The 72089-nt window shown below is 38.1% G+C and overlaps 1 protein-coding gene across 1 annotated transcript; it reads right to left on the bottom strand.

The window, feature by feature from the left end:
- Positions 1-24131: 24131 nt before the first annotated feature.
- On the bottom strand, positions 24132-64197 carry LOC115433397 (protein sprouty homolog 3). The gene is made up of 2 exons (XM_030154779.1): positions 63448-64197; positions 24132-25775 (listed from the first exon to the last, which is right to left on the bottom strand). Exon 2 carries the CDS (start codon positions 25687-25689, stop codon positions 24769-24771), a length of 921 nt encoding a protein of 306 aa, XP_030010639.1. The 5' UTR covers positions 25690-25775; positions 63448-64197; the 3' UTR covers positions 24132-24768.
- Positions 64198-72089: the final 7892 nt, after the last annotated feature.

Genomic DNA, 72089 nt, shown 5'->3' with positions numbered 1-72089 from the left:
AGTCTTGTGTCTCTGGTTCTAACAGTCCGTAGGTGTGATGGAATTCACCTTTAACCTCCTAGGACCCACTGTCCACATCTGTGGACTAGAGTTACACAACTTTATATGTATATAAAAAAAAAGAATAGAAAACTGTCCACCACAAAGGACATTCCATAAAAATTTTAAAAACTGCATCTGAAAAAGCTGTTTCATCATGATGTTACCAATATCAGTACTTATTTAATAAAAAACAAAAAAGCTGGTACTTTGCTGACATGTCCTGGGTCTGAGGAGGCTAATGTTTAAAGTGTCTGTACATGTTCAGACTTTGATACCAGTTCTAGAACATACTATCAATTTTATTCAACCGATAATTCTTTTCTTCTGCTGCTTTTGTTAAAATCTTACTCATGTTGGGGTTTGGCCACAGTATCATATCTGAAGGCATAGGATACACAACATGTAAGTAGGCAGTCGTTTAGACAAAGCCATGGTTACAGCTTTGCACTGGAAAAAGGGTCAGTGTTTCTAAGGTTCTGTTCTTTAATAACACCATCTGTCCCATGTCATCAATTTCCATCATCCAAGGCCTTAGACTGACTTCTTCCAGGTAGTCTGTGCTTTGACAGTTGATGCTTCATGGGGCATTAAAACCAGCTGCCAAAGGTTCCTCACAAAGTAGGAGGAGTATGAACAGACTCTGAAATCCTATGTTTACATGGACCTTTAAAGGTGCAGTCTGTGTGAATGCTGTTCTCAGTCATTCTAAAATGGCCTTGACTGTCACCACTAAGGAATCCTGTTCATTTCAAATGCTGATCTCAGTGACTGTAGGAGTCCAGACAGAATATTCACATTTAAAGCTCAGTGTCAGCCCCCAAACGATGTTTATGATGTCATTGTGTGTTTTGGTCTGAGGCTCCGCCCATCACCTGTCTGCCAATCACAGAGTCAGTACCTTGTTCATCCAGGTTGGCAGTTCCACTGAGCTGCAGCTGAACATTTATGAGCACAAATGTCTGACCTGAAGAAACCTCAAAGGACTAAAGGGATTATTCCACATACGACAAAGTCACAAAGTGAGAAACAAAACAAGGATCTGGAGGAGATGATTTAGAAACATGGAGACGAATGAAAGAGGAGAAGAATTTAAAGACCGACGCCAGCTCTGCCTTAGTGTGACCACCGGTAAGAGCCACTGAGAGCCGGGGCTGCAGCCTCTTCACCCGGTCCCTTCTCCCGGGGCCAGGCTGCAGTCTGCCAGTCCGGGACTGGTGAACAGACCGGGTACCGGCGTAGGACTGGTGAACAGACCGGGTACCGGTGTAGGACTGGTGAACAGACCGGGTACCGGCGTAGGACTGATGAACAGACCGGGTACCGGTGTAGGACTGGTGAACAGACCAGGTACCGGCGTAGGACTGGTGAACAGACCGGGTACCGGTGTAGGACTGGTGAACAGACCGGGTACCGGCGTAGGACTGGTGAACAGACCAGGTACTGCTGTAGGACTTGTCTCTGTCCATGGTAGCTCCTTGTAATACAGTGTTTTCTGTGGAAGTGACCTCTTCATGTAGCGGTGTGTAATCCAAAAGGGGGGGGGGTTCGGTAGTCCACCGTCCGTGGTTCGGTTGGGGGGGTGGGGGGTATGGTAGCGATCTGTGATTTGAAAGGGGAGGGGTTTTGGTTGCGATCCGTGCCACTTGTACTTCATGGAAGTAAAAGTGAAACTTTCATTTGGGTGTGCAGGACATTTGTCCTGTTCTATTACACTGGGTTACAAAAAAATGTTTTTTGTAAGTTGTGCAGGTTTTTTCAAGTGAATTGGGACCATTTTGCACCGCTAAATCCAAAAATGACATCTGTTTTTCTCAATCAGGTCAGGTTGTTTTGCTAATTTGATTTGGAAAAATTTGATCTTCTCACAAAATTGATTACATTTTTGTGACTTTATCAGTTGATTTTTTATATAGTTCTCATCCAAAATAGGTTTTAAGAGAAAAAAAATCATTTCACTATTGTACCTGTTAGGTACAGTGATGTATTCACTGCACATGTAGCAGAATACGTCAGGCTTATTTTTGCAAGATCTTCTAGTCGAAGCCATTTCATTCACCTGTAATATTAAAAAAAACATTAATCATAAATTGGCAAAAGTAGAATCTTCACAACTTGTTTATTGCAAGAAATATGAAAGAATTTTGTATCATATGATGTGAAAATGCCCATAAATGTAAGCAAAAATGTTAAAAAGCCAATATGTAGCACAGTTCAGAAAGTTGACCTGACTGAGCAAAATTAATGTGATTTTTGGATTCAGCACCAAAATTATCCTAAATCAGCTCAAAAAACTGAAACAATAAATTTGTTGTTGACCAGTGTTATATATTATACTTATGTAGAATCAGTCTGGTGAGGATTTTTTTTGTATGAAATGTATGGTCTGGTTTCAAGGATTAGTGGAAACACTAGTCGTAGACGCTCATGCTGGATCTGGCGAACCCTAGTCTGTGGGGAGGAGGAGAAGATACCATCCTGTACAGTATTTGAATGGGATTGCACAATCAGTTTTGGCCACAATCCTGCATCCCACAATCCTCCTAACCCTTTATCAGGCAAGTGACTATTTATGGTCATTTCCACAAACCTTAAATATGGGGCCAATCCCGTGTCCATGAGGTCCAGAAGTATGCTGGTTTTTATAAAACTATACCAGACTATATTCAGACAGATTTTATAGACATTTTGAAGCTGTAAATAGTAAATATGAGTGATTTTTGTCAGTTTATGACCTTGTAATGGTTGTTTTATTGCATGTGTTTACTTTTTAGGAAGTGCTGCTCAGATGTTTTATGGCAAGAGGAGGGAGACTGTTGTCAAGGCAACCAACAAGGAAGTAGATGACGATGTCCAATAACACACTAAGGGCTCATTTATGCTCTACGTTAAAGACGCAGATGGATACGGACGCAGCCTTCTGTCCGTCCTCTGCGAACAGTCCACGCATAATTCCGGAAGCTTGTGGATGCAAACCCAGACAGAGAATACGGAACAGTACCACTGGGAACCACAGGGGGCAGTGTTGAGATTTGAAGAGAATAATTTCCATAAATGGTGAAACTTTTCAATAATAATAATAATAATGATAATAATAATAATAATGGATTGGATTTCTCTAGTGCTTTTTTGGACACTCAAAGCGCTTTACATTACTGACCCATTATTCATTCACTCTCACATTCCCCAACTCTTTTCAAAAAGCGACTGTGTGACTTAATGAAAAACTACCAACATATTTACAACTACCTTTCTGAATATTAACATTAGTGTCACATTAGTAAAACCTCCTCTTTCATCACCATGTTTGTTATTACTGACTTTCTTCTTGTCCAAAAACTTTACTCTTCTTCATGGTATTTAGCCAGTATATTAATGTAGAACAGCGCCCTCTGGTGGATTAATTGAGAAGCTCTCATTCCCATGCATTGGATGTATGGAAGTATGAAAGCAGTGATGCTTGACCACGTTAGAAATGGACGTACCTATTAACATACGTAAAGCAAACATAAATGAACCTTCAGGTTGAAATTTTGAATTTCAGAGTATTTCAATGAGTGACCTATAAAGGGTTAAAGTGAAAAGAACCCACATGGTTATTAATGCTTTTAAACTATTCTTCATGGTCAGACATAAGAAGTGAAACATGCAGCTGACTATATAAGCAAAATCTTGACGCCCAGTCCAATCTCAGGTCAGCAGTGGAAAAGCATGGAACATTTGTAGGCTTGGAACATCATTTCTACTCAATATCCTGACATTCTTTCGTCAATGTTCTTGACAAGGTAACAACAACAAGGAAGAACGGTCCGTAGGAGCAGTGGCCAAAGAAGATGAAAATAAATCCAGAAGTTGGAATAAATACAAGAGGAATACTACTGTTTCACAAAAGCAAAATCAACCCTAAAGACAAAAGATATCGGGATCAGAATATTGACGATGATGATTATCAGTATTCTTCTAACACACTAAGGTTGAAGTTTCAATGAGAGCCCGACAAAGGATTAAGGGTTTCTGGATTTCTTCTTTACTGTATACACTGTAAAAAAAAAAAAACAACTTTATTATTCCAGCAGCAGGGGTGCCAAAAAAATACTGTTAAATAATGGAACATAACCATCTCATAAAAATACCGTAATTTTCCATAATTAAAATACAGTTTTTTGCCCAAACTTTACATGAGATTTTGCATATTTTTTGACTTTTTAATGTTTAATAAAGAATATTTTCATGTATTAAAACAATCAAATTACCTATAAATAAATATATAAATAACTTTCAATGAGACTCAGTTGTCCAATCCACTGATAAAAACTGTATTTGGACAGTTTATCAGTGCTTATACATGTTATACATTCACAAAAATACATTTATTTGACATTTTTGTTGTGAAACCTCCTGTAATTACACAAGATATTTGTCAATTAACAAACAAGTCTGGTTAAACTGACAGAACAGATACTTCTGTTATGGTTAATTGTCAGTAATTTTATCTCATTTTATTATTATTTTTTTTACAGTATTCAACTTTAACAGTTTAATCTCATAAATATAAAATAAATATTTGTGAAATTACAATACATTTGCAAATGTATTTAAACTGTATTTGCCTGCGAAAAACAAAAAAAATTATTTTAAAAAATGTAAATTTTGTGATTATTCACAGTTACAGTTTTTTGTGTTATTTTACATTTGACATGTAAAATCATAGTCTGTTTTTGTCATTTCATTGATAATTTCCTGTATCTTAAAAATACAGGAAAAATCTGTAAAATAAACAGTGAAAATTCGGTTAAATTACAGATTTTTTTTACTGTGTAGTTTTCATCGACTTTGAGTGACATTTACATCTCTTTGGAATACTCTGGATCATTGTAAGCATGTATGTAGGGTTAGAAAGTGTCGCCAAACTTTCACCTTTGTGTCCTGAAGGGCTTCAGGGCTGCTGTTCTGTAGCCAGCCTTAACCTTTGACCTCTCTTTTCTCCACTTCACTCTGTTTTGCAGGGCTCAGTGATGGCTACAAACCACAGGGGGGGGTGTCTGTGTGAGGACCAGCTCACTGGAAACTGTCGGCAGCGGGGGCTGAGCGCTGGGATCGTCTGGGTAAACACTGAAGAATAGTCCCGGGGTTGATTGACAGCTGTATGAGCGCTTGATGGGCAGGAGGCTTTGTTCCTGAGAGGCTGTGGAACCGACTCCCAGGGTGCACCAGGACAGCCCAACAAGGGCCGCACTGAAGATGCACGAGCTGGCAGGGCTAGGAGGTGGTCCAGGGCTCCTCACCTCTGGACACCCACTGCTTCAACAGTGGGGTCAAAGGTCAGGACTACAAGTGGCATCACTCATCGGCCTGTCTCATCACCAGAGAGAAAAAGACAGCACGTTCTGAGCAAATGAAAATATACACGGAAGTCAGGATTTCATCCAAGTGAAGCCAGAAAAAAAACTGCACATTGACGCACAGTTACATCCACTGCTGACAGTCCAGTTCATGCACTGGCCCAGACGTGCAACAGCCCAAGAAATGATCCACTAGAAGAAAAAAAAGAGAACAGCCCAAGAAATGATCCACTAGAAGAAAAAAAAGAGAACAGCCCAAGAAATGATCCACTAGAAGAAAAAAAAGAGAACAGCCCAAGAAATGATCCACTAGAAGAAAAAAAGAGAACAGCCCAAGAAATGATCCACTAGAAGAAAAAAAAGAGAACAGCCCAAGAAATGATCCACTAGAAGAAAAAAAAGAGAACAGCCCAAGAAATGATCCACTAGAAGAAAAAAAGAGAACAGCCCAAGAAATGATCCACTAGAAGAAAAAAAAGAGAACAGCCCAAGAAATGATCCACTAGAAGAAAAAAAAGAGAACAGCCCAAGAAATGATCCACTAGAAGAAAAAAAGAGAACAGCCCAAGAAATGATCCACTAGAAGAAAAAAAAGAGAACAGCCCAAAAAATGATCCACTAGAAGAAAAAAAAAAAGAGAACAGCCAAAAAAATTATCCACTATAAGAAAAAAAAAAGAGAACAGCCCAAGAAATGATCCACTAGAAGAAAAAAAAGAGAACAGCCCAAAAAAAATGATCCACTAGAAGAAAAAAAAGAGAACAGCCCAAAAAATGATCCACTAGAAGAAAAAAAAGAGAACAGCCCAAGAAATGATCCACTAGAAGAAAAAAAGAGAACAGCCCAAGAAATGATCCACTAGAAGAAAAAAAAGAGAACAGCCCAAGAAATGATCCACTAGAAGAAAAAAAAGAGAACAGCCCAAGAAATGATCCACTAGAAGAAAAAAAGAGAACAGCCCAAGAAATGATCCACTAGAAGAAAAAAAAAAAGAGAACAGCCAAAAAAATTATCCACTATAAGAAAAAAAAAAGAGAACAGCCAAAAAAATTACCCACTATAAAAAAAGACAACAGCCCAAAGAATTATCCACTATAAGAAAAAAAAAGAGAAAAGGCCAAAAAATTATCCACTATAAGAAAAAAAAGAGAACAGCCCAAAAAATTATCCACTATAAGAAAAAAAAAGAGAACAGCCCAAAAAATGATCCACTATAAGAAAAAAAAAGAGAACAGCCAAAAAAATTATCCACTATATATTTTTAAAATAACTTTATTTTTAGCGCACCAACCTCCACTTCCGGTGGGTTACTTCCTTAGCATTAGCCACATTAGCTGAAGGCCTTACAAATTTTCAGCCTATGCTTTTATTTTTTGTGGAGGCCTTAATTTTAAAGCAAGAGACCTTTTGGGTAAACAGAACCCCCTAATTGAAAAGGTGGATGATGTTTTTTTTTTTTTCTTATAGTGGATAATTTATGGGCTGTTCTCTTTTTTTTTTTTCTTATAGTGGATCATTTTTTAGGCTGTTCTCTTTTTTTCTTATAGTGGATAATTTTTGGGGCTGTTCTCTTTTTTTTTTCTTATAGTGGATCATTTTTTTGGGCTGTTCTCTTTTTTTCTTATAGTGGATAATTTTTGGGGCTGTTCTCTTGTTTTTTTCTTATAGTGGATAATTTTTTGGGGCTGTTCTCTTTTTTTTCTTATAGTGGATAATTTTTGGGCTGTTCTCTTTTTTTTCTTATAGTGGATAATTTTTTGGGGCTGTTCTCTTTTTTTTCTTATAGTGGATAATTTTTGGGCTGTTCTCTTTTTTTCTTATAGTGGATAATTTTTGGGGCTGTTCTCTTGTTTTTTTCTTATAGTGGATAATTTTTTGGGGCTCTTCTCTTTTTTTTCTTATAGTGGATAATTTTTTTTGGGCTGTTCTCTTGTTTTTTTCTTATAGTGGATAATTTTTGGGCTGTTCTCTTTTTTTTTCTTATAGTGCATCATTTTTTGGCCTGTTGCACCTCTGGGCCACCGTGAGTTCACTTCAGTTCAAGCTTTGTTGAGGTCAAAGAGAATCCAAATAAACGGTGTGCACCACAGTCCAGTTCGCACCAGGTAAACTGTTTGACACATGTGGGATATTTCTGGAGCTTTTTCTCAAACACGGACTGCAGTGGTATGACGGGAAATAAGAGGAAACCTGAGCTGAAGTCACATGCCCAGTCCAAACTCAGGTTAGCAGTGGAAAAGCATGATGGGAAGTCCAGCTTTTACTGATGAAACTCCCGGGTTTGGAACATCATTTCTACTGTACTCAATATCCTGACATTCTTTCATCAATGTTTTTGACAAGGCAACAACAACAAGGAAGAATGGTCCGTAGGACAAGGTGGAAACTTTGAGTATCATTATTGTGACAATATTGTGGAGAAAAAAAAAGTGGAAGACCTTTTATGGAGTGTCTTGTGTTGAATTTATTGGAAAAATCCTGTAGTTTCAGAATAGAACATCCAAAAATGTGTATGACTTGTCCTTGTGTGACTTGTTGCATGATGTTTGCTGAAAAGTTGGGCAAAAATGAGCCTTTTTCAGTGACAGATAATGTGAAAACCCATATGAATCCTGTTGCTGTTTGTAAATGTTCATTGAACTGTCTTCCTTTGAACCTTCGAAGCAGAGCTTCTGGTCTGGCCTTTGAATGAGGATCAGTTTCAGTGATTTCAGTTCAAAGTCAGTGACGTCAGATCAGACAGTTCCTCAGAAGACGTCCTGGGACAGTTTGGTTTGGATTTTTGGGCTTCTAGGTAGGAACTGGACTTATAATTCTGTATGTAGAGTTGATATTCTCATAAATCTGTATGTAGTATACACCATTGTCTTTTTCTGTTGTGAATAAAGCATTACCCAACAATTAAGTCTATTCTAATATTAGATCAGTCATATCATTACTTTTACTAACCCTACCCCCATCAGTTTTTAGTTTGTGAAAAAAATACAGACCATTGTAAATAAAAAAAAACAAACTGGCATTCACTTCAATTCAATTTTCAATATCTAGCCTCCAAAATGTAATTAATTCTGCCCACCTACATGGGCTACAGTTAGTTTATATTATTTAGACCCATTTACTTTCCTAAAGGGAGATCAAGTTTTTTTTTTTAAACCAAATGTTCATATTGGTTTTTGAAACTGCCACCAGTTTGTTCGATTTGGACTGTTCTGTCAATGATGAAGCCAATTTAAGCAGAACTTTTGCATAAATGATTTCAGATTCAAATTCCTGAGAAAATTTGACCCTAAACTGATAGATTTTCAGTCCAGAACCAAGAACTGGAATTTTTGCCCTTAACGTCACTAAAATGACACTCAAACCTTGAACCTTGTCATAGGCACAATGGCCAAAGAAGACGAAAACAAATCCAGAAGTTGGAAGAGAAACTAAAACAAGTCACAAAACAATGTAACAAATACAAGAGGAGATACTTTACAGCGTTAACAGATTAATCGATTATAAAAAATAATCGATAGCTGCAGCTCTAGTCACCACAAACCGAACACCCACTGAACATTTATGATATTTTATTTAATTCCTTCAAGGGGGTTGTTTTTACACATGGACGTGAACTGCAGCCTGATAGGTCTGTGAACACAACTACATATTTATGTTTATTTCTGTGTTTTTTTGTTGGTTTGTTTTTTAAAGTCTGCACCTCATGGCCATCAGTGGAACTGTACTTGAAGAAGTCACTTCTGTGGAACTACCAGGTCAGTGCTCACAAGTCAGATGTGAATCTGGTGAATGGGGTTATTGGTAAAAGGCCTGTGGAGGGAAACAGTGCATGCCTTATTCATTTTCTCTGTCACACTTTCAACAGAGTTCAGAGGGTTTGTGTGTCAAGTACGACAGAGAAAGTGGACATATATGTGCATTTGTTCATGTGTGTCTATAGGAGGCCATACTGTACACCCATGTACGTGTGTGTGTGTGTGTGTGTGTGTGTGTGTGTGTGTGTGTGTGTGTGTGTGCATGCGACCAGTGAGGTAAGTGTGTGTATGTGTGGCTCCAGAGGGAAGTGTGTATGAGTGGAAGATGCTAAGAGCTCTGCTTTAATGCACTTTGATTTGAGATGATGAACAGAAAGACTGTGCACTTTGTTCCTCCAAGGCTACACACACACACACACACACACACAGATGTAGAGAGACTTGGGTCATGTGTTTTTTCCTCTAATAATTCCTCCTCCTCTGCCTGCGTGTCTTCATGTGTGTCTTGTATGCATACACAAACAGACACACACATCTGTATTCACTGCTCTGGGAAGCCATTAGTGTGACCCAGCCTTGATTATTTATTTATAGGCACAACAAAGTAAAGTGAGGGGAGTGGAGTACCAGGGGGCCTCATTTATAAAACTGTTGTTTGACTTCACCCACATTTCCTCTGAGTTTAGGTTATGGTTTCGAACAGTATCAGGAAAAAGTATAGAAATCCAAGCCTGTTTGGAGAGGAGGTTTCCCTCTCATTAGTTGTATTATGTCCGAAGAATTCATGTTTAACTGTCACATAGAAGAACCAGCACACTTTAAACGCCACCACATGGGAAAACGACAGGAAACTCATTACAACCTGTCACACTTCTTTTATGTTACATACAAGTGCCTTAAGCTACAGCAGAGGTCTCAGACTCCTGTTCTTTCAGGGGTCAAATTCAGCCCCATTTGATCTGCAGTGGGCCGGACCAGTAAAATAAGAACAGAATAACCTGTAAATAATGACAACTGCACATTTTTGTCTTTGTTTTAGTGCAAAAAACCCCCCATTAAATTATGAAAATACTTACTTTTATAAACTATTGCTGTGTTTCCACTACATGGAACCAGCTCGACTCGGCTCGGCTCGGCTCGGTATTCCTGCAGACCGTTTCCATTACAGGATACTACTGACTTTACAGCACCTGGTCGTCATAGTGATGCAGCACATTATTTCTGTGTCGTCTGTTCAGAGAGTCATTGATAAACTCGCTCATTGCGTGTTGTCTCATCTGAATTTTTACCTCGACCGACCATGGTGTAGTTTTGGGCCGTTATCATGTGGATTAAACTACCACTATATTTACTGTCCACTTCCGCATCTGTTTTGTGTAAAACAGCGGGTCACAGAGAAAACTGTCTGACCAATCAGTGGTCTGCAGTGTTATACATCACGGTTTAGTATCGCTTGGAACCTCAAAAGAGGTGATACCAAAAAACTAGTACCAGGTACCAGATTCCAGGTCCTTTTTCATAATGGAAACACAAAAAGGCCGAGCCGAGTTGAGTCGAGCCGGTACCACACAGTGGAAACGCAGCATATCCAAACAAAAACGATGTGAATAACCTGAAAAAAATGAAATTTCTTCAGAAAAATCAGTGCAATTTTCTCAGTCTTCTGCCTCCACTTCTCATTAGTCCATGTGCATTCTGGATCAGATCTGCAAAGACACTAAACACTGAGGAACAGAAGAAAAGAGTTCAAACTGGACTGAATTTTCTTTAGATATTTCAGGTTGTTCATATTTGTTCAGGTTATTCACATTATATTGTTTCAGTGTAGTTTGTAAATGTAAATAATTTCAAAATTTAATGTTATTTTTTGCACTAAAACAAAGAAAAAAATTTTTGAAGTTGATAATTCAAGATTTTTTTCGTAATTTGAGATTTTTTTGCTAAATTTAAGATTTTCTTTGGTTTAATTGAAGATTTTTTTTTTTTTACTTCATTGAAGATTTTTTTAATTTATTTATTTATTCAAGATTTTTTTCCCTTAATTCAAGCTAATTTTTTTTTTTTTTTTGCTTAATTCAATTCAAGACTGTGGAATTTTTGCACTTGGCACAAACATCCCAGGGGCCAGATTGGAACCTTTGGTGGGACGCATTTGGCCCCTGGGACACATGTTTGACACCCCTGAGCTACAAGGTCACATGGCTGCGTTCAGACTGAAGGTAAATGTGGCCCAAACCCGATTTTTTCACCCATATGTGACCTGTATCTGATCTGTTGAAGACAGTTTGAGCACTAATCTGACCCAGGACTCTTTCATATGTGGTCCTAAATCCCATATGTATCTGATATTTTCCAATGTGACTTCAGTCTGAACGGCCAGGTCGCGTTTAACCAAACTGTACGTCATTGAAATGTGACAAATGTCACAATTCTGCATCCCAGGAGGAAGGGGCGGAGCACTGTAAGACCAGATAAGTTGAGTTTACTTAAAAAACTTGAGTAAACCGGTTGCCTTAAAAAATTTGAGTGATGAGTAATGAAAACTTGAGCGTATTAAACTTAAATGCTTGATTTGAATGGAACTGTTATTTTAAGTACAACACACTAAATGTCAAGTTAATTGAACTTAAAATTTGTTGCAATGTCAATTTTTTTGTCTAATCATTAGACTATATCATCAGTTCATTGGACTCAATTCCAAGTTGATTTAAATTAAAATCTTTTGCAATATAAATGGTTTTATAGAATTATTCAACTGTATATACTGTAGCATGGATGGAAGTTGGGCAGGAAGTTAGCTCAATGCAATTTGCCAGTACAGGAAGTGCTTTTAATTTGGCAAAGCATAAAGATTTTTATCAAATGAGAACAATCCTATCTGAACAGTAAATCCATAGTTCTTCCTCTGGCTCTGACTCATGGTGCAGCTGTACAAAACTACAAACACAAAAAGGCCAATAAACACTGGCTACGGTTACATGATGTTTTTTTAAATCGGATTTATTTTTCCAGAAGAAGTTAATCCGGAACTAAAGTACTTTCTCTTCTGTTTCCATGGAAATGTTAAACCTGAATAAAGGTTTACATTAGAAACGTTTATTCGGTTCTGGCAGCCCTTCTGTTAGCTTAGCTTAGCCCTTCTGTTAGCTTAGCTTAGCCCTTCTGTTAGCTTAGCTTAGCCCTTCTGTTAGCTTAGCTTAGCATAGTCACTGCATTTCCATGGTCACACGTAGCCAGTTTTTTAAAGGTGATTTGTCGTCTTTTGTCAGTGATTTAGTGAAATCCGATTCTCTCTAATTATTTCTTTAGATCTGCGACTTACTGCACTCATACAATCTGTGGACTGTTGTGTTGACAGGGGTTGGAACATTTTTTTGTTTGAAGGGATGCATGCGCTAAATTAGCGTTGCTTTGTTAGTTTGTTAGTTTTTATTTGCCCAGATTTTCTTCCTGCAGTAAGTCACATGACCATGATCTGAGCCTCAGTTTGTGATCATATTGACCCCAGCGGACTAAAGGAATGATTAGGGAGAACTGAATTGACCAAAATCACTCCTAAAATACTACAAATCACCTCTAAAAGCCTGGCTACGTCTGAGCAGAGGAATGAAGCCATTCTGCTAAGCTAGGCTAAGCTAAGCTAACGTTAGGGCTGCAGTTCAAACTGTTTGTCCCACTTGTGGAACTCATTAGTTCAGGACAAATGAATGAATCCAAAGCCAGTGTTGAACTGTTCCTTCAGGGTTTTCCAGGCTGGTAGATCCCATCAGAATATTCCACTGGAACGCTTTGGGAAGACTAGACTGCAGTGCAGATTCTTCCACCAGCGCAGAATGTGTGCGTCATCGCCACAGGACAAGACACTGAGCATGTGCAGAATGGAAGGAATAAAGTCCAAACGGAATAAAGGCTTTACATGTCCAGGAAGAATTTAGAGCGCAGTTAAAAGAGGATTAAACCACTGACTTTAATCAGGTTTAAATTTAATCTGAACTTTTCTTTTTCAACTGGAATAAGGTGTTTACATGGACATCTGAAATAGGATCCAACCTTTAATCAGATTAAACCAGGAAGAAAAGTTGTCATGGAAACACACAGACTTAAGTCCAAACTAACAGTATCAGCCCAACCCCACTGAACCCCTGCACAGAAAAAGAACACATTTAGTTGGGTTCATAATAACAGATGGAATATTGTAGAAATTGGTCAAATTTTAGTTCCAAACTCCCAAATTTCAACAATATTCGGCCTGTTACCAAATGTTTATGTAAAACTATGTGTAAATGTTCATGTATAAATAACAAGTCCAGGCAGAATATTGTTAAAATTGTACCAATTTTTCGATTGAAATTTCTATTTTTTCAGGTTATTCACATCTTTTTTGTAAAACGTAAATATTTTCATAATTTAATTGGGGTTTTTTTGTACTAAAACAAAATGAAAAACTTTGATTTGTCATTATATATAGGTTATTCTGTCATTATTTTACTGGTCTGGTCTGCAGCAGATCAAATTGGGCTGAATATGGAACTGAACCTAAATGAGTCAGCCCTGGTCTGACGGGACATTTTAGAGACAATTTGACCCACATTTTTACTTTAAATTCATCTGTGCTTTAGTTGGACCATAAGGGATTATCCAACACAAGGAGCTACTTTATACTGAAAAAAATGTTGGAATGGCAATCAATTAAAGTTCGCTCTCTGACTGGACATCACTGTGTTTTGACCCATTAAGGTTCTCATAATTCATGCATGAAAGGGTTAATCAATCAATCAGTCGGCACAATGGGATCCGTTTGGAAACTCCTTTTATTGGTTCATCTTTAGCCAGGAGGGTAGCAGCAGCCACACCACACCGAGAGGAACAAATCAACAAAACCAAAAAGACAAGCAACAACAACAACAACACAACGGTGCTCTTCATCATCTCAACCACTGGAAAATAAATATTCATCAACACCATCCTGGTGATTTCTGTCGACCACTATCATTGCAACCATTTAAATAAATATCCATGACACAGAGTCAGCGATGAAAACAGAAAGTGAAATGCATATTGTTCCATATATAATATATTCATTTTAGATAGATTTCTCTATATATTTGTTCCATATACTCTCCTTATATTCTTTTAACAACATACAAGATGCCAATTTGTACCAAAAGCGATGCTTTGCTAAGACACGACAGGAGAAGTTTGGTGGTTATAGCGGCAGCCTGCGTACGTACAGCATCAGACAGGTTCCTGACATCCACTCTGGTCCTGAGGGAGGAATGGTGGAAACTAGGGAAATCTGTATGTTCAAAGACCCTTTTATTTATTATGGCGCTAAAGGATTGTGTAGATGTGGCCTAATGTAGATTTGTATGTACACAGTATGCACAGATGCACACATACGGTCAGCACAAGTCAACAATGGAACCATTTAAAAAGCAGTTACATTTATGGCATTAAATTAGGTTACCAAACGAATCTTTGAAATCTTAAAGTGTTTGTCTCTAAAGGTTCAATATATAACATTTTCATGAGCTCATATGTGGTTTGTTTTGGAGTCAGTATTTTACGGGCAGGCAGTCATTTGCTAATGCTAGCTAACTCCATTGTGAAGCTAACAGTAGCTAGTGCTGCAATGGAGCAGCCGAAAAAAAGGGGCTGAATCAGAAGTGAGGATGAGAATTTACATCGAAAACATGACCCTGCGATCATGGATGTAGGCAACGTAGACAGGTATTAGCTTGGAAAATGGAATGATAAAGTGTTTAAGAAAACTGTATGAGGAGTGGACGGAGTTACTCTGATGTTACAAATTGCTAACTTACTAACATGATAAATGGTTCAATAAAAAAAAAAAAATTAAAAAAAAAAGGAAAACTGACTCCAGCCAAACTTTGTTATAAAATGTTAAATATGTAAGATTTAAATGTGATTATGTGAAGAGCATTTTGAAGTTCTGCATTTCTAAGCTAACATTAGCTAGTGGTACCAGCTCGATTCGACTCGGCTCGGCTCCACTCTGGTACCAGGTCCTGTTCCAGACTGTTTCCATTACAGGATACTACAGACTTTAGAGTACCTGGTCGTCACAGTGATGCAGTGCGTTACTTTTGTGACATCTGCTCAGACAGTCGCTGATAAAGTCGCTCATTGCGTGTTGTCTCGTCAAACTCATACTGAATTTTTCATGTGGATTAACGTACCGCTATATTTACTGTAAACTTCTGCATCTGTTTTTTGTAAAAGGGCGGGTCACAGAGACAACTGTCTGACCAATCAGTGGTCTGCAGTGTTTATATGTCACCTTTTAGTATCTGGTCCCCAGTCCTGGAACCTCAGTGGAGGGGATACCAAAAAAGTAGTACCTGGTACCAGATTCCAGGTCCTTTTTTGTATTGGAAATGCAAAAAGGGCGAGTCCAGTTGAGTCAAGTCGAGTCGAGCCGGTACCACATAGTGGAAACACAGTATTATACACTCAAATCAGAATGGCTACAGGATGTTATCACCTAGGTGACAGAGGCTGTTACCATAGAAACGCAGTAAGCTAATGATTGTCTCCCAGAACAAAACAGAGTCCATAAAGAACATCACATATGCAAACAAATAGGCATGAATTGTATATATTGCACCTTTAATTTCTTTTGGTAATTTGTTCATTTGTTTATAAAATGCATTTTACTGTTTCCAGGGCTGATGCATGAGATTCCACTGGTTTTGTTTTTTGTTTTTTTACAGCAACAAAAATTTAAACAAATGTTGCATTTTCTGAATAATATTCGGTTCAAGAGACCAAAAGATATTTTGTTAAAAAAAAAATAGTAGTGCCTGCATCAGTTTGTGTGCATCTGTGTTCCACCACTGGACACACAGCTGTGAAGAAACTGAACAGGAGAACATCAGTGAAAGTACGTTCAAGCGTTTCTGAGCACTGGACTGTGTTAAAAATATGGAGCACTTCTGTCTAAAACAAGCCAGTTACTAATGACGTTCCTCAGGTCATCTGCACAAGGACTGAATTGTGACTGAGGTCATCGAGCCAACGCTGAGGAGACAGTGTGTGTGTGTGTGTGTGTGTGTGTGTGTGTGTGTTTATGTGTCAAGGTTCTAATAGTTTTGGATTTTTCATTCTAGTTTAGTTTTATTTAGTTTTGACTTTTTTTTTCTCTAATTCAGTTCGTTTTAATTCATTTTTAGAGCAGGTTTACTAGTTTTTATTAGTTTCATTATTTTCTAAATGCTTAGTTTTAATTTAATTTTAGTATTAATTTTAGTTTGTTTTTTTTTTATCTCTTTTCCCTTCTTCTCTGTCATCGTATTCAAATAAATCCCAGACAGGACTCTGCTGCTTTCTTCCAACTTTAGTCTCCATGTTTCCAGGTAGAGTGGGGACTAGAAGATGACTGGAAACCACAAGTGAACACAAGTGACAGACCCTTAAATATCAGATGGTGACAGCAGAGAAAACTGATAGAGCCAAATAAATCAATTTCATATCAATCCGACATTGACAAAGATGAAAACGAAGGGAATTTTATCCATAATTTTTATCTGTTTTAGTTAGTTTTATAAACACACAGTTTCAGTTAGTTATGTTTTTTTTTCTTATTTATTTCAGTTAACGAAAATGTTTTTTCAATTCTAGCTTTTGTCATTTTGTTAGTTTTAATAATAACCTTGGTGTGTGTGTGTGTGTGTGTGTGTGTGTGCGTGTGTGTGTGTTGAACCCATCTGAGGCCACGCCAACACTAACACAGGTCCATGTGAAAACAAACCTCCCATTTTGACACATTTGTGGGTGAGGCTTCTGCAGACGCTGCAGCTTGGTTTGTCATTCTCAGAGCATGCACGCAGGATAGAACACGCAGGCAAATCAGTTCCAATAATGACAGAACAGGTTTATCATCAGCACTTCTAGTTGGTCATTTTATCCATATTACGACTGACACCATTCTGTTTTCAGCCAAAATGGGAGAAAATATTTTCAGATGCATCTGCTTCGACAGTATGTCAACAAATGTGTTTTGCATAAAAGTGTCAATGACATGGAATATGTTTTATGGTTGCCAATATTTGTAATAATAGCAATAATAATATAAAATAAAAACAGAGGTCATAGGTAGCGTTAAAGCAGAAGCTGGAAGTTGCAACACCTAAAGAAACAAAACAGCTGTATCTAAGCTGAATGTGTCTCTTGTTGCCGACCCGTCTATCAGAGTGAAACCAGTGATGAGCAAAGAAACTTTTAGGGCAACTTAGACAAAGCAGCAACAGGAATAAAACTGTCAACTTTTTAGAAAGGCCTGCTTAACCCTATAACACTGAACGTATCATATTTGATCGATGAGTTTGGAAGCCCTCTACATGAGCTCTGTAATATTTTTTTAATTGAAAAACCTGATGTATACAATTAGATACATACAATACACAGATAATCCACCAGGGGGAGGAGTTCATTCACCAGAGGCCTTTCCAGTGACACGACAAGACTGACATTAATGAGGAAGGAGGAAGAACTGGGACCATTCAGAAAAAGAATTAACAATGTGTTAGGCATGTTTGTGTTCTATTATGTTTTTGTTTGTTCTAAAATAATATTTGAGCATTGAGACCCGATGGATCAAATATGATACAAAATTGAAACTCATACAAGGAAAGTGATATTTTAAAAACTTTTTTTTTTTGGTTGTTCAGAAGGACCAATAAAGGCTCCAGGTTCAAAGAACTAGAATTTTCTGTCAGTGATTTAATGGTTCAGGCTTTACAGGGTTAAAACAGTGTAGGACTTTGGTCCCAGATGTTTGTCCACATGTGTCCGACCCCAGTCCTATCCTAATTATCTCTAATCCATTAGTCTTTCCGTGTTTTCGCACCTGAATCACTTCCCTCACGGTGAACACCTTCGTAGATGACTCCATCATAAACACAGTCTGTTTGTTTACAGAGCAAACTCAAACCTCACTCGGGCCTTTTTGGAAATTTTGTTGCAAAGTGCATTGTGGGAATTGTAATTCCACACGGCATCAGTTTGTCTGTTGGTGAGTGTTGAACTCAAATGTGTCCTTTACCTCCATCCACTGACTAGACTCATTCTGGAAAACGCCCCAGTGGACTGGAGGAGTTTACGTTGGAGGGATCTGGATCATTTTCTTGCTGAATCTGAACCACAATGCACTTTGCAACAAAATTTCTGAAAAGGCCTGAGTGATGTTTCAACTAATTTATTAGTGATAATTAGGCTATCACTCACTTTGGTTTTTACAAATTTGGAAAAAAAAAAAAAAATTGTGATGAAAGTCATGTGCTGCTTTAATTTTCTGTATGAGCTCATGTAAATAGTTTTCTTACTACTTTGTGCTTCTGATTGACAACAGATTCCAATTCACAACCTGTGCATCAGTGTTTTTCAACCTTGGGGTCGGGACCCCACATGGGGTCACCTGGAATTCAAATGGGGTCACCTGAGATTTCTAGTAATTGATTAAAAAAACACAAAAAAAACTTGCTAATAAAAAAATATATGGTGAGTTGACAGAGACAATCAGAATCCATAACAGACATGACAAACTGTGGTTGTGCAACTGCAGCCCTGTTGTTCTGTTTATCTGTCAACTGTTCACTGTGGTCAGTTTCAGATGCTGCAGCTCTTTCATAATTCATAGTTTCAGTTCTTGTTTGTTCAGTATTAATTGTCCTCCTTGTAAATCACAGCTGGACTGACTGGACAGATCCTGACCCTTTGTGCAGTAATCTACACCTGGATTTACTGCCTCTGTCCACAATAATAGACATTATATAGACTAAATATGTCTAAAATTAATGTTCATTTGCAACATAGTATAGCAAACTATTACATGATCAAAAATAAAGTAATTTTAGCAAAAAAAAAAAAAAAAAAAAATCTCTCTGTTTTGAATGCCTGGGGTCACCAGAAATTTGTGATGTTAAAATGAGGTCACGAGCCATAAAAGGTTGGAACCACTGTTCTACATGTTCTATTCTTATTTGATATATTTGTAACACCACTTACAGTGTCACTGTCTGCTCTTTCATTCACTAAAACCAAGTTGATACATTGGAATTTTCAGATAAACATGATTGTCTATTTCTCAAAATTCACCATCACATAAACAAAAGTATAATGTGACTGTTTTTAGACGACCAAATATCCACTGTGTTTGAAGTTTTCACATTGTTCCATGTAGATTCTTGTACTTTTGTTCAAAAATAAAGAGGTGTCTTTTTATTTGACACAGTCTAATGTGGTTGTCGAGCATAAAACAGGTACGCCAAAGGACACTGGCACCAGTTTATGCAAAAGAGCTGTCTGTCTGAGTTGCCCCCGAAAACTCCTTTAACTGATCACAATAGACAGCAGTGAGTAAAAGCCCAGCACAGTGAATGGAAAACAGCCAGAAGACCACTCTCATAGAAACCAAATCAAACACAATAAAAAATAGTTAATAAAGTTAATAGCCCATATTTACATATAAAAATATAGCAAAGGAACATTTAATAAATCAGGTCAGTGTGTGTGTCTGTGCTTATATGATGCAGCCTTGCACGCACACACACCTACACACACACACACACACACACACACACACACACACACCTACACACACACACACACACCTTATACATGTTGTTTCTCAGCTCAGAACCCTTCCTACTTCACAAAGACATGCATTTATATTTGTGTTGATGATTATTCTGAAATAAATGTGAACCTGAAGTACTGAATCAGAAAAACAGAAAATCATTTAACCCATAAAGACCCAGTGCTACTTCTGTGGCAGTTCCCAAATTAATTTTTCTCTATATTTAATATTTCTTAAGTGATTAATTGTCATTTACTATAATATTATCCTCTGTATTTTGTGTTTTTAGGTGATAATCGGGTATTTTCCTATATTTATTTCACTGATCGTGTAGATGTTCATAAAAGCTCAGAGTAAATTCCAAGGTTATTTTATCAAAACAGAGAAAACTACAGAAAAAGTGTCTTTTTCAGTCCAGTCTGTCATTAACTGAACATAAACCCAGTGTGTCCATCCACTGTTATTGATCCAACTCCATGGGTTTGACTGGTGAATTAAGGTTGTAGAAGATGACGGTGTTTCCACGGTAACTACGGAGCCTCTGAACGTCCAAATATGGTCATATCTGATGACCATGAAAATATGAAGAACTGTATTTTACACCAATTATTTAAATGTATTGATAGGATTAGTGGATCAACAGGTATTCAACAGTTTAGATCAGTACATGAGTTTAGTTGCCAGTGGTTGTTTGGGTCTTTATGGGTTAACACGGTACTTGAAAAAAGTTTGATGGGTGTTTCAGTGCATTCAGTCTTTGGGTTTTGCTTCATAGTGATGTCAACATCCTGTCTTTCCCTTCCCTTCCCACTCCCAGTATCACTATCCCCATCAGCTGTCCATCTGCCAAACACCACAGCTCCACTCATCCTGTCCCCTCACCTCCCTCCCTCCCACTCCTCATTCTTCTCCGGCCCATTAAGAGCTATCAAGAAGCTAATTGCCTGTTTGATCAACTCTCCATGGACCAGGAACTCAAGGCTTTTAGCCCTCTGAGCGTAAGAGGAGAGTCGGACAGGGTGGGAGGGATGTATGTGGGAATAATGTGCGTAGTGTCGGTCAGCCTCGCACTCCTTCTGGTTTTTGTTTTTTTTTTTAATCCCCATTTGTTTTTGTAGCTGTGGTAAACGGAATGTGACAATGAATGGAGAAAGAGATAAAGACGTAAATTAAGAGAAAACTCTGATGGGAGTGGCCACTGTGTTGGCTGATCAGACACATCTTAGCATAGGGATGGGAATCGATAAGAATTTATGATTCCGATTCCATTATCGATTTTGCTTATCGTTTTGATTCCTTATCAATTCTCTTATGGATTCTCATTGGGTGAGGGAATAAAAGAGTACAAACAGGTGTGTTTGCATTAACTGTCTTTTATATTTCCATCTGCACAGAAAATAGAACATATACAGTATGTACAAATAATAAGAACTGATGATGCCAGGCCCGGTTTGGGGGGGGGGGCGGCGTACAGTGAAAGTGAAACTCCAGACTCTTTACTAATTCCTCTATCGCCGCATTTCCACTACGTGGAACTGGTTCGACTCTGCTCATCTCCTGTTGTTGTGCACCTCATTTCCTTTCCCCTACCTTCAGAAACTTGTGGTTGAGGGGGTACGACGTTTGTTGCTCACACCAGAACCGGAAATGGGCCCAGGTGAGGGCCTGGGGTTCACTCTGCTGCTAAATTCACAAGTGTCGCTAAGTAGTGGATCAAATGAATCACATATGGACAAATGTTTGAACAGACTGGAGGGATTCCACCCTTTAGAAGAAATGGAAGCTTTGACAGTGTTCAGTGGACCTGGTGTGGTCTGTTTGGACCTGGTGTGGTCTGTTTGGACCTGGTGTCGTCTTTTTAGACCTGATGTGGTCTGTTTGGACCTGGTGTGGTCTGTTTGGACCGTTTCTGCCTCAACACTATTTTGCCTACGTTCTGACCAAAACAATGCAGTGTACATGTGACGTCATCGCACATGCGCAACGAAGGTGGACTCGATAAGCAGAATCATTAAGCAGGCAGGCAAACGATTCCAAAGACTCAAGCTCGAGCAAAAAGAACTGGTTTTCGATTCCCATCCCTATCTCAGCACAAATGAGCACCTGTGGAAGATTTTGGACCAACAGCACTCTGTACCTCTGTCAGAACCAGCTGTTGGAAAACAGACCAAGCACAAGACCATTATGTTTGATGTAGCTGTGCTGACACTTGTATAAAGATGTGAAAAAATGACGTTGCTTACAACTTTTGCTGGTTTGACATGTTATGCCATCCATTTGGGAGCTGGCTTTAGTGCTAATGTGCATTTGAAAGTATTGTTGGATGAAAAGCCAATGATTCTCTAGTCTAGTGGGAGGAGGGTGTAGGGTGGAGTAGCCAGGATTTTTAGTTATGGAAGTCTTGTCCCAGCAGCTGAAAGTTTCCTTCACACCACTGCTGTCTGCCTCACCATCAGTGGTGTAGTCCAGGGTATACGGTGGTATATGGAATATATCTACTCATTTTTTTGTCGTACATTCACTTCTAAATCCCCCTGATGTGCTCCATTCAGTCGTATATCTGACCCAAATTGCCTATTTTTTCCCCTCAGATGTTGAAGCCATGACCCGCCATACTCTGCTTCTAATTGGCTAGTACTCACTGCCTTCACTGATTAGATTGGTTAACTTTAGCCATTAGGACTGATGAGCCAATCAGACGCAGAGTAGGGCGGGTCACACCAAGGAAAATATTGCTAACTAGTGCTGTCCACCTCTGGAACCTGATTGGACAACTCCTCAGGTGCCGGTGCCACCCCAATTGATTGATAGGTCGCTGCACGTCTCATTGCAAGATGCGCAATTATTGGAAATGCAAACGAGAAAGGCAGAATAAACGTCTTTCAAGTGACTGACACATATCGAGAAATGAGTCACTGTTTTAAACTACTGGACATATGACTGCACTTTGAGAGGAAAAGAAATGTCGCCAATAGTTAAACTGTGTGAGTAGGCTAACATTATGAAAGGCTAACATTATGAAAGGCTAACAGAATGAAAGGCTAACGTTATGAAAGGCTAACAGAACGAAAGGCTAACGTTATGAAAGGCTAACAGAATGAAAGGCTAATGTTACGAAAGGCTAACAGAACGAAAGGCTAATGTTATGAAAGGCTAATGTTATGAAAGGCTAATGTTATGAAAGGCTAACGTTCTCCTATGTTTGCCTCATGTTGAATCCATTTCCATTCCTGCAGCTGCTTGTGCGTCCAGTAAAACCTACAAACTGCTCCTGATCAATTCATGATAATTTTATAATAGTGAGCAAATACTACTGATGGATTTTGGGGTAAACTAAACAGAGTAGTCCGACATGTCACTGTTTCTAAAATGGCATTTTCCTGGACTACTTCAAAAAAAAAAAAGGGGGCAAAAATTGAGAGTATACCCACTTCTCCGGGGACCACTACACCACTGCTCACCATTAGAGTCTAAGCACCTGCAAATATTATCCAAATGAGCCAGCTGGCATTGTTCTTTCATCACTTGCTTTCTGCTGTAACTTTATTGCAATTTGTCAAAAATATAATGAAAAAGTACAAATACGTCAATAGCATAAAATGCAGCAAGAATTATTATAATAGAAGTAATAGAAGTAGCCAAAAGTGTACAATACTGTGAAGCCCAGCCCCAAACTTCCTGAATTGTGAGACAGTACTACACCCCCCCCCCCCCCCCCCCCCCCCCTTTTTACTGGACCTGCATGAGGATAGCACATATGGTCCTGCAAAGGTCTGATTAATGTAGATGTTGTTGGTCAAGGAACTAAAGCTATTGTTTTTCACTCTTTCATGGAGATGGCACAGCATTGGAGGATTAATGGAAGAGAAAAGAGCAATAAGGGAGGGATGGGGGGGTAGGGGTGGGGGTGAGGGGCGGTAGTGAAGTAGGTTGGCGACAGACTGACTTTGGGAGGAAACCCGACCAGACCCTCAGAGCTCCACTGAAGCAGCACTGCTAAAAATAAGATGGAGGCTTCTTCTGCTGACAAAACAACCTGCACACAGGCTCGACATACAACGGTTGTTGTACAGTAGGAGGACACACACACACACACACACACACACACACACACACACACACACACACACACGCTGCCTAGTCACAATGGGTGCACCCTCCCTCCGGTTAAATAATCCCCCATTCACCTCTTGGTTGCTTGGGGAAAACATCGTCTCTCTCCCTCACAGTGCTTTTCCTTTACAAATGAGCTTAGTAGCATTGAAATTCACTCAGTTCATACAGTGCATGGTCCCTTTTTGGTTGTTACAGATGTGTTACAGCTGTCTTTATTTGACTTAATGCATGGATGCCGGTCAAATATCCACTGTGGCACCACATCAGTTTCTTTCTTCATTATTTTTTGTGGAGCTCTCTGATTGTTGTCATCTCAGTCCTGTCTTTGAAGCATCATCTGATTCTTTCTCTCTCTCTCTCTCTCTCTCTCTCTCTCTCTCTCTCTCTCTCTCTCTCTCTCTTTCTCTCTAGAGGACTGTCGGCCTATGAATTGCCAGAGGCATCTTTCCTTCCTGATTTTGGTCCGTTGCTCTTCCATTTGCTCTGTGCACATTCATTGCTAAGGACGGGGAAGTTAGGGTAATTAAAGAATAAATAAATAGATTTGAACATCCAGATTACACAACAGAAGGCGGACAGAGGTGGTATCTGTTTGGAAGGCTTAGTTAAAGTTGAATGGCAGTCTAGCAAAGGATAAGAGCTTCTTCTTCAGAAATTCTTCAGGCTTTTGTTTTAGGCATTGAGTCTCCAACGTGAACAGGCACAGTAAAGCTTTGGTCCCTCCTGAGCTGGAGAAGTAAATACAAGGTACGTTAGGTGACTAGGTTAACGACACGGTTGGTTGGCTTGTTGTATGTAGGTAGGTGGGTCACAATGGCATTGTTGTCACAATGTCAGCTGTGGCACTGTTGATTGGTGACAGCATTGCTTTGGCGACAGCTTAAGGGAAAAGAATCTTGCTGGCCCCCGTCCAGGTCTGTCATAACGGCTTTTCCAGGGCCTTGCTGCGAAGCGAGGGATGACCGGGGTTAGGGTTGGAGGCAGAAATCTTGCGGCACACAGTGTTGGTGTTACTGCACCTGCAGCCGGGGCGCGTGGCGCGGTCGTGGGCACACTGGCACAGGGCAAGGCACAGCCTGGCAGGTGGGTAGCAGCAGAGGCAGGGCAGACAAAGCGCTAGCAGCCCCATGGTGCCCCAACGGGCACAAGCGTGCGCTGTAGAGCAGGAGCACGGCCGATCAGCACAGTTATCTTCATCGTCCTGGGCGGAGCAGTGGTAGAACAGGCCTTTAACGCAACACAAGCAGGTGCCGTACTCCACCGCGCTTTCGGCGGAGCACAGGCATCGCTGTCCGCACGCCCAGCAGGAAGGCAAACGGCGAGGGGCGCAGCACTCGTGGCACTTACAACGACCACATCGCTCGCAGATGAACAAATGACGACCTAGCTCAGCTTCATCCTCTGCTAGGCCTTTACTCAGGGAAACGTCAGGCTTCAGATCTCCTTTAGGCTGGGAGCGAACCACTGAACCTAGACCAGAGTGAGATGGTGTCAAGCCTGCGAGCAGCCGCTGGTCTGAGGTGGTACTGGTCCGAGACATGGAGGAGCTTATAGTGCTGGAACGGCTCAGGTGGGACAGGTGAGCGTGCTGCTGCTGACTTTGGCTGCGGGGCAGAGCAGAGTGGGAGGAAAGCTGGGTGTGGTGAGGGTACACTCCATGAGAGTAACGGTCTTCGTGGACATAGAAAAATCCAGTCTGAGAACCTGGTTCCGGTACCATGGGCCGCTCCACATAGTCATTGTTGGCCCTGATGGCACGTATCTGATCGAGTGACAACACTTGGACCTGCTGGAGGTCCAACCCGTCCAGCTCCATCCTGAAGGAATGAGCGGGGTCCATCCTGGTGGGCCAGGCCGTGGGGCACCTGGACCGCAGGCCAGAGCTGGGGCGAGGAGCTCCCAACACTCACGGCACATCAGATAAACCTGGAACCACACAGAGACAACAAGGGAGGGGGTTAGTGGCGATGACTGAAACTTTTACGCGACAAGATTTACGTTTATCTAGAACACAGGACTTGTCGAAAGTGATTCCAATAATTTTGGTATTAGTGTGGGATCATGGGAGTTTCCATTTATTTCTATTTCTAGATTTAGTGACAGCGAATTTTCACATGTTATTTGTTTCAAATGAAATATTCATAAATGATGCTAAGTAACAAAAACATCAATATACTAGAAGCACTTGGAGAGCACAGACCTCCGCCAAGGCAGATCAGCGGTCCCCAGTGGCACCCCCACCCCCAATCACCACCAACATTTAATCATTTGTTCCTTGTGCCAGTCTCAACATTTCCTGAAATTTTCATCCAAATCCATCCATAACTTTTTGAGTTATCTTGCTCACAGACAGACAGACAGACAAACAAACAGACAAACCAACACCGGCAAAAACAGAACCTCCTTGGTGGAGGTAAATATTAGATTAGTAAGTTGACTACAATTATATATGTTGTTTTTCTACCTGCCATATGCCACATATTGTAGAAATACTGAAAAATTATGCCAACACATTAGCTTTCCACGGGTTTATTTTATCACAAATGATATGTAAATAATAAAAACATGCAGTGTTTCTGAATTAGTGCTATATTGATGTTACAATGTATAATTACAAGTCATTGAATCATTTAGAACTATTTTTGTTGGAGTTTATCCAGTGTGTGCTACGATACCACTGACTGGTGTCCAAATGAAAGTAAATCATCCCTTCTTCAACTAAAGTTTTGGACTTTTCTGATTTTGACCATTGTTGAAAATATTTGGTAGACAGAGTAAACCAAATATTTTAAAATTATTCTAAAACAGGCCAAGTCATTTTTAGACATGAAATTACTGTGAAAATGGTACATATTATGACTTTACACATAAAAAAGACCCAAAAGTTAATGTCAAATCTCCAATCTAGCAAAATATTGATCAAAGTCAGCCTTCCTGATCAAGAACAGCTACAATACTTTGAAATCAGATAAATCAAAGAGATCAGCATTAATATTAGAATAGGCCATAACCATACAGCCACTACACAGGTACAGACTACCTCCAAATATTTAGGAATTACTTGATCACAGATGGATTTAGGCAGCAAAGCTTCCACACAGCCATCAGCCGTGTCACCATGACCGCTGAGGTTCTCCACTGCTTAGACTATTATTAGCCAGCGAGATGCAACCATGTGGTCCACACTGTAATTTAGCATCTGCTGAACACAGCTGCTGCTGCCAAAGAGAAACCCACCTGCACAGCCAGAGCCCAGCACAGGCCCCAACCATAAAGACCAAGTGTTTTTACATCAACACTGAGTTTTCAGCATTTAGCTTCCCTCCAAGACTTCTTAAAAAATGCATTTATCTAAGATGTCTTAATTTAGAAAACCAGCTGATGAATATAAAGTAGTGCAGTTTGGTCTGTGGTCAGCAACAACCACGGCTATAAACAAACACCCGTATGAGACGCTTTTACTTAATGGCCACCTGTTGCTTTCACCGAGAAAACCCACAAATAAAAAATGACAACCAACTGCATGGACTAGGACTCCCTCCTGGGTAGAAAGCAGACAAAAAATCTTTACTTGGAAGCACAAAGTTCCAAGTAAAATTATAACATTTAAATGCTGCTGGATGGGTTTCAGAATGCTTACTGCTGTAGTTCCTAACTGTTTGTGGCTTGTGGCCCCATTTTAACATCACAAATTTCTGGTGACCCAGATATTTAAAATGGAGACTTTCTTTTTTTTTTTTTTTGTTTTTTTTTTTTGTTTTGTTTTTTTGTTTGCTAAATTAATTTGATTTTGATCATGTAATAGTTGGCTGTACTATGTTGCAAATAAATGTTCATTTTAGAGGACATTTAGTCTATATAATGTATATTATTATGGACAGAGGGAGAAAAGCTAGGTTGAGGTATTTACAAGGCCGCAAATTAAAACTGAACAAACAATTACTCAAACTCTGAATTATGAAAGAGCTGCAGCATCTGAAACCGACCACAATGAACATTTGACAGATAAACAGAACCACAGTGCTGCAGTTTCACACTCAGTTTGTCATGTCTTTTATGTTTTGTGATTGTCTCTTTCAACTCACCATATATTTTTTATTAGTATGTTGTTGGTTTTTTTTTTGGTTTTTTTTGTTTGTTTGTTTGTTTTTATCAATTACTACAAATTTCAGGTGACCCCATTTGAATTCCAGGCGACCCACATGGGGTCCCAACCCCAAGGTTGAAAAACACTGGCTTACTGCCTGTTTAACCTATTAAAATCCACTGAAACCACCGCTTTGTACTAACATTTTTTTATATTCCAAACTAGAACCCAATTGTACGGAAGTGTATTGCATTCACATGGAAAAATAAAAATCAGCTCTGTTTGTCTGAATTAACAACACAGTTATCTCATAAAAACAGAGCTGATTTTTAATTTTTTTTATAAAACCGTTTCCCGTAATTATGAGATAATTATCTTGTTAATTCAGCAGCAAAATAATCCATGGCTTCTTCCAAATATGAGCACTATGTTTACAGTAAATGTAGGAAATTCAGTTTTAATATTAAAAAGTGTTACACCTCACAGAACAAACATACTATGATCATACAGACTATGAAAATATAAAAATAGACTCTGTTTTTCTGAATTAACGAGATAACTATCTTGTAATTACGAGAAACGGTTTCATGAAAAAAATAAAAAAATTGGCTCTGTTTTTTCGAGATAATGATCATGTTAATTCAGGAAAAATAGAACCGATTTGTATTTTTCCACGTGAATGCAATACGCTTCCATACAATTAACATATCAGCATATCACATATAAATCACGATCAGCTCGTATGAAAATGTCCATATATGGTGCAGAAAAAAATAGTTATTTCATTAGGTTGTTCTTTGGTTGTTTGTGATGGAATGCAGTAAATAACTAAATAAATAAATAAATAAATAAACTTTATTTCATTTGTCATTTGTGCATCCACCTGTCTATCTGTCTGCAAGATCATCTAAAAACCTTCATGGTATTTGGTGGAAGGGTAGGGCATAGATGACATAGATGACATAGAACTCTTTACATTTTGGAGCTGACCGATCAAAATGGGGCTGGAAAACCTTCCACTTCCTTTAGCACTGGTGATCAAAAAGTCTATCAAAAAATAGTCGCATCAACTGAAAAACTGAACCAAGACATTTGTTACAGTAATAGAGGGTCTGCCCGTGACGTCACTGCTAGTGGAGTCACTGCAGTTCCACCCACTGAGTGTCAGAAAGAGGGAGATGAGTGACAGCGTTGGCTTCAATCTTGTCTAAACTGAAGAACAATATTGAATAAAAAATGGGGCAGAGCTGTTGTGAGATTGGTTGTATTTTCAGGTTCTTAAAGCAGTGGGAGCTATCGTTTTACAGACACTGAAAGATAAAGAAAAGAGAAGCAGATGGATCCACAAATCCAGGAAACCAAACCTAGATCTGTGGATCTTGTTTGGTGTCAGCTAACATTAAGTTATGCTGTATTTTTGGGTCCAATCAGACCTGAAATGACCTATTGTTTTGGCTAACGGTCCTTCTTAGTGCAGCTCTTGGTTTGTTTCATGATCAGATCTTTCCTGGTTTTTGTCTCATTTTGTGATTGTGAACCTTGTGCTCCTACATGATTAGTAAACTAACTGAAACTGAGGCCAACCTAGTTTTACAAATACGGAGGAACTGGAGAATAAAGCTACGACGGAGTATTAGGACCACAGAAGAAAAGAAAAACACTGGGCACTACCAGAAGAAAGTCAGAAAATATGGAGATAAAACCTGTGATTTAATGAGAATAAAGTCGAACACAAAAAGAATCACAATGTTCTGAGAATAAAGTTGTCATATTCCGACAATAAAGCCATAATATTATCAGAACAATCTGTTAATTTAAAAACAGGTGGTCTAAATCTGCTAATTTCCCAGAATGCAGTGGTGCCCTGCTGGTCCACAGCAGTAGTATCTGTGTTGGATAAAGGACTGGATCTGAACTAGACTCAGTAAATCTGCTCAGTCCCAGTAGATCATGCATATATTCACTGGGGTCAGTCCATGGTCTACTGGAAATGACCTTTGGATCAGCTGGTTCTGGACCCTAGTTTTGGAGCCTTTGGATCAGCTGGTTCTGGGCCCTAGTTTTGGAGCCTTTGGATCAGCTGGTTCTGGTCCTAGTTTTGGAGCCTTTGGATCAGCTGGTTCTGGGCCCTAGTTTTAGAGCCTTTGGATCAGCTGGTTCTGGTCCTAGTTTTGGAGCCTTTGGATCAGCTGGTTCTGGACCCTAGTTTTGGAGCCTTTGGATCAGCTGGTTCTGGGCCCTAGTTTTGGAGCCTTTGGATCAGCTGGTTCTGGTCCTAGTTTTGGAGCCTTTGGATCAGCTGGTTCTGGGCCCTAGTTTTAGAGCCTTTGGATCAGCTGGTTCTGGGCCCTAGTTTTGGAGCCTTTGGATCAGCTGGTTCTGGTCCTAGTTTTGGACCCTGGTTGTCAGTCCTGATGAAACCATGTATATTAGTTTCAGGTCCAAATAGCGCTGACCCCCCCCACCCTGGATCAGGTCTGGATCCTCCGTTTGTGTCCACATGTCAGTGTTCATGGACCACTTGTTCTTTGGTAGCTCGTACAGATCCATGTCCAGTCCAACTGTCCTTCATTTAATTTCAGATTTCCCATGGTCCTTTGCTCTGGCTGTGTTTACTGCTATACTCCGTCATGTTGAACAGGTTGATTTAAGACACTCAGTCTGACTGAGAGGGGCGTGGCCTGGGGGGGCAGTGACGTATGTGCAGACCCTCTATAACAGCTGTTTACTAAGGGAATCAGACTTTGTCACTGTTTAACAGAGAAGATAGTACTTCTATGGAAACACATCATGTTTATCATGTTCTTGTCAAACCAAACACAAAAAAGTTGTATATGAATATGTGAGGACTAAATATGAGTAAAACAGGCTGAGTTAAACAGGAGACCAGGGGCGTGATGTTCACATGAATCTTGAATGAATAAACTGTGGTGGGAAAATGTGCATTTCTTTGTACGAGTTTCACTTGCAGAGTAAAAACTCCTTCAACCTACATGTACAAATGCAGAACACATGCATATACATGCACGTCTTCAGTAACGCACACACACACACACACGCACGCATGCACACACACACACACACACACACACACACACACTGTAGTCCTGCCAAGTGGCCATGGGGGAGACATATCTGGCTGGCTCTTCACATGGGGGCTGGCCCTCTGTGAGAGTAATGAGGCCAAATGGAAATGCGTTTAAACCGGCTCAGATCAGGAGATTAGATGGAGGAGGGAGGTAAAGGCAGCACCAACAAATAACCATTCTCATCCACATGATAATAAGTACTGTACATTTATAAAACGCTGAGTTTATCAGACAGGTCTGACAGAAGTAGTTTGTTGCCCTTCACATTCATGCGTCTCATATGTATGTGGTATGTTCCGCTGTCTTTTTCCACTTGTTCTCAGCCCAGTCATTCATGCTCTCTACTGTCTTTTTATATCTTTGACATCTGCTACTGCTTTGGCTGGAATTATAAGTAGAAAAATAAACATTTCTGCAGATCTGTGCAGAAAAGGAGTTAGCACTTGTACACATCCCAGATTAAATGTAGAACATGACAAACATGACGTGTCGAACTTCCAATGAGGGTTAAGATCCAAGTCTCTTCTTGTCAGTTTATCAGCCATTGACCTCCTGACCTCTGCCAGGTCACCAGTCATCTGTTTAAGGGTTAGGGGTGCATTTGAGTCATGTTTGAATTGAGGTAGTTTAGCTTATGTTTTACATTCATGCAGAACCAAAAACTACAGACGGTAATACTTGCATTCTGTCACTAATGCCGTGTTTCCACTACGTGGTATCGGCTCGACTCGGCCTTTTTGCATTTCCATTACGAACAAGAAAAGCACTCTGAAAGCGCAGACCTTCGCCAAGACAGACCTGCCCCCCCGATCACCACCAAAATTTAATCATTTCTTCCTTGTGCCAGTATCAACATTTCCTGAAAATTTCATGAAAATCCATCCATAACTTTTTGAGTTATCTTGCTAACAAACAAACAAACAAACAAACAAACAAACACGTACGCACACACACACACACACACAAAGCAAAGCGATCACAATACCTCCTGACAGAGATTAAAAGGACCTGGAATCTGGTACCCGGTACTAGTTTTTTTGGTATCACCTTCGCTGAGGTTCCAGAACTGGGGACCAGATACTAAAAGGGGTCGTATAAACACTGCAGACCACTGAGTCATCTCTGTGACCCGACGTTTTACAAAACACAGATGCAGAAGTTGACAGTAAATCTGTCAGTAGGTGAATCCACATGAGGACAGCCCAAAAAACTACACCATGGTTTGTCGAAGAGATTCAGACGTAAACATTCAGCATGAGTTTGACGAGACAACACGCAACGAGTGAGTTTATCAGCGACTCTGAGCAGACGACACTGAAGTAACGCACCGCATCGCTATGACAACCAGGTACTGTAAAGTGGGTGGTATCCTGGAATGGAAACGGTCTCCAGGAATAGGACCTGGTACCAGAGTCGAGCTGAGCCGAGTCGAGCCGGTTCCACATAGTGGAAACACGGCATAACAGCAGGTGGGTTTCCATAACAGTTTTCAAAATAAAAGCTATATTTCTGCAATTTTGCCAAAGTACTTGTAGGTGCTTCCAGTGAACAGTGTACAATCCCATCTGTCCACATGTGTTCATTGTGGTCCAGTCCTGTCTAGTTGTGTTCTGGTTCTGGTTGAAGGCAGATGTTTGCCTCAGTTGGATCAGAACCTCCTGGGTTGCACTGACTGTCTTCAACTACAGAAGAAGGGAACGCAGACCCGAACCAAGGAAAAGTCCACATTTATGGACACCATGGCACCATGGACTTATGGGACACAACTGGACAGCAGGAATTCAACAACCAGTTGTGGATCCAGAATTTCCCAGTGACCCGGGTACCATCTACTGAACTGTGTGATGTTCTGGACCCTCTGGTGTCCCCAGACTGGTCCGGCCCTGGGGGGGGGGGCGGCAGTTCCTCCCCTAAAGCCAGTGTCTATTGGACAGAACCAACTAGAACCACCTGTTCTGAGGATGGGGTCATAGGGGAGACCACTGGACTGAGCAGAACCACCAGGACCACATGAACAGGACAGAACCTGTTCTGAGGACAGGGTCAGAGGGGAGACCACTGGACTGAGCAGAACCACCGGGACCACATGGGGCAAAATCAACTACATGGGTTTACTTTACACTATACTTCTATATCGAAACGTCTCAAAAACCACCTCATGAGAGTGTAAAAACTTTTTTGCGATCTTGGACAGTTTTGGCGACATTTCGGTGTTTCCATTCCTAGTTTTCTATTGCACAATTTACATTTTGCACATTTCTGAGAGTAATGGAAACCCAGCTAGTGACACTAACTCTAGATCCTGCAAACCCAACCTTAAAAGAACTTTCACTTTGGGTCAGGGTCCCATAAACATGTAGATGTTTGTTTAAGCTTTATTGAATTTCAAAATATATGTTAAATGGGACAAAGTACAATTATGGTATTTTAAATACCACCATTTATTTTTCAGACAAGATGGAGGTGGGGGACAGCAGGGGGGAGGTTTAACGCTGGTGTTAACCTCTTGAAATCAATTATACTGAATAACACTACTGTGTTAAACATCACCAGCTGAGTTCAACTGTGCAATAACAGTAAACACATACCGTCAAGCCCGGATTAACCATATGGGCAACTGGGCAATTGCCCAGGGACCCGCGGCCTCTGAAGGGCCCTGGGTAGCTCGGGCATAACGAAAATATCTGGTTATCTTTTGCTTATAAATGAAACTGTCCGCTGCCCGGAGCCATTGCACTGCACAGAAACCCTGCTCCTGCTGTCTGTGACCGTGAGCTGAGACCCTCTCCTCATTGGTCAGTCCAAAAAGTGAATCAGTGAATCAACATGCGTGCACTGAGCGGGATGTGAGACGTCAAGAACTACGCGAATCAAAACATTGCAAACATGGAGAAGCAGCTAAGTGGGAGCACCAAACGAAAATTAAAAAAGGAGAGGGACATTAAAAACAGTTTTAAAGACGGTTTTCCAGATGTTTACAGTATTTAGTATATGTAGTATTTAGTATTCAAATGTTTAACCCTTGCCTTGACATGCCTTGAATTGTGATGTGTTTTCTGTTTAGAAGTTAAACTGGGACCTAAATGTTTATTTTAGCAGATTATACTGCATTATATTTTTTCCTTGTGGTGGCTCCATGAAAATGTTGAGATATGTTTATTGTTGACAGAAAGCAGATTTCAAGATGTTTACATTGCACTTTAACTCTCTTGTTGAATTCTGAGGTGACAAGTGGATTTCTGTTTAAAATTCATATCTGATTCTATCAGATTATGTTTGTGTTTTGTCTGTGGGCTTTTTCTGATGATTCAATACATTTGTGTTGGCAAAAAGTGTTCTTAAATAAATACTGGATACTTTGGAAATGGTTTCTTATTTATTTTTTGTGAAAATGGAGGACACTTCCCTCTCTTTCTAATGTAGTGGATCAATTTTAGATTATACTGATGCTAATGTGTTTTGTTTTCATATCATCATATGCAAGTGAGTGGCCTTGACAAGAGGCTATAGTGGTGCACTTGTAGTTCTACGAGCATTTACACATTTGTACATCAAAATGCATTTGATGATAGTTAGATGTTGAAGTATGGGGTATATTTACATATATTCCTGGAACTTATTCTGTATTTTGCCAGATTATAGGGATCCTGGGGTTGTGATGATGGGGCCCTTCAATATTGTTGCCCAGGATACAATGAAGTGTTAATCTGGCCCTGCATACCGTGGTGTAATGTTGACTTTATTTAATATATAAATGCACTATTTAGTGCTCACTTGTCTAATTAGTAGGCTAACTGACAGAGCAAATAATGACGTGCCAAATTCATAAGAACATTAGCTAAAGTAGCAAAGCTAGGCTAACAGTCGTACACTCAAATAATTGTATTCAAGAAATATTTGTGACCGAATCTTGTGACAGAGTTTAAATTTTTAAGTATAATTACAACAGAGCCATCTATTTGGGCAAAATCTGTTTTAGCTGAGGAACTGCAGGTTTTGGCACTTGTGCATCGGTTACTTTTTTCAACTCCAAAAGTTGCCACTTTATCCAAACAGGTTAGATATGTCTTAGAGTTTACATATTTCTGTGTAAAAAAAAAAAAAAAAAAAAAAATAGACCAAAGGTGAAAGCTCAAAAAAGTAGCTCAAAACATTAATTTGCACCCCAAATTAAAATTCTCTTGCTAGCATATAAAGCATTGAATGGTTTAGGCCCAAAATCCATCAGAGACCTTCTAGTCCAGTCTGAACCATCACAGACCACTCAGGTGGTCTGGTGCAGGTCTGCTCTGGGTTCCAAAGTCAGAACTAAACCTGGAGAATCAGCGTTCAGTTTCTATGCTCCGTAGATCTGGAACAAACTACCAGAAAATATCAGGTCTGAGATCTGAGTCTGAGTTCTGTGCAGTCCAGGTTCCAGACTCACCTGTTCACTGGGTTCTGGTTCTGGTTCCAGACTCACCTGTTCACTGCTGCCGCTGACTAAAAGGATTTGGATTTTTTTAATTGTATATTTAGGGACCGAGTCGAAAGGTAAGGCCCTCTCACACAGTGAGAGGCCTTGCCTGCAAGCAAGGCCCTATTGTTATTTGTTCGTTTTTATATTATACTTCCGTGTTTTTGAACTGGATTTTGACCCCCTAAACATGTTCAAAAACTCACCAAATTTGGCACACATGTCAGGTCTGGCGAAAAATTTGATCAAATGTAAAAATTATACCCATAGGTGCCAAAATGAGCTCTCTAGCACCCCCTACATACACAAAAACGGCCCTAGCGGCCTGTAGGAATGTCGTACAAACATGAAACCAACGCCAAAATTTTCGTCTCATCGAGCCCGACAAATCACATGCTGACACTCATGACCTAACTCCAACAGGAAGTTCAGAATTTCCCTTTCAAAGTAAAATGCTCAAATTGCTAACTTCAAGGAGGAATGTCGTACACACACTAAACCAATGCCAAAACTTTTGTTTAATTGAGCCCAACAAATCACGCACTGACACCTATGAGCTAGCTCCAACAGGAAGTTCGCAATATGCCTTTCAAAATAACATTTTTAAAACTAACTCCGATGACACCGTTTGTCGTATTGACTTCTAAATAGCGCCAAAAGATAGAGTGAATCCTCCTCAAAAAAGTGGTCTCGTACTTTTTCCATAACTGTCTTACTTTTTTTTTATGAGCCTGCAAAGTTGCCAGGTTTAGAACTCATTTTTCACTTTGGAGTTTTTCCCCACATGTGACATATCTACACGTTCACAGGACTCAGCACAACTCTCACATGCAAAAATTTTTGAGATACGATGTACGGTTATAACAATTTGTTTATTTTCATGCCTTTTCCAATTTAGACTGCCATTTGACACCCTTAACATGCTCCAAAACTCACCAAATTTGACATGTATGTCATGGCTGGTGAACACTTTGATTCTATATCAAAATTAACCCCTTGGGTGCCAAAATGGACTCTGTAGCACCACCTATGTACTAAAAAACACACAAAATCTGCCCTAGCGGCCAGTAGGAATGTCACAGAAACATGAAACAAATGCCAAAATGTTGGTCTGATTGAGCCGACAAATCCTACACTGACACTAATGAGCTAACTCCAACAGGAAGTTGGCAATCTGCCTTTGAAAGTTACTCTACATTTCTGCAATTACTGCTTATTCATTTCAGACTTTTGACAAAAAAGTTATACCTCATTAAATTTCCACAAGTCTGCAGAATCCAAAAGTGAAAGAATTTTTCAGATACGACCAACGGTTCTGGAATAATTGCAATTTTTTGAAGACTATGTGTAGTTTCACTTTTCACAATGACAAAGTCCCTATATAAAGCACACTACTGCCATCTGGTGGGTGTCTGACAAAACACCAGTGGTTAGAGCAGTGTTCTGTTATACAGGAGTCCTGGGTTCAAACCCCAGACAGGGAAATAGCTTTTTTTTTTGTTTTTTTTTTTTGGTTTTCTTCGCTTCATCACATTTTAAAACAGGTTTTGCTGCATTGTATTGTGGATATTGGACATTTTGCACACATTACAAACTACACACAGTACATTTTTTTCAAAATAAAACCCTTATTAAAAATAATACATACTGTCTTTTACATAACTTTTCATTTTTACAACCAAACGCTCAACTGTTTGTACAATGTTTCTTCATTCAAAACTACTCTTTCTCACAGACACACATGCTCACACAATGGGGTTTTTCCAAAATAAAAGCCTTAAATGTGGTAAATCATCACTTTTATACTCACTTATTCATACAATTTCAGTTCATTTTTCAAACTGATTCTTTCTCTCACATACAAAACAAATGCACATACACACAGTAGGGTTTCCAAAATAAAAGTCTCATTTAAAGGTGATGGTGGTTTCAGCAGAGGGTCGCTGGTGTTCTGTACAGATGTAAGGAGGACGGACACTAAAGGGTGGGAACTGGTATGGGGACGGTGGAGCTGAGGCGTCGACGGTCACGGGAGGCGGATCGCGGGGGAGGCGGAACGCCCGGTGCGAGGTCCCGCCCAATGCTGCTTGCAGCTTTAATCACTTTTGAAACTCTGCACTGCAACTCTTACTTTAATATGTGTGTGTTTTTATTTGTGGGTTTTATGTGTTGTTTTCTTCCTTGCTGTTTTTAATCACCTTTTACATGTTTCTTTCATAATGTTTAAATGTGTTTCTTTTTCCTTGTCGTTGTATTTCAGTGTCCTGTGTGAAGCACCTTGAATTGCCTTGTTGCTGAAATGTGTGATACAAATAAACTTGCCTTGCCCAAACTTTTGAAAAATAACAGCATAATCTCTTTATGTCACAACATCATTCCACAGAAAACAGAGAGATGAGTATCCTCTGAAAAATTCGATGCAAAAGCAATAAGAGAAGAAAGATCAGAAGACCGGGTGAAACCCAAGAATAACAATCCATCAACAGGAGGAAAGGAAGGAAGGAGTCAGTATTAGTGTGGTGGACTGGAAAAGAACAAGAGCAAAAAAAGGAGGAAAAAACTATAAAACTATCCACACGCTTGTAAACAAATGCTGTCAGTTTGAGCATAAAGCCCCCCCCCATCCTGTCTGTATCTATCAGTCAGTGGTCCTGTCCAGCCATAAAAACAGCAGATAAGGAGGCCCAGGTTGGTTAGATGAGGATGCATTTTCAAATTAGTCTGAGGAGAGAGGAGAAGTCCTAGTAACTAATCTGATCAGGCAGACTGGTGGCCACCACCCGCCCATCCTCTGCCCGCCTATCAGCCCATCTAATTGTTCAAAAGAAGAGGAGGCCTGCCGTCCATTAACATCCTCTCATATTCACATGCTGCTGGAGCCCAGCGCTGCGAGTTTGTCACCAAACAGCAAAGCACACCAAAAAGTTTAAACCCTGGAAAACCCATTAAAACTAGCCACAAAATTTAATATTTGTGGAACTGAGATGTTTATTACACCTTTTATCATGTCCAAACAAAACAAATATATTTTTGTATCATAGTTGAGACACTGGGTGTTTATAAAGTACCTTATACACCTGAAGTATCAAATGTGATACACACATTTTAACACAATTTAACTGTACTATAAAGAATCAATTATCAAGTACACTATAAACCAGAAGCACTCGGAGAGTGCAGACCTCCACCAAGGCTGATCAGTGGCGCCCCCTGTGGGCCCCCCCACCCCCGATCACCACCAAAATTTAATCATTTCTTCCTTATCCCATTTCCAACAAACCCTGAAAATTTCATCCAAATCTGTCCATAACTTTTTGAGTTAACAAACAAACAAACAGACAAACAAACAGACAAACAAACCCTGGCAAAAACATAACCTCCTTGGCGGAGGTAAAAAACAAACAAAAAAAAAAAACATTAAAAAAATGGTAATATTCCGGCAGCAGGGATGCTGAAAAAGTACTGTAAAATAACAGAAAATAACCATCTCATAAAAATACGGTAATTTTCCATAACTAAAATACAGTTTTTGCCCTAACTTTACATGAGATTTTGCGTGTGTGTGTGTGTGTGTCAAGGTTCTAATAGTTTTGGATTTTTCATTCTAGTTTAATTTGATTTAGTTTTGACTTTTTCTCTCTAATTCAGTTCATTTTAATTAGCTTTTAGAGCAGGTTTGATAGTTTTTATTAGTTTTCATTTTTTTCTAAATGCTTAGTTTTAGTTTAGTTTTAGTTGTTTTTTTCTTTTTATCTCTTTTCTCTTCTTCTCTGTGGTCGTATTCAAATCAATCCCAGACAGGACTCTGCTGCTTTAGTCTCCATGTTTCCAGGTAGAGTGGGGACCAGAAGACGACTGGAAACCACAAGTGAACACTAGTGACGGACCCTTAAATATCAGATGGTGACAGTACAGAAAACTGCTCGAGTGAAATAAATCACTTTCGTATCAATCCGACTTTGACAAAGACAAAAATGAAGGGAATTTTATCCATAATTTTTATCCGTTTTAGTTAGTTTTGTAAACACACAATACAGTTTCAGTTAGTTATCATTTTTTTCTTTTATCCCTCTGGTATCCCGTCCACTAAGGCCCTTACTAAACACCAAGTGTGCCTTTTTCGCACACTTGTGGAATAATGTCAAAAAATTTTCCTACAGTTTGTTTTTAATTCTTTTACACTTTTTTCTATTTCATCAACTTGAGCTGTAAATAAAAATACCAAATACTCAATAATTATCACATTTTTTAACCCTTTAAATGCCATGTGTTTAATGTAAACAAACCATTTTTTGATGCAAAAAACACAAAAAAATTATTTTTTTTCCATATACTCCATAAAAAGCGGATCATATATTATTTGATTTTTTCATCCTGGCATATGTCAGTGATTAACTCCAACACTGGTTAATTTGCATTATTATTTTTGGCGCTAGGTCAAATGTTCAAAAATACTAGCATCTGTCACCAAGTGTGTGTAAAATGCACACCTACAAATCAAACTATTAAATATTATATATTGATTTATTTTTCTGCTCTAATTTGATTTTATTTTTGTAAATCCAGGTCAGTCCTAATCATACAGATCAAATGTTAGAAATAGTGCGTTTTAGGCACACTGGGCAGACAGATGCTAGTCTGGTCATTTTCTTTTGTTTACAATGTGCACATTTTAGTTGGTGGACAGAATTTTAAAGATCATGCAAAAATGAACCTTTGAAAATGAACTTTTGAATTCAAACCTTATTTAAACTGTGAAAAATAATATGAAGTTTTTTTTAAAACGAAGTGCAAAGTGAGCCTAAAAGGCACACCCGGATACCAGAGGGTTAATTATAGTTTTTGTTTATTTCAGTTAAGGAAAATGTGTTTACAATTCTAGTTTTCATCATTTCGTTACTTTTTGTTAACGATAATAACCTTGGTGTGTATGTGTGTGTGTGTGTGTGTGTGTGTGTGTGTGTGTGTGTGTGTGCAGGAGGCAGCATCCTCCCTTTTACGTCTCACATTACAAGTGAAGCTGAGGCGTGACCTGTCAAATAACTTCAATGGATGCATTTCACTTGAGGCAACTAGCACACTAAACACACACACACACACACACACACACACATACACACACACACACACAAATACACACTTCAAAAAAATATATTAAAAGAAAAAGAAAAGAGTTTTGCATCATACTGCTGTTTCCTCCTAAAAATAGGAAGCTAATGCCTTGGCTGTGATTTACTTTGGATTTTTTTTTCTGCCACAATTAACCAATTAAATTAACTAATTAAACCAGGGGTGTCAAACTCATTTTCTTCCGGGGGGGGGGGGGGGGGGGGCACATTCAGCCCAATTTAATCTGCAGTGGGCCCGACCAGTAAAATAATAGCATGACAGCCAATAAATAATGACAACTCCAAATTGTTTTAGTGCAAAAAATAATGAATAAATGAATGAATGAATGAAGTGTTTCTTTCAAACATGTAGACAGTGAAATCACAACAAAAATCAACCAACAAAATATAAGTACTGGTACATAAATGATTGATAAGCAAACAAACAACAAAATAAATAAATAAATAACAATAGTAATAGTAAATAATAATAATAATAATAATAATAATAATAATAATAATAATAATAATAATAATTATTATTATTATTATTATTATTATTATTATTATTATTATTATAAGATAAATAAAACAAAAGAAATGAAATTATACATGCTCAAAAAGGAGTAGGAAGAAGTAAACACTTATGTACTCCTACCCCCAATTTCTATTCCTTATGATCACTATATAGCAATTATTATTTTGTATGAATATTAATATAATAATAATAATAACAATAATAATAATAATAATAATAACAATAATAATAATAATAATAATAATAATAATAATAATAATAATAGTATAACAATATCACACATCCTTTTTCCTATATCCACTAATATGATAATACCCATTTACAACTTTTCCTACCAAATATTAATACCAGATATTAATAAAAAAAAAAACTATAAAGAACAAAAACAAAACAAAAACAAACAAAAACAACACTCAATTCTGCCAGTATTTACATTTACAAACTATCCAAACAAAAAGGACGTGAATAACCTGAAAAAAATGACATTTGTTAAGAAATATAAGTACAATTTTATTAATATTCTGCCTCGACTTATCATTTCTACATATGCATTACAGATCAGATCTACACAGGCACAAACATTCAGTAACAGGCAGAAAATTGTTAAAATTGCACTGAATTTTCTTTAGACATTTCAGGTTGTTCATATTTGTTCAGGTTATTCACATTTTATTGTTAAAGGATAGTTTGTTAATCTAAACATTATCGTAATTTAATGTTTTTTGCGCTAAAGCAAAGAGAAAAAATTGGCATTGTCATAATTTATAGGTTATTATGATATTATTTTTGAGTTTGATGGCCTAACTTGCACTTTGCAGATTCATCCCGTGGGCCGGATTGGAACTTTTGGTGGGCCGGTTTTGGCCCCCGGGCCTCATGTTTGACACCTGTGAATTAAACCATGAACCAAAAACAAGTGAAACTGTTCTGTGCCTTTAAAATGTACGTTTATGGTCAACTTTTACTCACAACATTCACCTGAAACTTCTGTTACTTGATGTTAAAAGTACAGTATGTAAACTCTGCTCCCAGGTGACTCAGTCTAAACACTAACTAGAAACAGAGTCTGATGACATTTGTGGAAGCATGGCATCATGGGAGTTGTTTTTCTCCAATGAAAAGCTACTTTATGTGATGTTGTCTCCTTTTTATGTTTTTTATGTTGAATATTTATTTTTACCCTGTTTTGGTTCTTCATTTATTTTGACACACATGATGTTTTATTTCACTCCTTCATTTTTGCATTGATTTGACAGCATCATGTTCTGTTATTTCTGCCCTCTGTACTACAATACATTCAAATTTACTCAGAGTCTCGTGTTTTCATGTTTGCTGGACATATCTCTTTTATTGTGTTGCGTTGTTTTCCATGTTTTAGTGTTTTTACTTGCATCTTGTTTTTTTCTTTGTCTGTAAAAGCACTTTGTAAACTCAGATTTAAAAGGTGCTATTTAAATAAAGTTATTATTATTATTATTATTATTATTATTATTATTATTATTATTATTATTATTATTATTATTATTTACAAAAAAACATCATTGCACATGAGATAATGTTTTTGAATATTTATTTCATTGCATTTATCTTGACATTATACATAATTTTATTCTAATGAAATAGCAGTAAGTAATGTTAGCTAACATGATGTTAACCCTTTCATGCATAGTGGTCACTACAGTGGACAGCTGATCAAAGGTGTTTTCTGGTATATTTATGGATTTGTTGTTTTGTGCATCATCCCATACACTGCAATTTATACCATTACTGAAACTTTGCTGTTCTAGATAAACCTGATCTGCACTAACATGTTCGAGTGTAAAAAAAAAAATTGCTAATTGTTACTAGACTGTAATAAACTGTTTTGTTTTGGTTTTTTCTAAACAAAAAGTTTTGTTGTTTTTTTTTGGCCTACTATCTCCATGCAGGTATATTAAAATGTGAGAAAACATCGGATTAGCAGCATTAAAAATGTTTTTATTTCACAGTTTTCACGTAGTATATCAGTAAATACATGTTTCTTTGCTTCTAAAATTAAACGTATGGTGTCCAGCTGAGTGGACATTTTTGTAACTCCGTGATTAAATAGATTCATTAAAAAAATCAGTCACATTGTTTTTTTGTGGGTTTTTTTTTTCATGCCTAAAGAGGAATAAAAACACTCCAGAAAAAAATCTTGATTAAGGTTCTCATAATTCATGCATGAAAGGGTTAAATGCTGCACATAAGTTAAGTTCTCTAATGGTACGGTAGATTTTAATAGAACTTCACTCTGCACATTAGCTTGGTTTCTTACCAAAGCCAATCATCACACACCATAGTCAGCTAACAAATGATCATGTAATGTAGTTTCATATGATGTCACTGATGGAAAACATTAAATAAACCCTTTCATTTAATAAAACTAAGGATTTGTCTGAATGTGAATATGGTTGGAATGATATAATGTACACAAACAACAAAATGTAGTTTCTGGACAGTTGGACTTTTCACATAAAACTTTTACAAATGTTTTCATCAGAGTTTGGTTTAGTTACTGAAAACAGGGAGTAGTGGTACTTTCCTCATTGTTGCTGGATTTGAAAATCATCACTTTTATTGTACATACGTACAGTAGGTTGTATATTTGAAGTCACTAAAAGACTCTAGACACAGTTTGAACAAAGTTTAGGAGAAAATATTGCAGCTGAACTCCTGTTATTAAACCAACATGGCTGATATATCTGGTAGACAATCCATGACTGATAATTCAAAGGATGAGATGAAAAGTGGAAGGTTATGTCTGGGTTAGAGGGAAACTGTTCACAATTTTACACTTTAATTCTGATGTATGTGGTGCGTGTGTTAAATATTCTACTGTACGTATATGAAATGACAGATTACATTTTCGATGTTGCTCAGTTGATGCGAAATGACAAAACAAAGTGAGAGCAGAGCAGTGGCAGAAGGGCAGAGCTGCTGTGTGCTGAGGCCATGGGTGGTAACCTGAACACGGGCCTGTGTGCTGGGGGAGTATCAGTCATGATCAGCCTCTGCCTGGGGACAAACACACACTGTGGAAAAAACACAGCCTGTCCTCTTCACCGCTTACACTCCCAGTGTCCACATCGGTCATCTGTGTGAGTTCTGTTAATACTGTTCACACAATTATTCTAACTGACAATTCTATGTTCATTATGAACCTGTGTATGTAATCTGTGTTACAAAAGCCAAGTGGCCTCTGTGTGTGTGTGTGTGTGTGTGTGTGTGTGGTGTGTGTGTGCGTGTGTGTGTGTGTGTGTGTGTGTGTGTGTGTGTGTGTGTGTGCGTGTGTGTGTGCGTGTGTGTGTGTGTGCGTGCGTGCGTGCGTGCGTGCGTGCGTGCGTGTGTGTGTGTGTGTGTGCGTGCGTGCGTGCGTGCGTGCGTGTGTGTGTGTCTTGGGAATCACACTAACTGTACTGCTGCAGTTTGTCATACTTGTGGATTTTTGGTTAAGGAACAGACTGGTGAAGTTGATAGGACTGATATTTTCGGAGATATTAGTAATTTTGGAATACAATAGCCTTATAATCACGTTGCTATGGCCAGAACACTTTGGTGGTGACTGCTGGACAGATGCAGTACAGCATGCACAAATACAACAGCATAAAAACGACCACCTCTAGAACCAGTGGATCCACACGGGTCAACGCACGAGTAGAATCTAAATGTTTAGCACTGACAGTAGTTTCATTCCAAACATGGAATATTATCATTCATGTTACTGCTAACTGTGTGTCCATCAGTGTAGGGCTGTGTATTGGCAAGAATCTGGTGATACGATGCAAATCACAATACTAGGATCATGATACGATACATCATGATATATCATGATACAGTTAAAAAGGTAATTTTTTTTAATGATTATTTCCTTAAAGAATTGAATTTCACCAGAAATCTGCACAAATACTAAACACATTTTTATTTGATCACAACAGGAGCTAATGTTCTATCACAAAATGTTCAAACTGTGTTCAAACTGAAATTGTGTTTTACAGACATTCCAGTTTCAGATCCTGTTCAAATGTTCAGATTCTATTAGTTCAGAACTAACATCAGAACAGGATTTGAGTTCAAGCCCAACAAAGGAACTAGCATTATTGAATAAAAGAGTGTGAGATAATAATAAATAAAATATAAACAAAAAAGAAAAACAAAAAAACTAAAATGAACCTCCACAATATCTGCATTTGAATAAATATCTAAAAATATCCATACAGTTCTTTTAATATTGATACAGTATTGTGAAATGAAATATCACGATATATTGCAGAAACAATATTTTCTTACAGCCCTACATGGGTGTCCAACTTGTCCTGCTGAAGCAGAAATGGATGTCCATCCATCCATCCCCATCCTTTCATACTTGTCTGCACCGTCCCTGTTCACTTCCACTACTCAACAGGACATCCAGTCACTCTTTTATTTTCCAGCTGTTGTGGACCTGGTGAAACAGCACCTGTACGTTTTCCAGGTCTTTATGGTTTCGTCCACAAAAATTCCCTCAGTCTCCATTTCTCCAAATGGAAATGATCGCTTCCAATTCATAGAGGACCAATGGCATTGTGGATTTTTATATTCAGAGGTAAGTATAGTGGGACAAACGGGAGGAGCTGAGCAGAAGAAGGATGTTACTGAGACACTAACACTAATGCTAGCTTAGCTTCTTGAAATATTTGCACTGTAAAAAAAAAAATCTGTAATTTCACAGAATTTTCACTGTTTATTTTACAGATTTTTCCTGTATTTTTAAGATACAGGAAAATAGCAATGAAATGACAAAAACAGACTGTGATTTTACATGTCAAATGTAAAATAACATGAAAAAACTGTAACTGTGAATAACCAAAAAATTAAAAAAAATTTTAAAGAAATTTTTTTTCTTTTTTCACAGAAAAATACAGTTAAAATACATTTGCAAATGTATTGTAATTTCACAAATATTTCTTTTCTATTTATGAGATTAAACTGTTAATTTAAAGTTTAATACTGAAAAATAAATAAATAAATAAAACCAGATAAAATTACTGACAGTTAACGGTAACAGAAGTATTAGTTCTGTCAGTTGAACCAGACTTGTTTGTTAATTGACAAATATCTTGTGTAATTACAGGAGGTTTCACAACAAAAATGTTGAATAAATGTATTTTTGTGAATGTATAACATGTATAAGCACTGATAAACTGTCCAAATACAGTTTTTATCAGTGGATTGGACAACTGAGTCTCACTGAAAATTATTTATGTGTATATATATATATATATATATATATATATATATATATATATATATATATATATATATATATAGTTATATATAGTTATATATAGTTATATATTTATATATATATAGGTAATTTGATTGTTTTAATACATGAAAATATTCTTCATTAAACATTAAAAAGTAAAAAAAAATATGCAAAATGTCATGTAAAGTCAGGGCAAAAAACTGTATTTGAATTACGGAAAATTACCGTATTTTCATGAGATGGTTATTTTCTGTTATTTAACAGTGTTTTTTCGGCACCCCAGCTGCCGGAATAATACTGTTTATCTATTTATTTATTTATTTTACAGCGCTCTGTGACGTATGTAACTTGTTTGTTTGTACAACCAGGAAACTTATATTTTTCTGACCTTCTGGTTTGTTGAATTGTCAACAATACAAGTCATTTTGTAAAAAAAAGCCCAGTCATGTTTTATTCAGTGTCTGGAGTCGACTCTAAGTTCCAAACCCTGGTCCTTCGTCTGCTCGCTGACTCTCTGGCTTCCGCTGCCGATGGTCGATGGAGGTTTAATAGAGAGCATCAGTGCGTCTCTGGCCGATGACATCATGGTTTCAGTCTATTTTCAACCCGACTGCAGTGACCCTTCGCCTCGGAGGGAGCGAGGAGGGGTTGCCCTCTGCTCTCCTCTCCTTTCCTGACTTCCCTTCCTCTCCTCCTCTTTCACCTCCCCTCACATCACCTTTCCCTGCCTTTTCCTGTCTTCCTGTCTCTGCCGTCCTGTGCTACTGTCCCCGTCATCAGTGCTTTTCTTTTGTCCTGTTTGGGTTTATTCTGGATTCTTTGACAACATGGGATCCAGTAAGTCACAGGGGTCAAACATGCGGCCCAGGGGCCAAATCCGGCCCACCAAAGGGTCCAATCCGGCCCGTAGGATGGATTTGTGAAATGCAAAAATTCCACTCAAGATATTAACAGTCAATCCTTTTACTTTGGGGCCCATATAAAGCCCTACTTTAGTCTGTAGTGGGTCAGATCAGTAAAATACTACCATAAAAACCTGCAAATAATGACAATTCTAAACGTTTCCTCTGTTTTATTGTAAAAAAAAAAAAAAAAAAAAAAAGTGAAATTCCATGAAAATGTGTAAATTTACAAACTAGCCTTTCACAAAAAATATGAGAAACTAGAAATGTCCTGAAAGAAGTAAGTACAATTTTATTAATATTCTGCCATTTACTAAAATATCTGGTGTATTTGCAGATCCATTGTGATCTGTAAGTTGTAATGCACATTTACAAATGATAAGCAGAGGCAGAATAGAGTTAAAACTGCACTTATTTTTCTTAATAAATGTCAGTTTTTTCATGGTTGTTCATGTTATTCACATTTTTAAAAGGACAGTTTATAGATGGAAATGTTTCCATAATGTAATTTTACTTTTTTCACTATAAAACACATTGAAACGTTTGGAGTTGTCATTATTTCTATATTATTATGTTATTATTTTACTGGTCCGGCCCACAGCAGATCAGACTGGGAGGATATGACCTCTGAACTAAAATGAGTTTGACAGCCCTGCAGTGAGTGAACTCTTGTAAAAGTAAAGCAGCGTGCTGGTGATGATTCATGCAGAAGCCAAACCACTCTTGTCCATCAGCATGTTCTCTTTTTTTAAAAAAAAAAAAAAACAGTTATATTTTAGCTTTTTTGATATAAATTCACTATTTATCAACACATGTTAGCATTCATAATTTGGCTGTTAATCCATAAACACCCTGTGTGACTTTTGTGGCAGCTCCCAAATGATTTTTTTTTTTGTTTAACCTTTTCTGAAGTAATCTATCTCCATTTATTAGAATATTATTCTCTGTATTTTGCAAATTTTCCAGTGAAATCAAATATTTTCTTATATTAATTTACTGATCATGTAGATGTTCATTAAAGCTCAGATTAAAGTTGAGGGTAATTATATCAGAAACAGAGAAAACTGAAGGAAAACAGACTTTTTCAGCAAAAATATCATTAACTGAACATAAACCCAGTTATACTTTTATTCTAGAAGCATTTTACTTGTAGATCAGTGTTATTTATCACCATTGATCCTAATACTATCCTCTGTATTTTGCGTTTTTCACTGCATATCATATATTTTCCTATATTTCATTTAAATGCTCATAAAACCTCAGAGTAAATTCAAAGGTTATTACATCAAAACAGAAAAAAATGAAGAAAAACTGACTTTCTCAACAAAATCTGTCATTATCTGAACATAACCCCAGTGTGTCCATCCACTGTCACTGATCCAACTCCATGGGTTTGACTGGGGAATCAGTGTTGTAGAAGATGACGGTGTTTCCACGGTAACTACAGAGCCTCTGAACGTCCAAATATGATCATATCTGATGACCATGAAAAGATGAAGAACTGTATTTACACCAATTATTGACATGGATTGATAGGATTAGTGGATCAACAGGAATTCAACAGTTCAGGTCAGTAGATGGTTTTGGTCGTCAGTGGATGTTTGGGTCTTTAAGGTTAAACTAGAGCTGGGATGTCTTCGGTTCAGGATGTGAAGGCACCAAAACTAGGATTCAACATCACTTGAACTTTTTACAGTTCAAGCATCAAATCACCATTTCATAAATTGGAAGAATGACAAACTCCGCCTCCTTTGGCAGATGGATCTGTGATGTCATGTTTGTCCTTAAAATTGAACAGATTAGATACACATTGAATGGATCAATGGGGAAGTTTAATCTGTGCGATCCTGTTCCCAGATAGCAAATATTTTGGCAGTATTATGGCATACATTTGGCATTTTTGTCTTTCTTTTGGCATTCTGAAAACCTTCAGTCTTAACTGTGGTCTGACTAAGGTTCTCCAGAATAGATGTGGAGGCACCAGCAGCATATGTCTGAGTTCTGGCATATGTCTGCTGAACCAAAAGACTGAGCACAGAGCAGGATCAAGTCTAGGGATGGTATGGCATGTTTATGGCAAGACAGAAGACTGACCAAAGAGCGGCAACGTCTGATTCCATATATGGATGTGTTTTGGTTGTGTTATTTCTGTAAAGCCAAAACACTGCGCAAAGAGCAGGAATTTCTACCCAGAAGAAAACCCACTTCATTTTAAAAGCATGATCAACACACATTTGGGGTGAATTTTGGCCTCTGTTTGGGTCCATTTTGACTATTTTTTGGCTGGATTATGGGGATTTGGGGCTTTTCTGGGACAATTATGGCTACATTTTGGAAGTCCGCAATTAGTTTTGGGGGAATTTTGGCTTCCTTCTGGTTTGATTTTGGCTTGCCTATTTTGGGCCATTTAGGGCCCATGCATCCGCCCAGAACTTTGCCAAAATGGCATGCCAGTTTTGGGCCAGATTTAAGCCATAATGATTTTGTTATCTGGGTTATTTCTTATATAGAACAGCTGACAACGCACCTTGAATAATGTGTGTCGTGTACAAAGTGATTGGGTAATTACAAAGTGGAACCCTTTTACTGTTAAAGGGCCTTTTACTGCTGAAGGGCCTTTTATTGTTGAAGGGCCTTTTACTGTTAAAGGGCCTTTTACTGCTGAAGGGCCTTTTATTGTTGAAGGGCCTTTTACTGCTGAAGGGCCTTTTATTGTTGAAGGGCCTTTTACTGCTGAAGGGCCTTTTACTGTTAAAGGGCCTTTTACTGCTGAAGGGCCTTTTACGGCTGAAGGGCCTTTTACTGTTGAAGGGCCTTTTACTGCTGAAGGGCCTTTTACGGCTGAAGGGCCTTTTACTGTTGAAGGGCCTTTTATTGTTGAAGGGCCTTTTACTGTTGAAGGGCCTTTTACTGTTGAAGGGCCTTTTACTGTTAAAGGGCCTTTTACTGTTAAAGGGCCTTTTATTGTTGAAGGGCCTTTTACTGTTGAAGGGCCTTTTACTGTTGAAGGGCCTTTTACTGTTAAAGGGCCTTTTATTGTTGAAGGGCCTTTTACTGTTGAAGGGCCTTTTACTGTTAAAGGGCCTTTTACTGTTGAAGGGCCTTTTACTGTTGAAGGGCCTTTTACTGTTAAAGGGCCTTTTATTGTTGAAGGGCCTTTTACTGTTGAAGGGCCTTTTACTGTTAAAGGGCCTTTTACTGTTGAAGGGCCTTTTACTGTTAAAGGGCCTTTTATTGTTGAAGGGCCTTTTACTGTTGAAGGGCCTTTTACTGTTAAAGGGCCTTTTACTGTTGAAGGGCCTTTTATTGTTGAAGGGCCTTTTACTGTTGAAGGGCCTTTTATTGTTGAAGGGCCTTTTACTGTTGAGGGGCCTTTTACTGTTAAAGGGCCTTTTACTGTTGAAGGGCCTTTTATTGTTGAAGGGCCTTTTATTGTTGAAGGGCCTTTTACTGTTGAAGGGCCTTTTACTGTTGAAGGGCCTTTTATTGTTGAAAGGCCTTTTACTGTTGAAGGGCCTTTTACTGTTGAAGGGCCTTTTACTGTGGAGCCTAAACGTCCCTGGGTTTCAAACAGGGGGTTTTCACTGCCATCTAAAATATGTTTATGTCACATTCTCCACTGAAATGTGTGTTACTAAAGGTACCAGCTCAGGTCTAGACATGGTCCACAGGGTTCACAGGCCTTTAACAGACCAGATAGATTAAACACAGGTGGTCCACAGGGTCCACAGGCCTTTAACAGACCAGATAGATTAAACACAGGTGGTCCACAGGGTCCACAGGCCTTTAACAGACCAGATAGATTAAACACAGGTGGTCCACAGGGTCCACAGGGTCCACAGGCCCTTAACAGACCAGATAGATTAAACACAGGTGGTCCACAGGGTCCACAGGCCTTTAACAGACCAGATAGATTAAACACAGGTGGTCCACAGGGTCCACAGGGTCCACAGGCCCTTAACAGACCAGATAGATTAAACACAGGTGGTCCACAGGGTCCACAGGCCTTTAACAGACCAGATAGATTAAACACAGGTGGTCCACAGGGTCCACAGGGTCCACAGGCCCTTAACAGACCAGAGAGATTAAACACAGGTGGTCCACAGGGTCCACAGGGTCCACAGGCCCTTAACAGACCAGATAGATTAAACACAGGTGGTCCACAGGCCCTTAACAGACCAGATAGATTAAACACAGGTGGTCCACAGGGTCCACAGGCCCTTAACAGACCAGGTGGATTAAACACATCTGAACTACACTTAACCCTATTAAACCATTTGTATCATATTTGCTACACCAGGTTCTCAGACCTCTGTCCAACCAACAGGATCAGTCCTTTCCTTTTAAACCTGTTGTATGTGACCTGATACCTGTTTTCTGCCCCCTGGTGGATGATCATCCCACTGCAGAAAGTGGAAGGGCTGATTTTTGTCTTTTTCAATATGGCTGTTGTCGTTGAATCGTCCATACACTTTTTACAGGAAAGTCTTTCGTAATTTTCAAAAAGTTACATTAAGAAGAACTAACATTCTAACATATCCTCAGTTCCCAACTGTGCCAACATGAGATGCACATGTTTTTAATTTAGTCTTACGTGTTCACTGTGTTCACATATTTTTAATGTATTTTGTTGCTTTTTTAGGAGACAATACTAACTTCTTAAGACCCAGCGATGGGTTTTCTGTTCACATTTGTGGACAAGAGTTTCACAACTTTATACATAAAAAAAGAGAAGAAAACTGTCCACCACAAAGGACATTCCATTAAAAAAAAAAAACAACCTGCATCTGAACAAACTGTTGCATCATGTTTTTTTTCCAATATAGGCACTGATTTAATTAAAAAAAAAAAAAAAACTTGTACTTTGCTGACATTTCCTGGGTCTTAGGAGGTTAAATTTATTAATTTGAAATAAATATATAAGTTTTTAACTATTGCAATTATGAGCTAAGGTTAGTTTTGTATGTAATGTAAATGTTCGATATTGTGTGCGCACCTGCAAAGCATCTCTTCTCTTTGAGATTAATGTATTTATACATAATCCCTGACAAACAGACAATAATCTAAAGTAAACTAAACTGAAACAATGCATAGATTCTTGATAATTCATTCTTTCTAGTACAGTTAAATTGTGTTAAAAATGTGTGTATCAAATTTGATATCGCAGGTATATAAGGTACTTTATAAAAAACACCCAATATATCAAATGTGATACAAAAACAAATCATAAACAAAATGATACAGCAACATGTTTTGCTTGGATTTTGTTCCAAGGTCTAATAAACATCTCATTTCCAGAATTTGAATTTTGTGGCTGGTTTTTGATGGTTCAGGTTTGACAGGGTTGAAGCTCCTGCAGCCAGAAGCAGATTAAAAATACCAGAACGTGAAAACACACTCTTCAGTCACAAACTCAAGCAGCTTTGAGCAGGAACTTGCCAAAGCATCTTTCAACACAGTCGTATTAGCTGATTAATTCATGAATCACTCTATCAAACTGAATTGTTGTCTTCTCAGTGGTATCTGCTGTTACTGTTTCCAACTTCACATCCACTAAAACAAACTGCACCAAGAGCAGAACATGAACCAGTGTCATGGATCCAGGATAAATACAGTAGGTTTGACAGCATCCACCAACATGTACAATTATGTCATTCTGCTGTTTATTGACTCAGAAGTTCAGCAAAACTCATCAGACTGTACAACTCATCTCTGAGTGGTCGGGGGGGGTCTCGGTGTCAGCCTCAGACTTGACCACATCAGGACTGATATGAAGAGACTTTAAAATATCCAAGCACCTGATGTAACGGTACTACACCTACTTTTCGAACCACTGTAGATCACTTAATAACTGTTACACTTACATCACTGATTCACTGCTACACTTTTTTTTTCACTGTTTCACTTTCTATCACTGCCCTGAAATGTGTAAATACAACCAGTGGTGTTTATTTCCTGTACTGTACAGGAGGCTCTTTTAGAGTCAGTTCTTTAGTTCTTTCGCAGGTGTCTTTGACAGTAGATAAACTGACCTGAATGTCAGCTGGTACTAACCCACTGCTGTGGTTTTGGTCTGGCTGTGTTTGGACTTCTTGTGCTGAATGTAAAACTGATTAACACTGGAATTTCCCTCAGGATTAATAAAGTATCTATCTATCTATCTATCTATCTATCTATCTATCTATCTATCTATCTATCTATCTATCTATCTATCTATCGTTCTATCTATCGTTCTATCTATCGTTCTATTGTTCTATCGTTCTATCTATCGTTCTATCGTTCTATCGTTCTATCTATCGTTCTATCTATCTATCGTTCTATCTATCGTTCTATCTATCGTTCTATCTATCGTTCTATCGTTCAATCGTTCTATCTATTGTTCTATCTATAGTTCTATCTATAGTTCTATCTATAGTTCTATCGTTCTATCTATCGTTCTATCTATCGTTCTATCTATAGTTCTATTGTTCTATCTATCGTTCTATCTATAGTTCTATTGTTCTATCTATCGTTCTATCTATAGTTCTATTGTTCTATCTATCATTCTATCTATCGTTCTATCTATCTGATCTGTTCTGTATGTGAAAAACAGTACTCTGTGTGTGTGCGTTTGTGTGTGTGTGTGTCAAGGTTATTATCGTTAATGAAAATGAACGAAATGACGAAAACTAAAATTGAAAAAACATTTTCGTTAACTGAAATAAATAAAAACTATAATTAAAAGAAAAAAAACGATAACTAACTGAAACTGTATTGTGTGTTTACAAAACTAACTGAAACAGATACAAATTATGGATAAAATTCCCTTCATTTTCATTTTTGTCAATGTTGATATAGGACAGTACATGTGAAAATTTCGTCTCAGATCAGGGGTATAACAGAGGTATAGAAGTCGTGAGGCCGACGGTGAAAGTTTGGAAAGTTTCAGTTTTGTTTTCACATAAGTGATGTTGTGTATGGATCAGGGATGTAGCAATTACTGGTATAACGATAAACCACGCTAAAATTTCCGATGGTTAGTATTACCGTTTAAATTCTAATTATCATGATAACCATGTTCAATTACCGCACTTAGAAAACTTGATCTGAAAATGTTCAAACCAACTCCACTCTGACCTGTCCAACTACTGTTTTTCCCGCTCAAAAAAACACTCAGGAATCAATAGGAGAATTGATAAGGAATTGGACTGATGAGCCGAATGGACAATGGCATTGATACTGATCAAATCCTATAAATTCCCACCCCTAGTGCAGATATCTGTTACGTCCATAAGGTTCCATCTTTAATGCACATTTGTATGTTTGAAGTTGACATGTTAATTTTTGAATGTTTCTGCCACAGAAAGTACATTGTGCCTGTTTATTTATTTATTTATTTATTTATTTCAAAATACAACTTGGTTCAATTATTTCAGTGTGTGTATTAGTACTTTTTGAACATTTTGAGCACAGTTTCAACAATAGAGTGAATGCACATCCGTCACTTCCCCCCAGGCCACGCCCCCAGGCCACGCCCCTCTCAGTCAGACTGAGCGGCAAAAACAAAGCGGCTCAACATGGCGGAGTGTAGCAGTAACTCCAGCCAGAGCAGAAAACTGTGGAATATCAGATGACATTAAAGACAACTGGACTGGACATGGATCCATCCAAGCTACCAAACAACCAGTGTTCTACCAACACTGATCTGGGACAGAAATCACCTATCCTGACATTTAGATGAACCTGAGTTCAACGGCGGGAAAATCCCCAATGCAAAGGCTGAAAGCATCCAACAGACCCAGAGTTGTGTCCATCCTGGTCCTGGTTCATTAGAGGATTCCAGCTGGTGAGTGCTTTCATTCAACATACTATTGTTTTGGAGGTTTTGTGTCAGTGCAGACGGAGTTTGTTGGTGGTGATTTGGGCGGTAAAGGCCCAGCAGTAGTGCTCACAGTTCACTACTGATTTACTGGAGTTGAACCCTTAGTACTGACCCAAGTGAGTGGATGATCTACTGGTACTGTGGAGATTTAAGGAGAGTTCACATCAAATACTGGATCCAACACAGATCCAACAGCTGTGTGCTAGAGGAGCCCCTGATCTGGAAAACTAGGTTAGCCTCAGTTTAAGCTAGATTACAAATCATGTAGAGCACAAGGTTCACAATCACACAACTGAAGACACAAACGATTCAGTTCTGAAACATAGAACTAAATGACAGATGCTAACATGAAGAGCTTTACTAAGAAGGAACGTTAGCCAAAACCAGATGGAATTTAAGGGATGAGTTTACACCAGAACACAGCACAAATGAACGTTAGCTGACACAGATCCAGGTTTGGTTGTCTGGATTCCAGTTCTTTCTCTGAATTGCAGCGATCCATCTGCTTCTTCTGTCTGTGGCTTTAGGTCTCCCCTAAAACGAGAGCTCCCAGTGCTTTTAAACCTATTTGTGCGATCAATGGCACAACAGCTCTGCCCCATTTTTTAGATAGTTCTAAAGTTTTCGCAGTATTCAAACCAAAGCCGCTGCTCATCTGCCTCTGTCTGACACTCAGTGGGCGGAGCCACAGTGACTTCTGCTAGAGCTGACGTCACATGCAGACCCTCTATACCGCGATAATAATGATAACCGTGATAATTTTGGTCACAATAACTGTGATATGAAATTTTCATATGGTTACATCCCTAATATGGATCACACCCCCACCTACATTACCCCCTCCAACCTGCTCTAGGGAATGTATCCATGGTACTGTCCACATGTTTGTCTGTGCTCAGTCAGAGCCCCCCTAACCCCACCCCCAAAATAAAGTGTCCTCACTTATTTCTTTGAATAGGATGGAAGATAAAATATATGAAAAAACTAAAAATAAACTAAAACTAAGCATTCAGAAAAAATGACAACTAATAAAATCTAGCAAATCTGCTCTAAAAACTAATTCAAACTAACTGAATTAGAGAAAAAAAAGTCTTAACTAAATAAAACTAAACTGTAATGAAAAATCCCAAACTATTAGAACCTTGGTGTGTGTGTGTGTGTGTGTGTGTGTGTGTGTGTGTGTGTGTGTGTGTGTGTGTGTGTGTGTGTGTGAGACGTTCAGGCTCTAGGACCCAGGGGCCTTCCTCCTGATGCCCTCTGGGAGCATAGCAGGATTGAATGACAATAAACTGGATGAGATACCGGATGTGCCGAATCTGACCCCAACGGAAAGACTGAAATAGACACTGCAGACCAGCGAGCATTGAATGAGTGAGGAATGGTGACGCTATAATAAAATGAAAGTGATGGAGCCAGATGTACAGTAGAAGGGAACGAGCTGCACCGCGCTTTGTAATGTGTGTGTTTCAGATGGTCCTCTGCACACTGGGTGGGCTGGACTCCAGTAAACCCTTGTGTTTGCAGAGGTTTGGATGGAACACTTACAAACATAAAAAGCCAGTGAATGTGTGTTAGAGGGTCCATCTGTGGAATAATCTCAACCACAACTTTAAAATATCTTCTTCAGTTTGTGCATTTAAAAGGATGTATAAATCCACTATAATAACAAAATATAGAACATTATCTGAATAAGTGAATATCTAGTTATAACATAGAACAGGGGTGTCAAACTCATTTTCTTTCAGGGGCCACATTCAGCCAATATGATCTGAAGTGGACCGGACCAGTAAAAAAAATACAAGTGAAAAAAGTCAAATTACATTATGATATGTTTATATCGACACTGTAAAAAAAAAAAAAGTAACAAAAAACGGTATTATTCCGGCAGCAGGGGTGCTGAAAAAATCCAGTAAAATAACAGAAGATAACCATCTCATAAAAATACGGTAATTGTCCATAATTAAAATCCAGTTTTTTGCCCTAACTTTACATGAGATTTTGCATAATTTTTTTTTTTCACTTTTTAATGTTTAATGAAGAATATTTACATGTGTTAAAGCAATAAAATTACCTATAAATAAATATAAAAATAATTGTCAATGTTAAATCTATGTTAAAATTTGTTAAAATGCAGTTGGCTTAAGAATTGATAGGAGTGAAATGTCGCCTCCGTAAGGATTTTTGTGTTCACTGTGCGCTAAGGTTGTATACAGAGTGAGCGCTCTTTTGCTAGAGATGATCTTTGCCGTATATTTCCGTTCGTTCTTTTCTCTGCAGTTAAAGTTCAGAAAAACTCATGTTCGCTAAGTGTGCTCTACTACTGTGTGCCTTGGAAAGTTGTCGTCTTTGTAAGTGTGCATGTCTGAAAACAATATTAAGTTCTAGATGTTGGTTGTTTAATACATTGAAACTGTTCTGTGAATGTGTAATGAAGCTAACGTTTATGCTATTCAAGCTAGTGATGTGAGTTCATTCCATGTGTAGTGGAATTAATAAGAACTATCTGTTAGTAAAATGTTAAAGAAATAAGCACGATTTCTACATAAAGGAGAACCTCCAAATCAGAAAAGAAAGCCTTGTTTGGACTCTGCTTTATCCTTGTTCGCTGGCTGTCTAGCTGCACAGTCACATGTTGTGAGGACAGCACATGAACACTGGGTGAACTAAACCCTGGGATGAAGATATTTCTGTATAGAGCTCTGACATAACTTTTTTATGCCCAACTTGAAGGGACTTGAAGGTTGAGACACCAGTCAAGTGTAGCAGCAGAACACAGAACACTGACAGCAGAGTTCTCCCAAACACTGACACTTTCTCTTGTACTTTTTATGAAATGCCCCAGAATTTGCAAAACAGACCAGTGTTTCCTGTTGATCGTTGCTTCATCATGACAAGCAGAGCTTATGTTGCAATGATCCATAGAGCTGTCATTTGAGTTTAGGGGTTTTAGACCTTATGAAGGAGGACCAGTCTCATTTAATTCACCCCTTGGCCCCTCCCCCTTAGCCCCACCCCCTCCATTTTGCGTGTTCACGTGAAGGGGTAGGGGTGTCCCGATTCTCGATTAGTCTGAGGGGAGGGGCTAAAAGGGGGGGGGGGCTGTTAACCCTCCAAACGGAGATTTTTCAGGACCACACTACAAACGGAGGGGTAGGACAAATTTCCCATAATTCTGTTGGAATCATCTGTCAGACAAAAAAGTGCAGCAGTGACGAAAGAAACACATAAATGTACGGATTTTCTTCATAAACAACTTAATCATTTGATTGACAGTTTAATACTGTTTCAGTGTGTTATAGATCGCATTTCTGCGCTTTGCAGTTGAAACATGCCCAAAGCCCATGGAACAGAGACGGTTCCAGCCGCTGACCACATGGAGAATACTGTCGTAAACAAAGTTGTCGCATCTGTTTATAGTGACATCGATGACTGATGATGATGTAACAGGTCTGGAAGGGTTGGACCATTCCATAGGGCAGTGTTTTTCAACCTTGGGGTTGGGACCCCACGTGGGGTCGCCTGGAATTCAAATGGGGTCACCTGAAATTTCTAGTAATTGATAAAAATTAAAATAAAAACTTACTAATAAGAAATATGTGGTGAGTTGACAGAGACAATATTAACACATAACAGACATGACAAACTGTGGGTGTGAAACTGCAGCACTGTGGTTCTGTTTATCTGTCAAATGTTCATTGTGGTCAGTTTCAGATGCTGCAGCTCTTTCATAATTCATAGTTTCAGTTCTTGTTTGTTCAGTATTAATTGTCCTCCTTGTAAATCACAGCTGGACTGACTGGACAGATCCTGACCAAGGAAAATCAAATTCTCCCTTTGTGCAGTAATCTACACCTGGATTTACTGCCTCTGTCCACAATAATATACATTATATAGACTAAATGTTCTCTAACATTAACATTTATTTGCAACATAGTATGGCAAACTATTACACAATCAAAAACAAATTAATGTTAGCAAAAAAAAAAAAAGTCTCCACTCTGAATGTCTGGGGTCGCCAGAAATTTGTGATGTTAAAGTGGGGTCATGAGACAAAAAAGGCTGGAAACCAGTGCCATAGGGGAATATTTCAACCCCTACCCCTGAGAACTCTGTTACAAGGGGTAGTGCCACGTGCAAGGGCCGACGGGGAGGGGTAAGGGGGAGGGGCTGTGGGGTGAATTTTGGTTGGACTAAGTCCAAATAGAAACCATTCAACTTTAGTGATGATAGAATCAGTCCTCTATATCCATGATGGGCTTTTCATTGAGTCCGTCATGCTGTTTTTACTGTGGCTCCAAACAGACATCCTCTTCTTTTTTCTGTTATAATGAGTGGCATCCAGCGTTCACGCTGCCTTCATGTGCTAATTCGACATTAATAGTGCGTTTGTTGTCGTAGCAAAATTAAAAATGGCTGACACACAATTAATCCTGACCTCCTACTTTGGTGAAAGAGATTTGGATGTTTTAATTCATCTGCTACAGCTTTTTTTTTTTTTTTTAAACTTGTCTTGTCCATCATCATAACAGTAGAATGGTGGTCTGGCTCCTTTCGGGGCTGAACACATTTGCTTTGCCAAAGGGAAACTTCATAAAGTGCATGAAGCTCCACTTGATACTCTACTGTGTTTATTATGAGTTTTGTTGAACCACATTTCGATGCTGAACCTGACATGGGGGGGGGGGGGGGGGGGGGAGACCCTCACAAGAAAGTATCAACAATACAAACAGTAACAACCATGGTGATAATTATAATGGAAACAATAACTAGAACCAGAACTGAGTGGTAATTTGTAATTGGTAATTTTTTTTCTTTTGTAAATTGTGTATAGCACTTTTTCCTTTTTGTACAGTTTCTGTCTTTAAATCTAGTCTGTATTTAATTCTTCTATTTTGGTTTTAATTATTCTTCTGCACAGCACTTTGGTCCACTGCAGTTGTTTTAAAGTGCTTTATAAATAAAGTTGGATCAGATATAAATGTGTAAAATCATCAGCTAACAGCGGCAGAACGCTAATAAAAGTATTGTTTATCATTGGCCCTGAACCCCTCGTTGCTCTCTGTGACATTGAAAAGTTCAAAGGTTAGTTTCATCTCGTGGATCTAATGTTTTTCCCAGTTCTCCAGTGGAAAATACAACATGAGGAGGCGTTCATGTGCAGTTTTTGAGTTCGTAACTAGTATTTATCATATTTCTCATAACACGTGAAGGCAGCACTGTTGTCATATAGTATGTGTGGAGTTAACATCCCCTTGACTTAAAAATGCCTGAGTGGACGAAACACAGATGGAGTTTTGTGTTTTTGTGTCCTCCTCAGGTGGGGTTGAATTCAATTGGTTGCAAACTTCAACCTCAACTTCAACTGCACCACTAGGTGTCACTAAAGCTCACATGCCCAACCTTCATCTTGGATTCACAATTGAATGTGTTTTCCTACTTTGGACGTTGTGTTCACTGTTCAATCTCATCACTTTTGTTTTAATGCGTTAATGTCCACCATCATACATTTTCAGCGACACAGTCTGGATTTTCCTACTTTTTTATCCACACACACATATGCTACACTGATACATTATTAGCCTCATGGAATAATTGTTTAACTCACACAAATGGACAAAAGTATGTGGACGCGTTGAATACTAACAGGGGTCTGGGACACAAAACAATAATGACTAATGTCAGAATAATAATATAGTTTTTATATTATGGGGTAAATATCATTGCATTGGTTCATTTGGTTTAAATTCTTATCTTTGTTTCCAAAATACCTCAGAGATGGTTTTGACTTCATTTCTCTCAATATTGATTTTTTTTGTTCTACCTCTAAATTTATAAAATATATTTCATGCTCTGACTAATTTTTTTTTCCTTCCACATCTAACCATCTACTTTCATCACATCTGACTGAGGAATTACCATCAAACTTTAAGGAAATATTGATGTGTCTAAACTATATGGACATAAATATGTGGACACATCCTGTCTCCAGCTGTCAGATGTCCTGTTCATGAGGATCAGACACAGAAACATCAATATTAATAATCAATAGGATATTTATCCCATAATATAAAACTATATTCTGACATTAGTCATTATTGTTTTGTATCCCAGACCCCTGTTAGAAAAGAAACACCTGGATTCACCGTGTCCACATACTTTTGTGTGTATAGTGAATGACTTAAACAATAACACTGTAAAAAAAAATAAATAAATCTGTAATTTAACAGAATTTTCACTGTTTATTTTACAGATTTTTCCTGTATTTTTAAAATACAGGAAAATATCAATGAAATGACAAAAAAAAAGACTGATTTTACATGTCAAATGTAAAATAACATGAAAAAACTGTAACTGTGAATAACCAAACAATATCTTTTTTTTTTAAAGAATTTTTTTCTTTTTTCACAGAAAAATACAGTTAAAATGCATTTGCAAAAGTATTGTAATTTCACAAATATTTCTTTTCTGTTTATGAGATTAAACTGTTAATTTAAAGTTTAATACTGTAAAAAAGAAAAATAATAAAACGAAATAAATTTACTGACAATTAACCATTAAAGAAGTATTTGTTCTGTCAGTTGAACCAGACTTGTTTGTTCATTGACAAATATCTTGTGTAATTACAGGAGGTTTCACAACAAAAATGTTGAATAAATGTATTTTTGTGAATGTATAACATGTATAAGCACTGATAAACTGTCCAAATACAGTTTTTATCAGTGGATTGGACAACTGAGTCTCACTGAAAATTATTTACATATATATTTATAGGGAATTTGATTGTTTTAATACATGAAAATGTTCTTTATTAAACATTAAAAAGTAAAAAAAAAAAAAAAAAAAGCAAAATCTCATGTAAAGTTAGGGCAAAAAACTGTATTTTAATTCTGGAAAATTACCATATTTTTATGAGATGGTTAATTTCCGTTATTTAACAGTATTTTCTCGGCACCCCTACTGCTGGAATATTACTGTTTTTTATGTTTGTTTGTTTTTTTACAGCGTATGCTATGAAGCTAATGATATGCTATATGTGTTCTAAACACTTCTATTGTGCATTAGCTAGTATTTCTTTTAAATCTCTGTCCTTTATTTCTGTTCTCCATCCATCTGTCCATCCGTTCATCCATCCATCCCTGGCCAGTCCCTCGGCCTAACCCCAGCCCTCTCCTCACCCCATTCACTTTCTTCCTCTCCCTCCCTCTCCCATCAGTCCATCCCATCATTTGCTCATCCACCCGCCCCCTCCAGTCCAACCCCAGCGGAGATGGGTATTGACATTCTGCATCCGACCTTGAGGACAATCAATCCCAACCCCACATGTCCCCATCATACACACACACACACACACACACACACACACACACACACACACACACTGCTAAAACTCCACTAACGTTAACATGCAGCTCAGTCACTTAATGGGACTATTTCACTTATTTCCCTCTGTTGGATTGTTTCAAAATGAGCTTGTTTTCAGTCAGATTTCACCAAAATCAGCTCCAAACAACCGGACTACTTTCCATACACTGCTGTTAATAAAATTAGTGGTGCAATCAATCGGTTCCCCAAAAAGGTCATAGTTGATGAGCCTACAGGCCTGAACACACACTGAACTCTACTATGAACGATAAGCAGGAAAAGAAAATCTATAGAAAGCACAATTATGTTTATATAAGACTTTACAACCATTTTCTCTAATACAACGATATAGAAAATGTAATATTTGAAAGCTAATAAAGGGATTCAGAGCAACCAAAAAAAGGGAACACAACAGTCTAGGTAGTCAAAACTGAAACTTTACTCATTTTCTTTCTGTTTTCTTTCACATTGTTACATCACAAACTAGATTCAACTTGTCTGCATTTAAAATAAAGTGCATAATCTGTGCACATTTACACTTTTGCCTTGTCACTCGATGTGCAAAAGTCCACTTGTGCTTGTTTTTTTTTTCTATTATTTGCATGAGGTTAAATTGCTAACATAGAAGTTTTACTGGAAAAATACAAGTGAGGATGAGAAAGTGTCACTTTCTTCTGCTTCTAGGTCTCCTGGTCTGTTTGTACTCTGCATAGTTTGCAGTCTAAGTCTGTAAAATAAAATAACTAGAATAAAGTGATATAATATTAAGACTTTTCCTGCCGTGTACAAAATGTTTGTGCAGCTCCACGTCCTTTTCAAATATTTACTCAAATCGTCCAGAATTCCAGCCTTGTTTCCAGTCCAAGGTCATGCAAATCATCAATAGTTTATCAGCAGATCAGATGGCGACAGGATGAATTTATGCTTACCTCTGACTGGTGGGAGATCCATTCTGAGGCGGGGTCTGGGGCGTCCTGGGTGTCCGTGTGCGCCTGTTCCTCTCACCAAAAGCAACTACAGTATGTCTAGAATGATAATCCTGACTGTTAGTTGGTCTTTTGCAGTGTGTGGAGACTTTTCTGCAGCTAACTGGACCTCTACTGCCTTTCTAGAAGGGACTTTTGAACTTGTTTTTGGTTGATTTTGCTAAAATATGATATCCTATTCAATATTTTATGCAATTAGTGGAGCTGTAGTCTAAAGGGCGTGTGTTCGTAGGGAGGGAGAAGGCTGAGAGGATGCTGGATCTAACAGTGGCACACCCTCCTCCTCCTCCTCTTCTTCCTCCTCTTCTTCTTCTTCTTCCAGGAGCGCTCAGATCCTGGATCCTCCTCCTCCTCTTCCTTCTCAAATCACCTCCTTCTGTCACCCCTTTCAAAAAACCCCACGACAGGAACCAGTCCAGTTTATGTGCAGGACGTAGACAGACTCCACAGCTTTTGTCCAACAGTCCAGGTTCTTGTCAGGAGTCTGGGTCAGCTGCAGAAGTGGAAGTAGCACCAGAAGGCAGAAGGCAAGTGGTGAAGGGAGCTCGGAATGAAAGAGAAGTGAAGCTGCAGTGAAGGGAAAAGGCTTCCATAGAGGGTCAACTGCTTCTTCTCTTTCTTCTTCCTCTTCTTCTTCTTCTTCTTCTTCTTGTTCTGTGCAGCTCCTGTGCTGCGTTCCCGTCCTGCTGGAGTTTCCTCTCCTCTCCCCTAGAGATGAATGACTGAGAGCTGGATGCACTTTCTCTCTCCGTCCCAGTCACCCCTCCCTTCCCCTCCTCTCTCCTCCCCTCCTCTTCCCTTCCTGTCTTTCTCTCCACCCCCTCTCTCTCTCCCTCACCCATCATTCAGTTCATTGGCGTTCAGTTCTGCTGTATGAACATGACAGTGCAGAAGCCTGGGTGAAACCGAAACCAACGTCAACCAAAAGACTTGATAGTCTTTGGTACGAAACACACTGCACTGGCCTGAGCTTTATCACACACACAAAAACAAATAAGATCCACTGTGTGAGCGGTGTTGGGGAAACTGAAACTACATGGACTTCAGTGAAGTTTATACTTCTTCCTACTCCTTTTTGACCATGGAGTATTCAGACTTGTATGTGCTTGAAGATAGATTCTGTCCATTTAAATGTTTTTTTTTTTTTGTCTTAATTTGCTTTGTTTTGTTTCTTTGCATGTTTGAAATAAATAAATAAATAAATGTAGTTCTGTTTGGCTGTAACTTGCTGGTAGTTCAAGTATCAGTTTGCAAACTACAGTTTTGGGCAACAACATAAAATTAGGAAGTTTTTTTAATTTATTTTTTGTAATATAAATTGTATTTGTCCACTGAACACAGACAGTCCCTTTGTCTTTCCTGCTGAATGTTTTTTTTTTTCCCAACTTTTTTGAAAATATTTGACTACAATACATAAATTTTGAACAAGCAAACAACAAGATGTCAAAAAGGAAAAAGCATTCGAACAAATAAGTTTAAGAAAATAATGCATAGATTTAAAGACACAAAGTATAATAGACAAATAATAGTATAAATAAATAAATAAAAATAACAAATTTAACAAAAATAAATAAATCAATGCAACAGAGAGTTCATTGAATTTTAAAGAATTGTTTATAAGTTGCCAGGGTGCCAGAGCTTTTTTTTGTTAAAGATAAATTCTAAAGATTTAATTTATTTTTCAAAATCGATTAAAAAGATTTTAAAATTTGGGTGTCTTTTGGTATATTTATTTTTATATATATATATGTGAAATTTTCACAAAAAAAAAAAAAAAATCAAATTTACAACAAATTCTAAATTGCAAATGTCATGTTTAAAATACGTAATTACATTTTGGGATGTTATAGTTATCTTTTCATTACTATTAGATATTATATATTTTTCAATTTTGGACCAGAAACTAGAAGAGTGTCATTTCCTCCTGAATGTCTTTGAAGACATGATCATGTCATGACATCACAGCCAACGCTACCTCTGATTGGCTGGTCCTGGCACCACTCCAATGCTTCGCAGATGTGCGATTATTACTAACGTCATGTGGTCGTCACCACCGTGGACAACCCGTGCCGCCCCAACTGTGTCCATATTTGGTTTCATATTCACCACATGTACATTCACTATTTAAACTGAAAATAGAAAGGAGTTATTAAAAGTATTTTTTCTATTTGTAGTTTTACAAACTCCATTTCTCCAGGGTTAGAAATGGAGTTTGTTTGAACTACTGTCATGATGAACGACTGGAGTTTTAAAAGGTACGCCTGCAAAGTTGTGTCCCCAACACTGTGTGTCTGAACACTTTCAGTCCTATTGGTCTGGATTTTATGACTTTTCTAATTGAATCAAACTAAATTTATAGACAAGCAAAGTCCCTTTAAGGCCAAAATACATATATTAGACTTCATTTGAGCATTTTCATTTCAAAGTCACTTCAGTTTGAAGTAAAATGCATTAGTCCCAGCCAAGGTTATTATCGTTAATGAAAACTAACAAAATGACGAAAACTAGAATTGAAAAAACATTTTCGTTAACTGAAATAAATAAAAACTATAATTAAAAGAAAAAAATCATAACTAACTGAAACTGTATTGTGTGTTCACAAAACTAACTAAAACAGATAAAAATTATGGATAAAATTCCCTTCGTTTTCGTCTTTGTCAATGTCGGATTGATATGAAATCGATTTATTTCGGTCTAGCAATTTTCTGTGCTGTCTCCATACGACACTTTTTGCTCCATCACTTGTGTTCACTTGTGGTTTCCAGTCGTCTTCTGGTCCCCACTCTACCTGGAAACATGGAGACTAAAGTTGGGAGAACGCAGCAGAGTCCTGTCTGGGATTTATTTGAATACGACGACAGAGAAGAAGAGAAAAGAGATTAAAAAAAAAAAAAACAACTAAAACTAAACTAAAACTAAGCATTTAGAAAATAACAAAAACTTACTAAAAACTAGCAAACCTGCTCTAAAAACGAATTAAAATGAACTGAATTAGAGAAAAAAAAGTCAAAACTAAATCAAACTAAACTAGAATGAAAAATCCAAAACTATTCGAACCTTGGTCCCAGCACAGACCCCTTGTGGAACACCATGTTTAACTTTAAAGTTCAGACACACCTGCCTTTGGCTCAGACTTGATTCATTTTAACTGGAACAAGTGAAAGTGAATCTTCCCCTGGACCACAGTGTGGATGGAGCTGCTGGTGTTTTGTTCGACCAAAAGATGTGGTGTGGGTCAAACTGAGACATGGCTCAATTCAGTTAGTGTCAAAACACTCTGAGGTTGGTTGCACTTTCAAACAGGAAATTATACAACACTACTGTCACCAGTTAAAAAAAAAAAAAAAACAAGAAAGGTTTCACAGTCATGTACAAAGTCCCCAAGATAGAAAGCACTTAATAAATCATAAGATGTGGACAGAGTTACTGTGACATAAAACCACCTAAAAATTATTCAAAAAAACAAAAACACCTAAAAACCACCCAAAACACACCCTAAAAACCACCCAAAATACACTTAAAAATCACCCAAAACCACCTAAAAAACATGTTAAAAACCACCCAAAAATCATCCAAAAAAACACCTAAAAATCACCCACACAACACTAAAAAATCACCCAAAAACCACCTATAAGCACCCAAAAACCACCTAAAAAACCACTTAAAAATCACCCAAAAACCACCTAAAATCACCCAAAAACCACCTAAAAAAACACTTGAAAACCACCCAAAACCACCTATAAGCACCCAAAAACCACCTAAAAAACCACTTAAAAACCACCCAAAAACCACCTAAAATCACCCAAAAACCACCTAAAAAAACACTTGAAAACCACCCAAAACCACCTATAAGCACCCAAAAACCACCTAAAAAAACACTTGAAAACCACCCAAAACCACCTATAAGCACCCAAAAACCACCTAAAAAACCACTTAAAAACCACCCAAAAACCACCTAAAATCACCCAAAAACCACCTAAAAAAACACTTGAAAACCACCCAAAACCACCTATAAGCACCCAAAAACCACCTAAAAAAAACCACTTAAAAACCACCCAAAAACCACCTAAAATCACCCAAAAACCACCTAAAAAACCACTTGAAAACCACCCAAAACCACCTATAAGCACCCAAAAACCACCTAAAAAACCACTTAAAAACCACCCAAAAACCACCTAAAATCACCCAAAAACCACCTAAAAAAACACTTGAAAACCACCCAAAACCACCTATAAGCACCCAAAAACCACCTAAAAAAACACTTAAAAACCACCCAAAAACACCTATAAGCACCCAAAAACCACCTAAAAAAAAACCACTTAAAAACCACCCAAAAACCACCTAAAAAAAACACTTAAAAACCACCCAAAAACCACCTAAAATCACCCAAAAACCACCTAAAAAAAAACACTTAAAAACCACCCAAAACCACCTATAAGCACCCAAAAACCACCTAAAAAAAAACCACTTAAAAACCACCCAAAAACCACCTAAAATCACCCAAAAACCACCTAAAAAAACACTTAAAAACCACCCAAAAACCACCTAAAATCACCCAAAAACCACCTAAAAAAACACTTGAAAACCACCCAAAAACCGCCTAAAAATCACCCAAAAACCACCAATAAGCACCCAAAAACCACCTAAAAAAACACTTAAAAACCACCCAAAAACCACCTAAAATCACCCAAAAACCACCTAAAAAAACCACTTAAAAACCACCCAAAACCACCTAAAAACCACCCAAAAACTACCTAAAATCACCCAAAAACCACCTAAAAAAACCACCTAAAAAAACCACTTAAAAACCACCCAAAACCACCTAAAATCACCCAAAAACCACCTAAAAAACCACTTAAAAACCACCCAAAACCACCTAAAATCACCCAAAAACCACCTAAAAAACCACTTAAAAACCACCCAAAAACCACCTAAAAATCACCCAAAAACCAACTATAAGCACCCAAAAAACACCGAAAAATCACCCAAAAAACACCTAAAACTCATCAAAAAAAACCCACCAAAAAATCATCTAAAAACCACCCAAAAAAACACCTAACATTATGACTATAAATAATGACACCTTCAAATTTTAGTGCAAAAAATCCCAAAAAACATTAAATTGTGAAACTCTTTCCATTTCCAAACTCTCCTGTACCAATAAAATGTGACTAACCTGAACAAATGTGTCCAACCTGAAATGTCTGTATTAAATTCAGTCCAGTTTGAACTCTTTTCTTCCTGTTCCTCAGTGTTTAGTGTCTTTGGAGATCTGATCCAGAATGCACATGGACTAATGAGAAGTGGAGGAAGAAGACTGAGAAAATTACACTGATTTATCTGAAGAAATGTCATTTTTTTCAGGTTATTCACATCTGTTTTGTTTGGATAGTTTCTAAAAGTAAGTATTTTCAGAATTTAATGTTTTGTTTTGTTTTACACTAAAACAAAGACAAAAAATTGCAGTTGTCATGATTTCCTATGGGTTCTGTTCTTATTTGACTGGTCTGACCCACTGCAGATCCAATGGGGCTGAATGTGGAACCTGACAGAACAGGAGTTTAGAACCCTGCTCTAGCTGCTTTTAATCTGTTTGTTCTACAGATCAGTTACTGTTGGGTCTAAGATGATGATGACTAAACCCTGCTGTGGTTCCCACTTACCCACCATGTCATCTTCCACTGACGCCCACACCAGAAGAGGGTTGTGAGAGGTATCTTTAAATTAAATCTATTATTATTAGTATTATTATTATGGGATGGTGCTGCAGCGATGCAAGGGTTGATGAGTGAGTAAGCTGTAAATGCTAGTTTACCGACTCAGTAAACTTTGTCAAACACAATCGCACAGATCCTTTTACAACATCATCTGACAACAACAGCAGAGCTGGACGAGTGTCAGGAACGACAGTTTTAGTTTCAGTCAACAGCAGCAGAATCAGTGTACAAGCTTCCTGTCAATCAAATGATCAATCAAAGTCTGATAGTGCAGATGTCAGAGCCTCTATCTGCCCTCTAACATAACTAATGACATATTTACTTACAGATCATTCATTAAAGGGTTCTAATAAGTAGGAGTGTGAGAAAATATTGGTTCCGCAATATATCGTGATATTTTATTTCATGATACTGTATTTATATTAAAAAGTATTGTATGGATATTTTTAGGTATTTATTCAAATGTAGATGCGGTGGAGGTTCATGTTTTTGTTTGTTATTATTTTTGGGGGGAATCCTGCCAGCTCTTTTATTTCTATGTTCTCATGGGTATTTGGCTCTGTTGTTTGTTTACTAAAAAAAGTAGTATCAGTAGCACTGTTACTCAAAAGTATTCGGATCTTTTTTCTGTTAATTTTCAAGCTTTACTAGATCAGACAAAGTCCACCCGACATCCCTGGTCCTCTCTTCCTTTATCTGTTGCTGGTCGTATAAATTCTGTCCAATTGAATATTTTACCTAAATATACCTATCTTTTCCAAAGTTCACCAGTTTTTATCCCCAAAACATTTTTCAATAAATTAAACGGCATCTTATCAACTTTTATTTGGAATGGCAGCCACCACGGCTTTCATGGACTGTGCTGCAGAAGCCTAAAAGGTTAGGAGGAATGGCTGCTCCTAATTTTATCTATTATTATTGGGCTGCAAATCTACGACCAATTGTCCACTGGCTTTATGAAGATCCAGGAGCTGATACGCCATCATGGTTTAAACTGGAGGCAGCAGCTTGTCACCCAGCCTCTCTTTCAGCTCTAGTTTTTTCAAATACAGCTCCTCCAACACAAAGCAAATAGTCGATAGTATCAAGGTTATCATCGTTAATGAAAACTAACAAAATGACGAAAACTAGAATTGCCAAAACATTTTTGTAACTGAAATAAATACAAACTATAACTAAAAGAAAAAAACATAACTAACTGAAACTGTATTGTGTGTTTATAAAACTAACTAAAACAGATAAAAAATTATGGATAAAATTCCCTTTGTTTTCGTCTTTGTCAATGTCGGATTGATATGAAATCGATTTATTTCCCTCAAGCAGTTTTCTCTGCTGTCACCATCTGATATTTAAGGGTCCGTCACTTGTGTTCACTTGTGGTTTCCAGTCGTCTTCTGGTCCCCACTCTACCTGGAAACATGGAGACTAAAGCAGCAGAGTCCTGTCTGGGATTGATTTGAATAGGAGCACAGAGAAGAAGAGAAAAGAGATTTAAAAAAAAAACTAAAACTAAGCATTTAGAAAATAACAAAAACTAAAAAAAATATCAAACCTGCTCTAAAAATGAATTCAAACGAACTGAATTAGAGAAAAAAAAGTCAAAACTAAATAAAACTAAACAATAATTAAAAATCCAAAACTATCATAACCTTGGATAGTATAAGTGTGGTAGGATCGTCTGAAATCACAGCTGCTTTTCTAATTAGTTCATAACTGACATAGTGAAGCTGAAGGTTTCAGAGGTTGTACATCTGCGGTGGGTGTGGTCACAGGTGTGTTGGTTGAACCTGCAGCCACGCCCACCAACACAGAAGTCTAACCACTGGGGGTCACTAAAAACCAGACAGGCATGACTCTTTACATATGAAAGAGCATCATTTTTTATTTGCAGAGTAGTGAGAACATAACACCAGGCAGAGGCAGATAAAGGATGTGAGCTGAAATAAACACAGAATATGCATTCAGTTCACTCATTCATTCCATGAAGCCCAGTGACATCACTGGCAATATGCTGCACAACTGTAATCTGACCTGTGTGTGCGTGTGTGTGTGTGTGTGTGTGTGTGTGTGTGTGTGTGTGTCTGTGCATGTATGTGCTTTTGTCTGTATATGGGTCTGTGGCCTTACTCAGCAACTTGCAACTATCTGAGCAGGACGCACTTATGTAGACACGCACACACACACACACACACACACACACACACACACACACACACACACACACACACACACACACACACACACACAGTAATGTAACTAGACACTGATCCCTAATGGTGGGGGGGGCTCTGTTTCCTGTTGAGAAAAATATCTGAGATGAAACAAACTGCTGATAGAGACACTGAGAAGGAAATAAAGAAAGGATATGATTATAGGAGGAATACAAATATGTAGCACCACACATTATACAGGGATCAACGATGAAGACAAAAAGACATAGATGTAAAGGAAGTACTGATATAAACAAAATAAAATGGTCTGATGTTTATTTTCAAGACTTGTTTTTTTCTCTTCCATATACTGTAAAAAAAAAAATTTAAAAAAATGTAAAAAAACTGTATTATTCCGGCAGCGGGGGTGCCAAAAAAGTACATAACACAGTACACAGTAAATAACAGAGAATAACCATCTCATAAAAATACAGTAATTTTCCAGAATTAAAATACAGTTTTTTGCCCTAACTTTACATGAGATTTTGCTTCTTCTTTTTTTTTTTGACTTTTTAATGTTTAATACAGAATATTTACATGTATTAAAACAATCCAATTCCCTATAAATATATATATAAATAATTTTCAGTGAGACTCAGTTGTCCAATCCACTGATAAAAACTGTATTTGGACAGTTTATCAGTGCTTATACATGTTA

Source organism: Sphaeramia orbicularis, chromosome 14 (assembly GCF_902148855.1).
Source record: "Sphaeramia orbicularis chromosome 14, fSphaOr1.1, whole genome shotgun sequence".
NCBI classification, from domain to species: Eukaryota; Metazoa; Chordata; class Actinopteri; order Kurtiformes; family Apogonidae; genus Sphaeramia; species Sphaeramia orbicularis.
This window is presented reverse-complemented; position numbering and strand designations above follow the sequence as displayed.

What these genes read in the sequence shown, in the direction of transcription:
- LOC115433397 (XM_030154779.1), bottom strand. Translation starts at nt 25,689, where the DNA reads ATGGACCCCGCTCATTCCTTCAGGATGGAGCTGGACGGGTTGGACCTC.